We start from the raw sequence: 60,948 nt of genomic DNA, 5'->3' as shown, positions 1-60,948 counted from the left end.
CCTCATCCAATAGGACTGGTATCCTTATAGAAGGGGAAATTTTAGACACAGAGGCACACACACGGGGAGAACGCCATGTGAAGATGAGGGCAGAGATTGGGGTGGTCCTGCTAAAAGCCAAGGAATGCCAAAGACTGCCAGCAAACCTCCAGACGCTAGGAGAGAGGCTTGGAACGGATTGTCCCTCCCAGCCCTCGAAGGAATCAGCCCTGCTGATAGCGTGACCAGGGACTTACTTCTAGCCTCCAGAACTGTTAGGCAATAAACTTCTGTTCCTCGAGCCACCTATTCTGTGGGGCTTTGTGACAGCAGCCCTAGAAAACGAAGAACGCACAGCTGACACAGCCGAAGGCAGGCTGCCTCCCCTCTCTGGTCTTTGCTGGGGTAGGATCACAGCAAGCTCCAAAATGCATTTGGGGCCACAGTGACTCTGGCCCGTAGAGTCTTGACTCTCACCCGGGGTGGAAGCCCCTCAGGCTGTCCATTGCTACCCTCCTCCTGGACCCCTCCAGAGGCAGACTGAAGGCTGTGACTTCACAGTAGGGAGTGGAGTTCAGGAGGGGAGTGTTTTGCCTAAGCTTCAGGAGTTCAGCAGGAAACAAGGAGTTAACCACAGCTCCGCAAACTACCCAAGCATGGCATGCTGAGGTTTCTGTGACTTATCCTCTGGTGCCTTCCCACTGTCTCTCTGACTCTCTTGCACAGGATCCTCACTCTGAAATGTGTGCAGATAATCTGTAGTCATTAGGACTGTGTCCAGTCATTCCTCCCGCCACCCCAGGGCCTAGCCCATGGCCTGCCTCAAGTGGATGGTTGCATGGATGGATGGATGGATGGACGGACAGACTGACAAATGGACAGACATTCAAGGGGATTCTTTGAGCTAAACTTTCTGTGGTACATGATTCAACAAAGCAGCTGTGAAGTCATTACCTCAAGGAGCTTCTGGGAACTGAGTAAGCCATTGAGTCCCTGTGGATCCCTATTCTTGCCACATGGACCCTGCATTCTTTCTCATTCTCTCTGGACTGAAAATTTCCCAAGTGCTAACCACCACAGCAAGGCTTCCAAGTTCCCTTCTATTAGTGCTCCCTCCTGGCAGCTCTTTACAATACTTCACACAAAGGAGGTTTAAATAGACTCTGGCAATCTCCCTGGAATTCACAGCCAGCCCCCCAACCCAAAAATCTACCAAAAGCTTCAGACAAAACCTAAGAGGAAACTGCATTTAAAAATGGATCTCTTTCCCTGGCACCTGAACAGCTTCTTTTTAGAAGGCACAAGATCATTTTGAAACAACTGTTCCAGGGAAGATGTGAAGAAGCAAAACAAAATAAAACCCTGAGGCCTATGTGTCATTGTATTCCAGAAACTTCCACAGATGGGAACTGCACTGAGGAGGGTGGCTGCCAGAGAGCCAGGGAGAGACTGCAAGAGACTCTGGGGACTTGAGAACTGGAAAGGGCCAGAACAGTGCCCTGAGCTTGGCCCAACTTGGCTCTTAAAGAGAACCCCACCACTCATTAACCAGCCCTAAAACCTGCTAAGTGAAAAAGAAAAATAAATGAGCTCATTAAATCCAGAAGGAAGGAAGACCTGGAGGCTTAACCAAGGAAATTCCCAACACCCAGTTAGAAAAACAAAGGGGTGTTGGGCACAATTAGATTCAAAGCCAGGAGTAGGGTCTGGCCCCCAAATGAGGGGGGTGAGTCATTCTGTATTACCCTGTAGGGCTGGAAACAGGCGCCTGAAGGGGGAAGCAGTGCTCAGAGTGTGGCCGGCTGGGATGGTCCCTGTGGTTTACCAATTCCAGTGGTCCAGGTCTGGCCAAACTGGTGGGGAAGTCAGTTGGGAAACACAAGGGGAAGTTCCAGGAGCATGACGAGTTCAACCCATCCTGCGGTAACTGCCTATGACAAATACAGCCTCAGGTTTGGCTTACGAAGGCTGTTCATCACTTCATCCTTTCCTCCCCGTTCATCACCCGCTTACCGAGGACTGACCATCTACATGCAGACACTGCATCACATGCACCTTCATACCTGCCTTGCGCTTGGTCCCACTCGGCTCTCTAGGTTCCTTGCTCCTGGCCCCAGCTTCATCCCCTGACCATGGCCCCCTTTTGAGGGAGATGGCTTCCGATCTCCTTGTTCCTGAGTGGTTGGGGCTCTGATCATTCCTGGCATCTACTTTTGTCTTGAGTAAAAGAGAATTCCCCTCCTACCAGCCTCTGGGCCTAAACAAACAATGAATAATGCCTTGAATAATGTCTGTTGCACTGGGGCCTCAACAAGAACAATGGGAACACAGATGAGGGAGTGCCTAGCTCCACCTGTGTGTTAGGGGAGCCCTGGGGAAAGAAAGCCTTCTGTGGAGGAGACAAACTTTCCCCAAGTGGAGCAGGGTAGAGGGTGAAAGTAACTCCAAGGAGAGGAGCAGTGGGAGCAAGGACTCAGAGGTGTGAAAGAGGATGCCAGATTAACAAGAACCCATATGCCACCAAGAAAAAGAAGTGGTCATGTTCATTCTGTGTCCTTTGCTCCCACCCACTCTTTCTGCCAGGGACTGTAAGTCAGAATGATTTTCATGGCTGACTCATAGGCAAAGCTATCATTTGTCTAAAATTGAAATTTCATAAGGAACCCTGAAATATGGCAAGATCCACACCCAATTATATTCTCCTTGCCATCCTCTTCCAAAGTAGACACCATTCCCAAGAAAGAGGCAGCATAGCATTATGGGACAAGGATGAGTTGTAGGGTCCTAAGATCTGGGTTTGAATCCCAACTCCACTAATAACGAGCTGTGTGACACTGGACTGGTTACTTAACTTCTCTGAGCCACTTTCATCTGTAAAAGGGGGGTAATAAATACCTACCAAATAGCCTGGTCAGGAGGATTAGAAATAACATATGCAAAGTATGTCACCCCCACCCACCCCAGATGCTTTGAGTATAGCCCATGTTCAAAGATGGCAGCCAGTGTTATCCTGGATACTGGGATGTATCATCCCACCCTGGGAGGCCTCTGCTCCCTCGGGTGCCTGGCTCCTATTGAGTAAAGGTAAGGGGTGGTTTAGTCACTGGTGTGATATCCAGCACTCTGTGACCTCCATCTCTGAAAACAACAACAACAACAACAACAAAAACCACTGGGTTCACCACTCTGCATCTGAATGGAGTCTACCCTTTGCTCTTGCAAGCTTAAAAAACTAATTGCCATGCATGAGCAAGCCCTTGGAATCTAAAGTCACTTCCTTAAGTCGGAGAGGTTGTACCTCTGCACCTTTTCAAATGTGCTCCCAGAGGTCTGCTCTGAAGGTCAGGGCCACGGACTGTTCTAGATTTTAAAGCATGTTAGACACAGTTTTACTTTGAGGCAGAGTGACTTACAAGAGGGGTGCCTGCGAAAGATTAAAAGATTACATTTGTCGTCCCCTGCTTTCGTGGGAAAAGTACCAACTTCTTTTTTGGCCTGTAGACTCAGACAAAACCAGCGTGGTGGCCTTCATGGGCTGTTGAGCAGAGGTGGAGGAGAGCAGCAGGGAAGAGATAGGGCATCCTGGACTCCCCTCACGAGTCACCGAGGGTAATTTTCTCAGAAGTCTAGATGGATGCCAGTAAGCCCGCTGTCCAGACAGGGGAGGTGATAGAGCTCGCTTTGTGTTTCCAGTTGAAAACAAAGGCTCGTTAGGATTCGCGGCAGCCTGTGCTGCCCTGGGGCTCCAGGGACCAGCTGGCACCTGGACGGCGGCTGTGAAAAAACACTGGAGGCAGAACTCAGCTGAGCTGCAACCTCGTGAGCTCAAGTGGGGGTCACCCCTAGCTGAGGTTACCGCTGAGGGAATGGGGTCACCCGCCCCGGGAGAACCTGAGCGGCTGCGCGGGGACGCGGACAAAAGCCGCTTTGTGGAGGCGGCGAGTCCCTCAACGGCGCCACCGTGTGGCAGCGCCGGGAAGCGGCGGCGGCGGCGGGCGCCGCGGATCCTAAGGCCGTCTCTCGCACGCCCTGACCTTCTCCCACCTTCTCTGACAGGTGAGGGGGCTGACCTCAAGGAGATGCCCGTTTTCTGCTAAGTAGGTGGAGGTTACTTGCCATGTGTTGGAAAACGAAAGAGATGTGTCCGCTTTTGCACAGCAAGTTTGTGGGCAGTCCTACCCACTTCCATACTCAGTTGAATTTAGTCCCAGCCGATAGCCTCACCTGAAAATTGATGACTCAAAGGCCATTAAAGTGAATGAATAAGGACTGCTTAGATGTTAGGCTGTCCCGTCCCCGGGTGGTTCCGGGTTCCTTATTCTCAGAACAGACATTTTGTGAGCGAGGGGGGAGAGAGCAGAGGAGCAATGAACTGAGAGTGTCTGAACTTGACACTCCACCTGCCAGCGTTTTCAGCTACACTGTAACAGAGCTGGCAGATGGGACTTTTCCTGTCGTAGTCTCACCGGGCGCTGCAGAGTTGGGTGTGAGCCAGCTCCCCGTACTACAATTCAGAGGACATCTCCTGGAGCAGGTTCTGTGATCCCGAGCCCTGTCCCCTAACTGGGAACACAGAAGGGTCTGTGCAGTGCCTGGAGAGGAGGGGAGGAGCTGTGAAAAGGTTTCTCTGGAGGGCACTGTGGCCAAGGGCGCATTTCCGTCTTGGAGGAGTTTTGGGGGGAGGCCTCCTCCCCTCCAGCCTGAGGAGGGGCCTTCCCGGACATCCCAGTGCGCTGTGTTCCCACAGGGGCAGGGGTGGGGGCTGCAGGGGTGGGGGCCGGAGCGGTGCAGGAGGTGCTCTGATTGCTGAGGCGCCCGGGGCAGCAGCACAGGACAGAAGAGGATGCATGTGACAGCTGCTGTCCCGGGACTCATCAGTGAGGACCTGCGAGGGCTTCCCAGACCTGGAAGAACCCGGCCAGGGAGGTTTTTAAACTCTGCCAGAGAGCAGAGTCTGGGAGGCCGAGGTGACCCCAGCAGTGAGATTCCATGCGCGGTGGGCCACCCTCCAAGCCAGGGGCGCAGGAGAACATCCAAAGAGACGGAACACACTGCCCACGTCACGGGGGCTGTGGTCTGAGGGAGCCGCAGAGGGTCTCTGAAGAGTCCCTGCAGGCGGCACAAGGGGGAAGATTCCGGTTCAGATACCTGCCTCTTGAGGAGGATCCCTCAGACACAGTCCCACCACCAGAGACCCTAATAATCTCACCACCACCACCAACCCCCCCCCCCCACCCCCGATTGCCAACCTTCATTAGCAAGTCGTGGGGACAGAAACCGAGAAAGTTAGAAGCTGACCACCTGCCTCTTAGACAGCGGGTTTTCACCAACCTCCTGCTATAGCTAGGAGGAGGGAGCAAGATTAAATGCTAATTTCTATCCTGATTTTCTTTATTATTATTACACAAATCAGCCTTTCTAATTATTTGAGTGAGACTATTCGCAACTGAAGTGATTGCAAGACTGTTATGGTCCGAGTGAGAGTGGAAAAGTCAAGGGTCCCAGGCAAATTTTAAAAGGTGGTAGAGCAAAAATAAGCATATATTTTGATTATGTCCCACTTGGGTTTGTTCAACATAGAAGTTGCAATATATGCAACAAATCATTACTGGGCACTCTGCCTGCATCACTCCCTGCTGAGGAGCTCAATCTTCTACCCTCCAGAGCCTGCTAGAGAAAGTTTAGTGCCTCCACTGGGACCCTTAGTGGGAACAGGAAGTAGCCCACGCCCTGGGGATCACGGCAGACTGGGTGCTCTTGAGTTCAGAGATCTCTGAGGTACTCCCTCTCTCTCTCTTCCTCTCTTCATTGAGGACTCCATGGTGACGGCCTGCCCCATGAGGCTCTGCCCAGCTCTTAGAGGACACCACTCTCCAGGGGCTGCCCCAAACCTGGTGATGCTCTTCAGGGCCTGGGGAGGAGGCTGAAGAGGCAGTTCTGGGCCTGAACTTCCCTGATTCTCCCTGTCACAGTGGTTCTCAGCTCTCTCTCTCTGCCCCACCGCCATCCCCAAACCATCTGCAAGGTACCAACTCTTCCCCCAATGACTCACATCCCACCTCTGCCCCTGAGCAGCCCCCCACCCAACATCCAGTCTTCTCAGGACTGCAACCTACCTCCACAGTCATCTCCCTGCTGCTGTCGTGTTTCCAGGGACAGACCAATCAACAGTAACCATCGTCTGCAATCCCTTTCCCTTCCTCCTTACATCCTGTCCCTGCCTAGAAGTGGGACAATGTTGTGATCCTCATTTTACAGGTGACAGAGGCCCATTATGGTAGGCCATGACGTGGGTACTGAGTAGCGGTGTCAGAACTAGAAGGGATGTCTCTGGTAGAGACTCTTGGAGGAAGTCACCTTTGAGCTGAAACTTAAAGAATGAAATCAGAGTTAGCCAGATGAAGAGGAAGATGGGATTGGGAAGGCCATTTCAGGGTGGAGTATGCTTGCAGGCAAGGAACCAAGAAAGATCATGAGTGATCACATACTGTAATTTCTTCTCTAAGTCCTTTGATGCCTCCTCACTGGGTGTGGCAGAAAGGCTGAGTCTGTCTCTGTAGAAAGCCCTGTTCACTCTCCAGCCTTGGCTGCACCTCCAACAGGCTCCCAGCACTCCGGGTGCCATGTACTTCTCTCTGTGTACTTCTCATGATTTCACCCTTGGTGCCTTTGCACAAGCATCTCCCCCTTGCTTCCTGGCAAGATTCAGCTCAAACGTCAGCTGCTCTGTAAAGCTCTTTGACCTCCATCGACACAGTTGTACTTGCTTCCCTCAGACCTACGCACACGGCCCTCACATGCGCATTTGTAGATTTGCCATTGGCCCAGGGACTGTGCAAAAGGTCTTCACAGGTAAGGTCTGCGTGTTTCCATATGTATCCCCAGTGCCTGCAATACATCTGGCACAAAGTTGATAATCAAGCAACTGGGAGAGGGTGAAGAAAAGGGGAAGAGGGGGAAGAAGTAGCCAAGGTGTGTTGATTTCAAGGTCACACCATTGGGAGTCTTTAAAGTACTCATGTCTATGTTGGAGCTCAGAGAATCTTGTAAGGCTTCATTAGGATATAAGCACACCACACTTTTGTGGACACAAATTTCATTTTCAAAACAAGATAAAGTGACGTCGGAATATTTTATATTTGTTTGTTTCTTTTTTAAAACAGGGTTATATTCCATTTCAGGTTCTACTCCCATAACGAACTCATCCTCAGGAAGATCACCAGTCTGGTGCCTTCACACACCCACCTGTTCCCAGGGGCCACTTCAGCCCGGCTCTGAGATTTCACTGCATACCACCCACGTCTACATTTAAGGTTTCAAAGGGTACTTCTGCTTATTTGTTCTTCTTGCAAAATACCCAGATTAGTTTTCAGAATCTCAGTTAAATCTACGGCAAATAACTTATAAGAAAGGCAAGGGTGGGTCACTGAGTAATTATTACTTGATTTGTCCCCAGCTTGCTTGTATCTCGGCCCCATTCTCCAGCTCAGCTTGGCATAGCTTCTGAGTTGTTCGGTAAATGGCCCTAACGTCCACCAGCAGGGTAGCAGCCAAATGAATTGTGGTGCAACTATGAGATTTAACACTCGGCAAACATTAAGAATGTGTTGAATGTTCATGTGTGTTGACACAGGAGAATGTTCCTGACTTCTCATTGGGTTGATATATACACTGTTCTTTATGAAGACAAAAAGGATCTGAAATATGTAAACCAAAATATTTATTATTTGTGTTTCTGTAATTTTCAGAATTTTAATAATGAACTCAAATTGTTTGTGAAAAAGTAATAATTTTAAAAATTTAAACTTAATGATCAAAGTAAAAAGATTAAATGTATATTATAGTTTATGCTGGGTCCCATGTGTATTACAAGGTATTATATTACAAGGGAGGTTTTACTCCCCAGGCCTTTCAGGAGGCCTATATTCCCCAGATGTTGTCATCTGGCAAGGTGCCACTCCTATTTCAAGACTGAGTTCAGTTGCTCCACTTCTGGGGACTCTTCCTGGGGACTGTATAAGACTCTTCCAGGTTTGTATAAGTGCCATTTCTGACCATTCCCCCAGGCCACTGGGCCAGCTCTTACCCCAGCAACCATTACATGTAATGGTTTTCTCATAGCACTCCCTGAGCCCTTGTGAGGGGATTATTCAGCTCCTTGTCCCTGGGTCTACTTGACACAGTGAATAATGGATGACCCAGGGGCACCTGGGTGGCTCAGTCAGTTAAGCACCCAACTCTTGATTTTGGCTCAGGTCATGATCCCAGGGTTGTGGGACTGAGCCCTGTGTCAGACTCTGTGCTGAGCATGGAACCTGGTTGAGATTCTCTCCCCACACCCCCTTCTCTCTAAAAAAAAAAAAAAAAAAAAAAAAAAAAAGAATAACAGACAACCCAATACATTATTGATATGTGTCAATTGATATCAATGAGCATGTCATTGATTTTCTATAAATCTCAGTGTCCTCATCATTATAATGGGGATCAATGTGCCCATCGCACATTGGTAAGGATTAAACCAATGCTTTGTGCACTGAAAAGCATGGCAGAGCTCAGTGGGCCTCACAAGGAGGGCATATTTGACAATCAGAACCCGGCGTCCACACCACAATCCATGCTGCGGGCTGTTGGCTAGTGAGACAGTTCCATTAAAAAATCACTTTCTGCAAGCAGTGAAGGGGAGTTTGTCTATGTGTTTTTGTTTTGTTGTGTTAAGTGAGAATATGGTGGTCCTTTAGCCTCCAGCCCTCTTGCAAGCTCTCCACCAGAGGGCAGTCTAAACAGAGTCAAACGTAGGCCTTCCAGAGCCTGGAAGGACATGGTTTGCAGAACCAGGATCTTCCTATAGCTAGAGTATGGTTTTGAGCAACACAACTATTTTATTTTTGTTATTTTTAATGGAAAGTCTTCTAACCTGTGTCACAACTCAACACAACACTGTAAGCAGACTTTTATAACCATTTCATGTCATTATGCTTGCTATGTTTTCTTTTAGGTATTAACATCATGTACAAATAGTAATGATAGTTAACACTGATTTGGGCCTTACTGTGTTGCAGACACCATTCTGAATATTGTGCATGTATTTGCTCATCACGTCTTCAAAGCAACTATAGGAGATGGGTGCTATTACTATCCCCATTTTCCATATGAGGAAACTGAGACCCAAAGTCACAAGGCACAGCATATGAACCCTAGTACTGTGGCTCTGGAGCCCACATGCTGGGCACTATACTACAGCTGTTCAGCAACACTCCACAAAAGGCACAGGATGGAGAGAAGAGCTGGGTGTGGACTGTGCATCCGTTTCTTATTCCATTATGAAATGAACACATACATAGTTTTTTTTTTTAAACTCATTTTTTAAGTTTTAATGTTTAATGTTTATTTTTGAGAGAGAGACAGAGACAGAGACAGAATGTGAATGGGGGAGAGCAGAGAGAGAGAGGGAGACACAGAATGGGAAAAGACGTTTGCAAATGACGTATCAAAGGGTTAGTATCCAAAATCTATAAAGAACTTATCAAACTCAACACCTAGTGAACAAATAATCCAGTGAAGAAATGGGCAGAAGACATGAATAGACACTTTTCCAAAGAAGACATCCAGATGGCTAACAGACACATGAAAAGATGTTCAGCATCACTCATCATCAGGGAAATACAAATCAAAGCCACAATGAGATGCCACATCATAGCTGTCAGAATGGCTAAAATGAACAATCAGGAGACAACAGATGTTGGCGGGAATGTGGAGAAAGGGAAGCACTTTCGCACTGCTGGTGAGAGTTCAAACTGGTGCAGCTACTCTGGAGAATAGTGTAGAGGTTCCCCACAAAATTAAAAATAGAGCTACCCCACAAATCAGCAATTGTACTTGTAGGTATTTATCCAAAGGAAACAAAAATGCTGATTCGAAGGGGCACATACACCCCAATGTTTATAGCACTATCAACAATAGCCGAATTACGGAAAGAGCCCAAATGTCCATTGACTGATGAACAAAGAAGATGTAGTATATATACAATGGAATATTGCTTAGCAATCAAAAAGAATGAAATCTTGCCATTTGCAACAACATGGATGGAACTAGAATGTATCATGCTAAGCAAAATAACTCAGAGAAAGATAAAAATCATATGATTTCACTTATATTTGGAATTTAAGAAACAAAACAGATGAACATGGGTGAAGGGAAGGAAAAATAAGATAAAAACAGAGAGGGAGGCAAACCATAAGGGACTCTTAAATATGGAGAACAAACTGAGGGTTGCTGGAAGGGTGTTGGGTAGGGGGGATGGGCTAAATGCATGGTGGGCATTAAGGAGGGCACTTGTTGGGACGAGCACTTGGTGTGGTATGTAAGTGATAAATCACTAAATTCTACTCTAAAGGAGGAGGAGGAGGAGGAGGAGGAGGAAGTAATGGGAAGGAAAACAGTATCCTTGCCTTCAGGGATTCACAATGGTATAATTAGATTATGAACTCTAAAAACTTTGATTTAGCCTTGGGTAAAATGATGAGATGACAGAGATTTCACTAATATTCTACTAGAGGGCTTGTGCAGATATAACCATGTCGACAACTACTTTGAGAATTCCTAGTTCTGTTCTAGCTATTGCCCTTCTCAGTAAAGACAGTGCAGGTTAGGGAATATCGTGTTCTGAGGACTAGAGGGGCAGAATGAACAGAATACATAGGCCAAATAAGATGAGGTCTTCCTTAAGTTTGAATGGATGCAGGTGTTTCTTACTATCCTAAATTATGATTTCTCTCTTTAATGTTTATATGCGAGAATCAAGAAGCTTCATGATTTGGCACATTTATTAATTTGCTATAAAATACTTATTTTTCACAACAACTGCGTGTGTGACATTCAACGTTATCTTTGGGCTCTTAACCCATGGGATGGCAATCTATAGCCCATGGGCCAAATCTGGCCTGCCTTCTATTTTGTTTTTAATTTTTTTAATGTATATGTATTTATTTTGAGAGAGAGAGATCAATTGCTTGAGCAGGTGAGGGGCAGAGAAAGAGGGGGAGACAGATAATCCCAAGCAGGCTCCACACTGTCAGAGCCCACACAGGACTGGATCCCACAAACCATCATGACCTGAGCTGAAATCAAGAGTCAGACACTTAAATGACTGAGCCACCCATGTGCCCCTCCTGCCCCTGTTTTCACACGGTCCGTGTGTGTTAACCACGTCTTTTATTTTCTGTATTCTGATGCTCTGACACCTGGACCCTGGCCTTCCCTGAATTAGTCAATTCTTAAAGACGTATGAGCACACTGTTCAAATACAAATCAACCAGTCTAGAGCCCACACACCCGACCATCCCCTTTATTGGGCTCTCACACTCCAGGCCACTATCCACCTGCCCTAATCCCCCCAGGGCCAGGTACTAGATAACCAGGGACAGACCCTGTGCCCCAGAGCCTGCTGAAATTATTCAAACTAGCCAATCCTAAGCATGCTTACCCTGACTCACTCATTCCTTCCCACAGAAACCAGAAAAAAGGGATTTTGCCTGCAATTTCTCCCTGTTCTCTGGAGTGACCCTAGTGCTTCCTGTGTGCTCTCCCCTCACCTATCCCTTAACATGATGGACCCTTTCCTCTTGGGAACTGTGAGTAACAAACTGTCTTTTTAGTGGCAGTCATCTGATGTGTAGACCTTACTAGACCTCATATTTTCTATTAACTGGTATATTTTAGGAGCGCCTGGGTAGCTTAGTGGGTAAATCATCTGACTGTTAGTTTCGGTTCAGGTCATGATCTCATGGTTCATGAGTTTGAGCCCCGCATTGGGCTCTGTGCTGACAGTGAGGAGCCTGGTCAGGATTCTCTGTCTCCCTCTCTCTCTTCCCCTTCCCCACTCACACTCTCTCTCACTCAAAATAAATAAATAAACATTTTACTTAAAAGAAATGGTATATTTTAAAACATGATTAGCTAAGAATGGCTTTCACATTCTTAAATAATTGAAAAAATCAAAAGAAGAATAATATTTCATGACACCTGAATATATACGAAATTCAAATTTTATTGGAATCCAGTTACATTCGTTCATTTACATATTGTCTGTGACTCCTTTGGCCTTACCATGGCAGAGTTGAGTACTTATGACAGACACCTTATAGCCCACAAAATCTAAAATATTTACCATCTTCGCAGACATAGTTTGTTGCCATCAAAACCCTTAGTTCTTTTATTTGCTCATTTAAGCTATGAACTTGTATCAGTTGGCCCATTGCTCTCTGTATGGTGCAGATCCCGTCATAATTTGAAAGATTCAGAATCTCCGGATATAGTTTTCTTCCTAGGGTCTATGCCAACTCTCTGAGCCTCCATTTATTTATTTGTTTGTTTGTTTGTTTGTTATTTTACTTATCCTCAATAAGAACATTTTATTGTGACTCAGGACAACCAAATAGATAACAGAAACAAATTTCATGAGACATTATTCATCCTTATAATGTCTGGATCACTTTGATGATTTCTGTTCTCTTCTCCATTTTTAAAATATACTGCTCACAATCTACTGCTTTCAAAACCCACTCGTGAGTCAAATTTTAATTAACATCATGAATCTAACAGAGTCAAATCCAAACAGCACAAAGTGTTTCTCTTATACACACTCTGTGGAGGAGATAAAAATAGAAACAAATAATAGCAATAAAGCACAAAAAACATAAAACAAGTTTTAAAGAATGCTCTAGAAGCAAAGAGAAGAAAGAGATAATTTTCTTTTTTCTTAGAGCTGTTGGACAGGGTTTCATAGAGCAAGTAGGATTTGAATTTAGTCTGGAAGGATGGTCAGAAAACCCTTAGTAGAGAAGAAAGAGAAAGGGAGGATTCATGCCCTATGAGAAAGGCATGCTCTATAACAGCACCTGCAGGAGGCCAAGGATGTCTTATTCCGCCATTCATTTCCAGTTCCTAGCATGTTTGACACCCAGTAAGTGCTCACTAAATGTTTGTTGTGGGTCCACATAGTAATTCCTCTAGGACCTACTCAGTCCCCATACTATCTGCTTTTAAATTCTGTAAATTTGAGGGACACCCAGGTGACTCAGTCAGTTAAGCATCCGACTTTTGGTTTTGGCTCAGGTCACGATCTCACGGTTTCATGAGTTGGAGTCCTGCATCAGGCTCTACACTGGCAGATTGGAACCTGCTTGGGATTCTCGCTCTCTATCCTCCACTCACACTGTCTCTGTCTCTCTCAAAATAAATAAACAAACTTAAAAAAAAAAAGAAAGAAATTTTGTATGGGACGCCTGGGTGGCTTAGTTGGTTAAGTGTCCAACTTCAGCTCAGGTCATGATCTCCTGATTTATGAGTTTGAGCCCCACATTTGGTTCTCTGCTGAACAGCTCAGAGCTTGGAGACTGTTTCTGGATTCTGTGTCTCCCTCTCTCTCTGCCCCTTCCCTACTTGCACTCTCTCTCTCTCTCTCTCTCCCTCTCCCAAAAATATATAAACATTAAAAAAAAAGAAAGAAATTTTGTAAACTTGAGTTTTTATGTCCTATTTTCTTTCTTTTTTTTTTTTTTTACCACATTTCTATCATGTTCATTTAAAAAAATTTTTTTTATTTAATGTTTATTTATTTTTGAGAGACAGAGCATGTGTGGAGGAGGGGCAGGGAGAAAGAGAGACACAGGATCTGAAGTAGGTTCCAGGCTCCAAGCTGTCAGTACAGAGCCTGATGCAGGGCTCAAACCCATGAACTATTAGGTCATGACCTGAGCCATGGTCGCTTAACTGACTGAGCCACCCAGGTGCCTCTAAGTTCTTGAACTAACTTTTGTTGAGGGCATACTGTGAGTAATGTTTGAAATAAAGATCCCAAGTTGGTTTCTACTACTCTGTCTGCCAGGTTTAGTTCTTAAGAAGTTTGTCAAGGGGTACCTGGGTGGCTCAGTCTGTTAAGGGTTTGACTCTTGATTTCATCTCAGGTCATGATCTCATGTTTTGTGAGTTAAAGTCCCACGACCAGCTCTGTGGTAACAGTGCAGAGCCTGGCTGGGATTCTCTCCTTCTCTCTCTCTGCCCACCCCACCCCCCACCCTCCACCGCCAAACTTAAAAAATACTATTAAAAAAAAAAAGAAATTTGTCAAATCCATACTGGATGTCTGTCTTTCCACCTGAAACCCCTTTGTCTAGCCTACCATTTTAAACAGCCTCAGCAGAGCCCCAATACTATAAGCTTAAGACCTAAAGAGGCCAGAGGGTACTGCCTGCCCCACACTTTCTTTCTCTGAGCCCACCCTGTGTTACAGCAAATACTCGGCACCCAGGAAAAGCGACATGCACTCAGGGAATCAGAGAAGACTGTTTATTGTGCACTTGTGCTGGCCCAGCAGAGTCACCTCCAAAGTCTGAGCCCTGAACCTTGACATTGGCCTCCTTTTATGGCTGGGATGGTAGGGGGTTGAGAGACAAAAGAAAAAGGGGAGGGGACACTTATCAGTGGTACTTGGGCAGTTGGTGGACATAGGAGGCAAACAAGATTACAGAAGCCAAAAGTATGCAGGGGGAGTATCCAGCCTTGGACATCTGGCTGGCCCCTTTTATCTTGTTTTTACTAGATTTTCTTCTCACTTCCCCCTCTTAATTCTCAAGCTGCTGTGGCAGACTTAGAGAAAATCAGTTTGTGGGGGCCAGGGAACCCTTTGCTGCCATGGGAGGAGGGGCAAAGACCATTCTGGATTCTTCCTGCTGGACAGGGATGCTGAAGGGAGGGGTGAGGCAGCTAGGGTTCTTCATCATCCAAAGGAGAGTAACAACAGCTAGGATGGTCCAACTGGAGCATCATCTGAAGTTTTATAACTTCTAGATGAGAGGAAACAAGCCTGGTTAGCATATTAAGAATATAAGGACCACACAGGAGGGCTCTGAAAAGCATTAGGGGAGGACAGCTAAAGGGAGGAGCCAAGATGCCCAATTCTATAAGTTGCTCCAAGAGTTCCATGAATCTGCTAATTCCTGTCTTTGTTGATTCACTCCCTCAGCTGCTGGACCATTTTCGGACTATCCCCAATTGGTTTACATAGAAGCAACATTCTTCATGTAGGAAAAGACATAGTCCTCCCCTTTCGGCAGTTAGCAGGTCCAGCCCTACAGCAAAGAGTATAGCAACAAGTATGGAAAGAGAAGTAGGTAGGGGATGACAATGAAATCTGAGAGAGAATGATTTGCTGTAGTTCATTTAAGTTGCTTGATTTTCCTCAAGCTTCTGGTTACAGAGAGTTCTCAGGTGTTGGCTGCAGGCCACTTATCGTCTGCTATCTTCTTAAGGGGTCTGGAGAGGATTATCCTTGTTAGCAGTTACTTTCCATTTCGAGGCGTTGTCAGGTGACAGGTGGTCTGCCTTTACTCGGGAATGGTGGATCCAGGTGGTTAGTCCTGCAACCTTGAGAACTGTGGGCGTGGTTAGCACAATTAAATAAGGACCCTTCCAGGTAGGTGTAAGTGGGTTCCTTCTTCCAATCTTTTATCCAAACCTGATCCCCAGGTTTGTGGAGGTGTACAGTTATTCCTAGGGAAATAGGTATTCTGTCTGTCACTCATCTATGTGCCTCAAATACAGTTTTCTCTAGTCCTTGTAGTTGTTTTTGTATTTCTAAATTCCATAGCTCTGTCAGGTCCCCCTTGAATTTGGCTAGTGGAAGGGTCTTCCGTATAGGATCTCGAATGGGGAGAATCCCATTTTTGCCCAGCGTGTAGAGCATATTCAGAGAAGAGTTAGTATATCTGGCCAGGGCAAGTTAGTTTCCTGACATAGTTTTGCCATGGCTGATTTAAGGGGTCCAGTTCATACATTCCACTTTCCCTGAACTCTGGGGCTGGTGGCTGCATGTAGGTTCCATTGGATACCTAGGGCTTTGGCTACTTGCTGCACCAACTTGGCCACGAAATCTGGGCCGTTGTCTGAGCCTATGGTTAACGGCATACCATGTCTGGGAATGATATCCCTTGGCAGGGCCTTGGTTATTTCTCTTGCCTTTTCTGTGTATGTGGGATAGGCTTCAACCCAGCCCCAAAACATGCAGATGAATACCAAAAGATATTTGTATCCTTTACTGGGTCTTATTTCGGTAAAGCCTACCTCTAAATCTTCGCAGTGTGCCTGACCACAGCATTGGATTTCCATGGGCCCAGTGGGGACTTGTTTGGCATTATTTTGAGCACAGAGGAGGCAGCATTGAAAGACTGAGGCACAGAGGGACAGGAGTTGAGCAATTACATAGTAACAGCTCAATAAGGTTTCAAGGGCAGTTTTTCCTAAGTGGGAGAGCTCCTGCTGTTGGAGAACCACCTGGTGGGCTAGCTGCTCCGGTATGTATAGAGTCTCTGGTCTGGAAGTACTCACCATCTGTCTTTTGTCTGGCTTCCTTTTTCCTATTGTGCCCATTTTGTTTCATGGATTGTGTACCTTGGGGAAGTTGGCAGTTCTGAGGCCAGCATGATTGTTGAGGTTGTTGTTTCTTTTCCCACTGCTTGTTTAGCTGTGGTGTCAGCTCATCGGTTACCTTCTGACACTGAGTCCTTTCCTCCTTGGTGTCCCTTGTAGTGGATGGCTGCTACCTCCCTCGGTTCCCAGACTGCCCTTAATAGGGCATTTAGGATTTCTTCCCAATTTTTGATTTCTCTTCCTCCTGCAGTCAAAAGTCCTCTCTCCTTGTATACAGCCCCATGTACATGTACAGTGGCCAAGGCATAGTGCGAGTCAGCGTATGTGTTGGCCCGTTTGTCTTTACTGAGTCCTAGTGCTCTTATTAGGGCCCACAGTTCTGCTCTTTGGGCTGACCATCCTTGTAGAAGGGCTGCTTTCATGACCTCAAAATCAGAGACTTCTGCATAACCAGAGCATCTTTTGCCTTTGTTCATGAAGCTGCTGCTGTGGGTGTACAGGACAAGGTCAGGATTTTGTAAGGGTCTGTCTGATAGGTTGGATCGGCTAGAATAGACTTCATCAAGTACTGGTAGCCAATCATGTTCTGGGGGCCCCCGCCACTGCAGACAAGAAAGTGGCAGAGTTTAGAGTTTTTACAGCTTCCAATCTTAGTCGTCGGTTCTCACATAGGTGTCCCTGATAATGTATCACCGGAGCATGCATTAGCCAGTGTCGCCCTCTGGCATCCATCAAGGTAATAACAGAAATGGGGAAGCTTAACATTTAGGTTTTGCCCCAACGTGAATTTGTCTGCTTTCTTGATTAAAAGTGTGGTGGCTGCCAGTGACCCTCAGATAGGGTGACCATCCCGCTACAACTGAGTCAGTCTGCTTTGAAAGGTATGCCACTAGTCTTCACCAAGCTCCAAATTCCTGGGTGAGAACCCCCAGAGTCACCCCATTCTTCTCATGTACAAACAGGTTGAAATCTCGTGATACATCTGGGAGTCCCAAGGCTGGTGTCTCTGAGAGTTTTGTTTTTATAGTTTCGAATGCCTTTTCTTGATTAGGGCCCCATAAAAGGAGTGCTCTCTCCTCCCCCCAAAAAGGGGTGCTCTCTCCTCCCCCTTAGTGCCTCATATAGAGGTCTGGCCAACTCCAAGAACCCTGGGATCCATATTCAACAGAATCCTGCTGCTCCCAGGAACTCTCAGACCTGCTGGCAGATAGTGGGAGCTGGAATGGCACAGACTGCCTGTTTTCTTTCAATTCCCAGCAACCGTTTGCCTTGGGTAAATTTTAAAGCCCAAATATTTAACTTCCTGCTGGCAAACCTGTGCCTTTTTCTTTGATACCCGGTATCCTGCCTTGCTAGTAGCCTGAGTAGGGCCCTGGTTCACTCCCAGCACTGGGTCTGTGTGGGACTGGCTAGCAGAAGATCGTCCACATACTGAAGGAGGACACATCCTAGGTCCCGTCCCAGAAACCTGGCTAAATCAGATGCCAGCACCCCACTGAATAAGGTTGGTGAATTTTTGAATCCTTGTGGCAGTCTAGTCCCAGTGAACTGTTCCTTTGCCCTGTGGTAGGGTTTTCCCATTCAAAAGCAAATAGGAGTTGGCTATTAGGTGCTAGCTCGAGACAGAAGAAGGCGTCTTTTAAATCTAGGCATGTGAACCATCTTGCTTCCAAGGGTATGAGTTCTAGTAGAGTGTATGGGTTAGACAATGCTGAATGCAGTGTGATGACTGCTTCACTAATGGTTCTTAGGTCCTGTACAGTGCAGTGACCATTTGTCCCAGGCTTTTTCATGGGCAGCAGAGGAGTATTCCATGGGGACTGGCATCATTTTAGAAGTCCTCATTTGAGTAGCCTGTCCAAGTGTGTCTGGATCCCTAGGTGTGCCTCCCATGGGACCATATGTTGGCATATTTTGACAGGTTGGGATCCAGGCTTTAGGTCAATTAATATCGGGGGGGTGTTTTTTTGCCAGACTACGGGGGGTTTCCTTCCACCCAAACTGAAGGGAATTCAGCTTCTAGCTTGGAGGTGGGGGGCTTGCAAGTAAAATCAGTCTCCTGGGGTAATATGTAGAATGAGAAGAGGAAAAGAAAGAGACCAAAGACACAGCTGAAGGAGTACAGGGAGTGGTGGAGCAGAAATGTGACGTCTGCTGTATCTAAGGCCCTTGGAGGAGCATATTCCTACACCAGGAGGGTATAAAAGTCCCTTCAGGAGACAGGTCTTGCTTCCAGATTTGTCTCAGTTCCCCCCTGATAGTTCCTATGGTTCCACTTTGCTCCCTCGATATCCCTGGGTCTTTGATCAGCACTAAAACACCTTTCCAGCACCATCTGTGGGAGGAGAGATTGTCCTTACAATCAGAGGGGCCCACATGTCATGCATGCATCTATGGATGCTAAAAGTCATAGAGTACTGGGAAATTGTACACAAATGCACACCTGTCCTTCTCAAAATGCCAGTAGCCCTTTCTCCTTTGAAAAACTTTGGAAGAGAGATCAGTAAGGAAGTGATTGCAGATCTACTGAAGAAATGATGTAGACCTAAGCCAGAGCAGTGGCTAAAGGATCCAGAGGAGGGGATGGGTGTGAGGAACATTTATGAAGTAAAACTAATAAGACAGGTCTTGGTTGGTAGATCCAGGGTAGGCCAGAGGGAGGAGTGAGTGAGGATCCTAACATTGTGGTTTGGGCAGCTGAATGGCTGAGTATTTCATCCATCAAGATAAAAATACAGGAGCGTATCTGGATAGGTAGGAAGTGATTAATTTAATTTGGAACATGGCAAATTTGAGATCCCCCTGGGAGATTGTGTGGAGATGACCAGCAAGCCAGCGGTCTCTGGACATATAAGAAACATATGAGAAGAATTCCACACAAGGGACTAAGAGGGAACAGCCATGTTTGGGAACCACTCATGGCCTACATGGACTGGTAGCATCTGTGGGAAACAATCTACTAACACACACACAGACCACTGGTCATTCTAGGTCGGCCATGATTCCCCATTGAAGCCTGTCTGTGGCCTTGATGATCCGCCTGCACAGATAGTCTGTGGCTGGTAGTCCTGGCTCCACCAGAAACAGCACACTCTCCCTGATATGAGCTGGACCAAACCTTGGCAAGTGCAAACTTAACAACCCTGGAACTTTCATAGCTTCTCTCTCTCCTGGGAGAAACAGCAAGGCAGAGAAAGATAATAAAACCAACCAATCATCAAGTTCTATCCCAGGTGTTAGAACACGGTGGCTGGGGAGAGGCATTTAAACCACAAACCCTTCTCACTTATCTCTATCTGGGAGATAAATTTGATGCAGATTATAATTTTTGTCAATGTCTCATAACGTCCTTAGCAAACACAGCTTCAAACTCCCCCTACCTACAGATTGCTGCATATAACTCCTCCTGCAAAAAGAAAAAACAAAAAACCTGGGACTACCACTAATCCCATCACTGCTGCTTCATGGACCTCACATTCTTATCCTTAATCCTTTCTGGGATGTGTCAGCAATGTTGAGTCCAAGGAGGAAGGATTCTCAGAACCTGGCTCCCAGTGGAAAAGGACTGGACTGGAGCTGGCTGTCAGGCCATGATTTGTAGATTAGAATTATGCCTGCCTCTGAGTTCTGCAATAATACTACTCGATATTCTTCAGGAGGATAATTTCTTTGTTCATTTCTTTTGTTTCTTTCACTTGTTCTTCTTATTGAGGGTCTCCTTTCTGCTGGTTTTGGAACACCCTAACTTTTCTCTCTACGTGTCCCTTGTTCATTAGCCTCTGTCTTACATGAGGGAGTTTATACTGGATCACAAGACTCATCTTCTTTCTCCCATTGCAGTAACTCTTCTCTCTCAGACCTCAAATCAGGCTGGAGATCGGGGATGTAAGACACTCCTTTGCTGGGCCATTTAAGGAGGGCTCTCCAAAGGGATGGCACTTGCACTGAATGGAGAACATTGGACCACTTCTTGCACTCACAGCTTGTATTTATTTCAAAATATCTTTGCTTAGTTTTTTAAAATGCAGCTCTCTCAGCACCTGCAGCAAATTCTCCTGGGATACGTGTTAAACTCCCCAGACCATTCAATCGGATCTCTGAGGGTAGGGCTTACAAATCTCCAGGTTAACCAAATATCCAAGCTGCTTCTTAAGAATACAAGACTTGAGAATCACTATTATAGGCTGAGAATTTTGATAATAACTATCCATGCTTATTTAACACAGCCTCAAATTATCTGAGTAGGGTTTTTCTTTTATTTTCTTTCTTTTTAACCAACAAGTGCATTTCTTTTAATATAATCTCAGCCAGATGCTTAAGACATGCAGTGGACCAGGTCACTGGTTGCAGTTGGGAAGGGGTAAGGATTGGTGTTCTACCCTCAGACTCCACGTTCACCAAATTTTCTCTCTTCCCTGCTCTGAAAAGCACAGATTTAGGGATTTGATAGACCTGGCTTGAATCAAACAGTCATTTAGCTGAGTGAAAGTGGCTTTGAACATATTAAGCTCAGTGTTCTTTGCATATACCAGGATCAATAATACCTAGCACACAGTTTCTGCAAGCGTGGTCTTGACCTGAAGACACCCCCTTGGTTGGCTGATGCCAACGCCCCTCAGAGGAAAGGCCTGGGAATAGCATTAATTGATTACTATTTAGTTAGATTTCTGCCACTTTGAAGATGTACTCACTACAAAATACCATTCCACAATCAGCAGCCCCTCACATCTTCTTTGATAAATTGATCAAAGGAATATTAGTGCTAGAGGCTAAATCTAGTGACTTGTAAATGACTACAAAGCGGTATTTTGCTAATGTGGAGCTAAGAGATTAAAATTTCTTTAAGAGGGGTGCCTGGATGGCTTAGTTGGTTAAGCATCTGACTTCAGCTCAGGTCATGATCTCATGGTTCATGAGTTCGAGTCCCACATGGGGTGAGCACTAGCCCCACTTTAGGTGAGCTCTAGCCATGCCTTGCATGAGCCCTGCTTCTCTCTCTCCCTCTCACTCTCTCCCTCATCTCTCTCTCTCAGAAAAAAAAAAGAAAGAAAAGAAAAGACAAAACTAATCAATAGAATCCAAGAAGTTTTTTCTTGAAAAAAAAAAAAAAAACAGGGGAGCTTGGGTGGCTCAGTAGGCTAAGCATCCAATTCTTGATTTCAGTACAGGTCATGACCTCATGTTTTGTGGGTTCAAGCCCCACATCGGGCTCTGCATGGACAGTGCAGAGCCTGCTTGGGATTCTCTCTCTCCCTTTCTCTGTGCCCCTCTCCTGATTGTGCCCTTTCTCTCTCAAAAATAAATAAATAAAACTTTTTTAAAGTTTTAAAAAACACCAAAAAAACCCAACTTGTTTCAAAGTGTTAGTGTTTGCTAGGAAAGCATGTTGCAAAGGTGGGGGACAATGACATGACCACCCCATGAGGGATTATTTCTGATGGGTGCTACTGGAGAGGTGTTTGTGGGCCCGCACCTCCCTGGGTACCAGGACAATGAGCTGTTGCACTGAGAGTGCACAGCTGGGCTGGCCTGTGTTGTCACTGAGTGGCCAGTCTCTTCTTACCTTGGGAAAGTGAGAGGGAGATAGCACAACCTAAGTCAAGGTCTTTGCAGATCTTGTCTTGGTTCATTTACTTAGTTGTTCATTCTGGATGACCTTCTTCCTTCGTAAACATTGTCGACAGAGATGTTGATGTTTTCTTGTATACTTTCTGCTCAATTCATTTTCTGAGGCATTTTTAACATCACAAATGCATCTTTGCTGATAATATCAAGGCATATAAAATCAGTAGCTTCTTCTTAAGGATTCTACACAGATCAAGCAATCATTTTTCCTGTACCTTTAATTTAATTTATTTTTTTTAATATGAAATTTATTGTTAAATTGGTTTCCATACAACACCCAGTGCTCATCCCAACAGGTGCCCTCCTCAATGCCCATCACCCACCCTCCCCACCCTTTCACCCCCCTCCCCCCCATCAACCCTCAGTTTTTTCTCAGTTTTTAAGAGTCTCTTATGCTTTGGCTCTCTCCCTCTCTAACTTTTTTTTTTTCCTTCCCCTCCCCCATGGTCTTCTGTCAAGTTTCTCAGGATCCACATAAGAGTGAAAACATATGGTATCTGTCTTTCTCTGTGTGACTTATTTCACTTAGCATAATACTCTCCAGTTCCATCCACGTTGCTACAAAAGGCCATATTTCATTCTTTCTCATTGCCAAGTAGTATTCCGTTGTGTATATAAACTACAATTTCTTTATCCATTAATCAGTTGATGGACATTTAGGCTCTTTCCATAATTGGCTATTGTTGAAAGTGCTGCTATAAACATTGGGGCACAAGTGCCCCTATGCATCAGCACTCCTGTACCCCTTGGGTAAATTCCTAGCAGTGCTATTGCTGGGTCATAGGGTAGATCTATTTTTAATTTCTTGAGGAACCTCCACACTGTTTTCCAGAGCGGCTGCACCAGTTTGCATTCCCACCAACAGTGCAGGAGGGTTCCCGTTTCTCCACATCCTCTCCAGCATCTATAGTCTCCTGATTTGTTCATTTTAGACACTCTGACTGGTGTGAGGTGGTATCTTAGTGTGGTTTTGATTTGTATTTCCCTGATGAGGAGCGATGTTGAGCATATTTTCATGTGCCTGTTGGCAATCTGGATGTCTTCTTTTTTTTTTTTTTAATTTTTTTTTAACGTTTATTTATTTTTGAGACAGAGAGAGATAGAGCATGAACGGGGTGGGTCAGAGAGAGAGGGAGACACAGAATCTGAAACAGGCTCCAGGCTCTGAGCTGTCAGCACAGAGCCTGACGCGGGGCTCAAACCCACGAACTGCGAGATCGTGACCTGAGCTGAAGTCGGACGCTTAGCTGACTGAGCCACCCAGGCGCCCCATGGATGTCTTCTTTAGAGAAGTGTCTATTCATGTCTTCTTCCCATTTCTTCACTGGATTACTTGTTTTTCAGGTGAGTTCTTTATAGATTTTGGATACGAGCCCTTTGTCTGATATGTCATTTGCAAATATCTTTTCCCATTCCATTGGTTGCCTTTTAGTTTTGTTGATTGTTTCCTTTGCAGTACAGAAGCTTTTTATCTTCATGAGGTCCCAATAGTTCATGTTTGCTTTCAATTCCCTTGCCTTTGGGGATGTGTCAAGTAAGACATTGCTGTGGCTGAGGTCAGAGAGGTTTTTTCCTGCTTTCTGCTCTAGGGTTTTGATGGTTTCCTGTCTCACATTCAGGTCCTTTATCCATTTTGAGTTTATTTTTGTGAATGGTGTGAGAATGTGGTCTAGTTTCAACCTTCTGCATGTTGCTGTCCAGCACCATTTGTTAAAGAGACTGTCTTTTTTCCATTGGATATCCTTTCCTGCTTGTCAAAGATTAGTTGGCCATACATTTGTGGGGCCAATTCTGGAGTCTCTATTCTATTCCATTGGTCTATGTGTCTGTTTTCGTGCCAATAAACCGTGCTGTCTTGATGATTACAGCTTTGTAGTAGAGGCTAAAGTCTGGGATTGTGATGCCTCCCACTCTCGTCTTCTTTTCAATATTACTTTGGCTATTCGGGGTCTTTTGTGGCTCCATACAAATTTTAGGATTGCTTGTTCTAGCTTCGAGAAGAATGCTGGTGCAATTTTGATTGGGATTGCATTGAATGTGTAGATAGCTTTGGGTAGTATTGACATTTTAACAATATTTATTCTTCCAATCCATGAGCACGGAATATTTTTCCATTTCTTTATATCTTCTTCAATTTCCTTCGTAAGCTTTCTATAGTTTTCAGCATACAGATCTTTTACATCTTTGGTTAGGTTTATTCCTAGGTATTTTATGATTCCTGGTGCAATTGTGAATGGGATCAGTTTCTTTATTTGTCTTTCTGTTGCTTCATTATTAGTGTATAAGAGTACAACTGATTTCTGAACATTAATTTTGTATCCTGCGACTTTGCTGAATTGATGTATCAGTTCTAGCAGACTTTGGTGGAGTCTGTTGGGTTTTCCATGTATAATATCATGTCATCTGCAAAAAGGGAAAGATTGACTTCATCTCTGCCAATTCTGAATCCTTTGATTTCCTTTTGTTGTCTTATTGCTGATGCTAGAACTTCCAACCTGTGTTAAACAATAGCGGTGAGAGTGGACATCCCTGTCGTGTTCTTGATCTCAGGGGGAAAGCTCTGGTTTTTCCCCATTGAGGATGATATTAGCTGTGGGCTTTACATAAATGGTTTTTATGATGGTTAAGTATGTATCTTCTATCCTGACTTTCTCAAGGGTTTTTATTAAGAAAGAATGCTGAATTTTGTCAAATGCTTTTTCTGCATCGATTGACAGGATCATATGGTTCTTTTCTTTTCTTTTATTAATGTGATGTATCACATTGATTGATTTGCGAATCTTGAACCAGCCCTGCATCCCAGGAATGAATCCCACTTGATCATGGTGAATAATTCTTTTTATATGCTGTTGAATTCGATTTGCTAGTATCTTACTGAGAATTTTTTCATCCATATTCATCAGGGATATTGACCTGTAGTTCTCTTTTTTTTTGTTGGGTCTCAGTCTGGTTTAGGAATCAAAGTAATGCTGGCTTCATAGAATGAGTCTGGAAGTTTTCCTTCCCTTTCTATTTTCTGGAACAACTTGAGAAGGATAGGTATTATCTCTGCTTTAAATGTCTGGTGGAATTCCCCAGGGAAGCCATCTGGTCCTGGACTCTTATTTGTTGGGAGATTTTTGATAACTGATTCAATTTCTTTGCTGGTTATGGGTTTGTTCAAGTTTTCTATTTCTTCCTGTTTGAGTTTTGGAAGTGTGTGGGTGCTTAGGAATTTGTCCATTTCTTCCAGGTTGTCCAGTTTGTTGGCATATAATTTTTCATAGTATTCCCTGATGATTGCTTGTATTTCTGAGGGATTGGTTGTAATAATTCCATTTTCATTCATGATTTTATCCATTTGGGTCATCTCCCTTTTCTTTTTGAGAAGCCTGGCTAGAGGTTTGTCAATTTTGTTTATTTTTTCAAAAAACCAACTCTTGGTTTCATTGATCTGCTCTACAGTTTTTTTAGATTCTATATTGTCTATTTCTGCTCTGATCTTTATTATTTCTCTTCTTCTGCTGGATTTGGGGTGTCTTTGCTGTTCTGCTTCTATTTCTTTTAGGTGTGCTGTTAGATTTTGTATTTGGGATTTTTCTTGTTTCTTGAGATAGGCCTGGACTGCAATGTATTTTCCTCTCAGGACTGCTTTCGCTGCATCCCAAAGCATTTGGATTGTTGTATTTTCATCTTCATTTGTTTCCATATATATATATTTTTTTTTAACGTTTTATTTATTTTTGAGACAGGGAGAGACAGAACATGAACAGAGGAGGGCCAGAGAGAGAGACACACAGAATCTGAAACAGGATCCAGGCTCTGAGCTGTCAGCACAGAGCTTGATGCGGGGCTCGAACTCATGGACCACGAGATCATGACCTGAGCCGAAGTCGGCCGCTTAACTGACTGAGCCACCCAGGTGCCCCAATTTCCATATATTTTAAGTTTCTTCTGTAATTGCCTGGTTGGCCCATTCATTCTTTAGTAGAGTGTTCTTTAACCTCCATGCTTTTAGAGGTTTTCCAGACTTTTCCCTGTGGTTGATTTCAAGTTTCATAGCATTGTGGTCTGAAAGTGTGCATGGTATGATCTCAATTCTTTTATACTTATGAAGGGCTGTTTTGTGACCCAGTATGTGATCTATCTTGGAGAAGGTTCCATGTGCACTCAAGAGGAAAGCACTCTGTTGCTTTGGGATGCAGAGTTCTAAATACATCTGTCAAGTCCATCTGATCCAATGTATCATTTCTTTATTGATTCTGTGTCTGGATGATCTATCCATTGTTGTAAGTGGGGTATTAAAGTCCCCTTCAATTACCACATTCTTATCAATAAGGTTGCTTATGTTTGTGATTAATTGTTTTATATATTTCGGCATATAGACATTTATAATTGTTAGCTCTTCCTGATGGATAGACCCTGTAATTATTATATAATGCCCTTCTTCATCTCTTGTTACAACCTTTAATTTAAAGTCTAGTTCGTCTGATATAAGTATGGCTACTCCAGCTTTCTTTTGACTTCCAGTAGCATGATAGATAGTTCTCCATCCCCTTGCTTTCAATCTGAAGGTGTCTTCAGGTCTAAAATGAGTCTCTTGTAGACAGTAAATAGATGGGTCTTGTTTTTTTATCCATTCTGAAACCCTGCCTTTTGGTTGGAGCATTTAGTCCATTTACATTCAGTGTTATTATAGAAAGATATGGGTTTAGAGTCATTGTGATGTCTGTAGGTTTCATGCTTGTAGTGATGTCTCTGGTACTTTGTGGTCCTTGCAACATTTCACTCACAGAATCCCCTTTAGGATCTCTTGTAGGGCTGGTTTAGTGGTGATGAATTCCGTCAGTTTTTGTTTGTTCGGGAAGACCTTTATCTCTCCTTCTATTCTGAATGACAGACTTACTGGATAAAGGATTCTCGGCTGTATATTTTTCCTGTTCATCACATTGGAAATTTCCTGCCATTCCTTTCTGGCTTGCCAAGTTTCAGTAGATAGGTCTGCCACTAGTCTTATGGGTCTCCATTTGTAAGTTAGAGCCTGTTTATCCCTAGCTGCTTTCAGAATTTTCTTGTTATCCCTGTATTTTGCCAGTTTCACTATGATAGGTCATGCAGAAGATCGATTCAAGTTGTGTCTGAAGGGGGTTCTCTGTGCCTCTTGGATTTCAATGCTTGTTTCCTTCCCCAGATCAGGGAAGTTCTCAGCTATGATTTGTTCAAGTAAACCTTCAGCCCCTTTCTCTCTGTCTTCTTCTTCTGGAGTTCCTATGATACGGATATTGTTCCATTTGACTGCATCACTTAGTTCTCTAATTCTCCCCCTCATACTCCTGGATTTTTTTCTCTCTCTTTTTCTCAGCTTCCTCTTTTTCCATAATTTTATCTTCTAATTCACTTATTCTCTCCTCTGCCTCTTCAATCCATGCTATGGCCGCCTCCATTTTATTTTGCACCTCATATAGCATTTTTTTTACTCCTCATGACTATTTCTTAGTCCCTTAATCTCTGTAGTAATAGATTCTCTGCTGTCCTCTCTTCCTTTTTCAAGCCCAGCGATTAATTTTATAACTATTATTTGAAATTCTTGTTCCATTATGTTGCTTAAATCGTTTTTGATCAATTCGTTAGCTGTTGCTACTTCCTGGAGTTTCTTTTGAGGAGAATTCTTCCATTTCATCATTTTGGGTAGTCCCTGGGGTGGCGCTGAACTTCAGGGCACTTCCCCTGTGCTGTCTGGAGTAACTTGTGTTGGTGGGCGGGGCTACAGTCAGGCCTGATGTCTACCCCCAGCCCACAGCTGGGGCCACAGTCAGAATGGTGTGTACCTTATCTTCCTCTCTCCCAGGCACAGGACTCACTGTGGAGTGGCGTGGCCCCTGTCTGGGCTACTTGCACACTGCCAGGCTTGTTGCACCTTTAATTTTAAATGGCAATACAGCACCTTATTTATCTATGATGAAAAGGTCACATGGCATAGTTGACTTCCATAGTAGTGAATATGTGGCTTAAAAATACTTGCCTGAGATTTCCTCAGGTTTGGTTTCCTGAGGGCAGAAGTGTGAGCTCTCAGTGCCTAGCAGAGTTCCCAGCCTGGTAGCATCTCAATATATATTGAATAAACTGAATGAAGGGTAAATAATGAATGTAAGTGGAGCAACGGGAAGAGTTCTGAAATGTGACACGGCTCAAGGAGCAGGGGTCTTCTGAGCCCAGAAGTGAATGTGGGTGTTCTGCTGTGGAGATCAGTCCTCATTCTAAGCCATTTTGGGGGTACTTGCTGAGGTTTGGCAGCCTGCTGGTGAAAGACAAGGGCTTAGAAGTGAACAGTCGTAGGCTCTGTGGGGAAACTTCCAGCATGTTTTGAGACAGAGGACATTAGCACCATCTTTGGGGCACCTGAAGTACCATCCTTGAGATTTGGGAAAGTGGAGACCCCTCAGTGGCCCTTCCTGAGTAATCCCAGTCCCAAGTCGTAAGGACAAGAATGATGAGGAGTTTTAGTTATCCCTAACAAGAGTATTTATATCACAGTTTCAAAAATATTATCACCAAAACTTGATGTGTGACTCCAATGGTTGCCCATGAACCTTGCTCAACTTTGGATCCATTATGTAGAACTAAATTCACAATGAAGTTGGTGGGAAACATAAGTGGGGGTAGATTTTATTTGTTATTTATTTTTTCACCTTTCCCATAACAAGTACTATTGAGAGAGCTAATCCTCCACAGGTCTCTGGAGCTCCTACATGTCTTACTGGGTCTGCCAGGAATGCAGAGCTCTGACTGCTCTTTGCCCAGATTCTTATTCAAGGTTGAGTTTGCAGTCAGCAGCCTTAAGGGATAAGGTTGTGTCTCACCAGGAAAAAGAACAGGCTTGTTTACTGCTTGCTATAAAAGCAGAGTCCTTACCAAGTTCACTGCTCCCCAGATGCAAAGAAAACCCACTGCATGTGCACCACCCTTTTGTCCCATGGTGTCACCCATGTGGGACCTGGAGGCAAAGAGATTTTTGCAAACATGCTCATGCTGCTTCCTGTCATGAGCAATAAAGTCCTTGCCACCTGGCCAGTGGTCTTGTGTTTTCTACTAGTACCCAAGAAACAGCAATAGGCTAACTTATTTGCTTATAAGTAGGGTAAAATCAAATGCTTCTTCCTTCAAGTATGTATTACTTTTGTGATAGCAAACCAATTGACATTATTATAAAATTAGAAATGATCCTTCTCTAGCAAATTGTTACTTTCCTTTCTTGATTCTCTAGTGAACACTGATTGAGGGGCGCCTGGGTGGCTCAGTCAATTAAGCATTCTACTTCGGCTCAGGTCATGATCTCACCATTGGTGAGTTCAAGCCGAACACTGGGCTCAGTGCTGACAGCTCAGAGCCTAGAGCCTGATTTGAATTCTATGTCTCCCTTACTCTCTGCCAGTCTCTCTCTCTCTCAAAAATAAATGTCAAAAAAATAAAAAATAAAATCGACTGAAATGCATTGATATGTTTCTATAAACAAATACCCAAATACCTAGGACAGAAAATGGGAGCCTAAGTCATTACATTTTATGACTATTGCCTTTCAGATTAGAAAACATATATTTCTCAAGCATCTCAGCAAAATTCAGTTTTCTAGTAAAACTAATTCTGGATACTCTGGAGCCAATCCCTGCAGCCACTCCTTTCAATAGTTGGCATCTTTTTCGGGGGGGGGGGTTGTTTTTGTTTAATATTTATTTATTTTTTAGAGAGAGAGAGAGAGAGAACACGCTGGGGTGGGGCTGAGAGAGAGGGAGACACAGAATCTGAAGCAGGCTCTAGGCTCTGAGCTGTCAGCACAGAGCTGACTCAGGGCTTGAACTCATGAACCACAAGATCATGATCTGAGATGAAGTCAGAAGGACTGACACTTAATGGACTGAACCACCCAGGTGCCCCCATAGCTGGCGTCTTGTAGTGATTTCCTCATCTAGCTTCCTATATGCCTAAGAGTGGGCAAGGGATTCTGCCCATGCACCGTGCATTCCTCCAAATGCCGCCCCCCCTTCTTCAGTAGCAGCTAAATGTGCTAATCTCTCTAGATCCAGAGGCTTCAACCTCTCCTCCAAAGTTGTCTCTACCCTTGTCTCCCCCGGGGAGAAAGAAGCATGATCTCCTCAGGGTCCTAAAACCATAAGCTCTGGATTTCCCTGGGGTTGGAAGGAGGGGAGGCCATCTCCCAGCTTTAGACACAGGAAGGAGGCTTGCCTTCCAGTGGGGGTGGGAAAAGGAAGCACTAAGATTAATTAGCTGTATCTCAGCAAGTTACTCTGTAATATCTCTCCTCAGTGTTTTCAATCCCTTGACTCTCATACGCTTTCTAAAAAGTATTAATTTAAAACCGCGGTGGGGCTTCTTACTAAACAGTGCTCACTAAGGTTACCACTCAACTCTCTGGAACTGCATCAAGAGCCAGTTGTCAGCTCCATCTCAGGAGACATCTCAGGACCTTTGGTACTCGTTGACCTACCTACCACTTCCTCTCTCCCATCAGCTTGCCCATCGTCCAAGTTTCTTTGTCTCTGGCAGCTCCTTCTCTGGATCCTTGATGGCTCATTCACCGACATAAATCTTAGAAGTTGCTGTTCTCCAGGCCTCTGCCCTAGGCCCTCTTCCCGTCTCACATCCCAGCCCCTCCTGAGTGGTCTCATCTCCGTGGTTCCGGTGGCTCTTGCAGCCCCGTCCCTCCCCCGCCCCACTCCCTGCCTCCTCTTTCCTGAGCTCCAGGCTCCCCCCCCCCCCAGCTTTCTAGAGGACTTTTCTGCTTGCGTGTGACATAGGCACCCCAAAGTCAATGGTTCAAAAACATATACTGAGCCTGTTCCCCCAAATCAGCTCCCCACCCCCCACCTCAAACTCCTATCAGCACATGATGCCACCATCCACCCAATTGCCCAGGAAGGAGTCAGAGCTTCTCCCATTGCCTGTCAGCGCGGTTTGTTGATTCTTTGTCCTCATTTCTACTGTCACTTCTCATTTACCCTCCGATGCCACCTGAGCCCAGGGCACTGGCATGTCTTGCTGAGATCACTGCCCCTACCTCAATCAAATCATCTCCCTAAACTGCAGCTGCAGCCCATTCTCGACTCCGCAGTGACAAAGACCTTTCTCAAGTGCAAACCTGATCTTGTCTTTCTTTCTTGTTTTTTTTTTTTTTTGTTGCCAGGGGAGACGGTGCTCATCTGGGATATGAAACCCTTGTCATTCTTTTTCTTTAAATCTCTGAACACCCCTCAGTTTCCTCCCAAAGAGGAAGTCATTATGACTTCCAAATCCCTTCATGCCCTGCACCCACCTCCCCATCCTCCTCTCTGAACGAGAACTTCCAGCTTGCTGTGTGGTGCCCTGTCCACCAGAGGGCAGCCTAACCAGCAGTGCTGTGGAGCTCTGCTGCTCCGAGTCTGAGTCTGCAGTGTTTTCCCAAGAGCTCAGGCCTGTTCCCTGATGTCATACATCTCAGTTTGGTGAGGGAGGCAAATGAGAAAGAAACGAAGCACTGAAAGAGTATCTGTCATTTAATCCAAGTGTTATTAAAATAGGAAACAGGAATAATTAGGGACTCCATTGGGAGGGGGGTCAGGTTTGGTTTGCTGTTTCCTAAGATAAAGGACCAAGAGGAGGAACAATCTGAGGGAATATTATAAAGATCTGATGTTGGTAATAAGGATATCTGTAACACATTTTCAAAGTACTGGCTACTGGTTTCAAAATATATTTATATTGCCCAAAGCAGTTACTCAACTTTCCAGAAAACTTGTCCAATATAGTGAAGACTCCAGCACTGCCTGTAGTAAGGAGCATTCTACATCCATCCATCTCCCAGCTGGAGTCTCCTATTTGTGCATGTGTCAGGGAGGGAAGGATATCCTTCTCTAGTCTTCTGACTTGTCTTTTGACGTTCTCAGTTATATACATTGTATCTTCAGGGCTCAGCGCAATTCTCCTTTCTGCTGGGAAACTTTCCCAACTGCCCCAGTCTGGACAAAACACTTTTCTGATTGCCATGGCAACTGAGATGCACGCCTCCACCCCAGCAATCTCCATTCTGTACTGTCATGCTTTTTTCAGAGTAAACTATTTCTCTAGGCCCATCTTTATGACTGGCTCACAGCAGGTGCACAGTATTTACTTGTGACTATGTAAAACATCCAACACATGTGTTGTGTGACCTTTGACCAGTCATGGCTTTCCTGCAAGCCTCAGGTGTCTCATCATTTCAGAATTTACACAGCCTACAATATTGTGAGAAGGCTTAATCAACTGTTTTATGCATATTAGTAATAAGAATAGGATTATTAAGCAAAGGACTATCTGGAATTTCAGAACCTGGTATATTTGCTTGAGGATTTCTTCTCCAACTTATGTCCTGGGGTATTTGCAGAGAGTACCATTCAATTGTAAAAAGACAAGACTTCTGAAGGGAAGCTCTAGAAACACTGGAGTGGACCTACAACTTCCAGCCTTGCTGTGTGGTGTCATATCCACCAGAGGGCAGTGTAACATCAATGTTGTGGAGCTTTGCCTTTCAGGGCCCTCAGAATGCAGTGTTTTTCAGATAGCTCGCAAGCAACTTCCCTCCCCCCACCCCTCCCAGCCATTTGGATGAAAATCTTTATAAAATGTATTACATGATCTTCTGGCCATTATAAGAATATTGTTATCATTGTTTCCTGTGAGTTACTGTCACCATTTTCTGTCATTGGATTAGCTTCATTCGAGACTATTGCTGCTTTTCCGCCGTCATGCAGAAAAACTGTCTAAAGGAAGAGCTAGCCATAGTCTGAGCATTCATGTTTTAGAAATAAAGTGGATTGCTTTTCCTTTGTAAAGCCAAAATAGACTTATTCCAGAAGATTTAGAGGGAAGAAATGAAAAAGTAGTGAGACCCTCCCCCACCCCCGACCACAAACTCTCACTACTTTTGTCCCCTCTGCCTGTACTTATCAAGAGCCAGAATATTCCAGGTTTTGTGCTGGGCCTCAAAAGTGCAGAGGTGAATACAGTGATGAGCTTGCTTTTAGGGAGTGCTTGCTGTCCAGTGGGGAAGGCTGATGGACAACAAAGAGATTATTATAATCAAGCATAATGCGGGCTTTAATGCAAATATGCACCAAGTTCTCTGAGAGCATACAGTGGAGGCTGAGAGAAAATGCTTTTTAGAAGAAGGGCCAATCAATGAAGTTGGATTTTGGAAACCCATGTATGATGGGGGGGGGGGGGGGGGCAGGTAGAGGAAACAAGAAATCAGCTGACAGAAATACACCTTCCTCTTTAGGAATCCTTAGTGATAGTAATATTCTGGCCTCCCCAAGGGTTTGTATTGTAAGCACACAGCAGAGTGCCTGATACACGGTGGGGGCGCAGGTAAAGTTTGTTCCTGTACGAATATGAACCTCTATGATTTTGCTGGGCTACTGATGTCCCTATAAGTTTTTGTCCCTGTGCTAGTAACCTCTCTCAGGTATTCACGTGGCCTCCTCCTTCACTTCATTCCGTTTTCTGCTCACATTATCCACTTCATTCTCTTACCCTTCAGAGCACTTACTATTGTCTGATGTCATATTACACCTATTGTCTGTGTGCCCCCACAAGAATGTAAGCTCAAGGAGGGCAGGGGCCTTATTTTGCTCACTGGTGGATCTCTAGTGCCTGTAATAGTTCTTAAAACACAGGAGATGCTTGATAAATATCTTCTGAAAACGTAAAAGGAACGAGTATGAGAGTTATCAACTTTGCTTTTACTTTGTAATTGAAAATGCATAGATAGGGGTGCCTGGGTGGCTCAGGTGGTTAAGCGACTGACTTTGGCTCAGGTCGTAATCTCAAGGTTCATGGGTTTAAGCCCCACATCAGGCTCTGTGCTGACAGCTCAGATCCTGGAGCCTGGTTTGGCTTCTGTGTCTCCCTCTTTGCTCCTCCCCAGCTGGTGCTCTGTCTCTCTCTCAAAAATAAATAAACATTAAAGAGATGTTTTAAGAAAAAAATATGTATATGTATACTTTTTAAAGCAAACAATGGAGTAAGGTTGCTATAGCATGTAGGGCATTTATTGGAACATCCAATATTTTATTGGAAAACTGACAAATAAAATAAGAAAAGAAAGAAACCCAGTTGTACCCATTCAGCTCCCATTCTCTTCCTCTTATTTATTCCAAGGAAAGAGAAGAAAATCATCCATGACAAGTAGCAGCTGTCAAATAAGAAGCTTCATTCTCCGGGAAAAGCGAAATCTCCCACCATGCAAACTCACGTACTATAGGTTCAAGTACACTTTTCTTCTGTAGGGAAATTGGAAAGACTGAAATGAGCTCACCCATCAGTGTTACCTCCAGCCTTCCTTGCTTTGTGGTATTCTACAACTCTGAAAGTTATAGAAAATGGATAGTAATACAAGTAACTCTTGTCCATGGAAAACAAATAGGGTTGGGAGGAATGTGAGATCATCCTGTGGCATCTATCTGCGAATTCACTTCAGCACTGCTTATCTGAATATAAGCGTGGACAGTGTTGAGTCTCCTCTGGATGGGTTATATAACATCCTCTTGTTTTCCTCATTAGTTAATGAGCTGCATAGAACATTTCACAAGCGTTTGTTTTATATTTGTATGAGAGTCCAATTTTACATTTTTAAAAGAATAATCACTTAACATTAGTAACATATTGGAAAAATATCACCACAACCATCATCTTATATGCAATGCATCTTTTCAGTGGAAGCAAATTCATTTGTATTTTCCTGGTGAAGGGAATTTTTTTCATTCCTCTGACTTAAGAGGATGGAGTGGGGGGCTCTACCCCCTTCGGATAGCAAAGATCAACAAGGTACCCTGAATCCTGTTGAGAATTACTTTTTGGTCCTTAAAGATTGGACATTTCTCACGAACATGTTACTGCCCAACAAGCTTGCCTCTCTATCCTGGTAATGCTATTCTGCAGAACATCCCCACGATAGTTTGTATGCGGTGGCTGTGTGTGTGACAAGAGTTAGGAGAAGAATGTGAACTTGCTGGTAAGAACTGTGACAAGACCCATAGCAAACAGAACCTTTGTTTTCAAGGGGAAAGGGAGAGTCTTTTCAACAAATGGTGCTGGGAAAACTGGATATCCACATGCAAGAGAATGAAATTGGGCCCTTACCTTACACTCCATAGGAAATTTAACTCAAAATAGATTAAAGACCTACACTTAAGAGCTAAAACTATAAGACTCTTAGAAGAAAACATAGGAGAAACCCATTATGATACTGGATTTGACAATGATTTGTGGGATGTGACACCAAAAGCATAGTCAACAAAAGACAAAATCAATTGGACTTCTTCAAAATTAAAAACTTTGGTGCAGCAAAAGGAACTATCAAGATGGCAAAAAGCCAACCTATAGAATGGGAGAAACTATTTGCAAAACATATATATCTGATAGAAGATTAATATCCAGCATATATGAAGAACTCCTACAACTCAACAGCAAAACAACCAATCCAATTTTTAAATGAGCAAATAACTTGAGTAGACATTTCTCTAAAGAAGACATACGAATGACCAATGAGCACACGAAAAGATCCCCAACCTCATAATCATTAGGGAAATACAAATCAAAACCTCAATGAGCTATCACTTCCACCTATTAGGATGACTATTTTCAGAAAAAGAAAAAAAATGAAAGAAAGAGAAAATAACAAGTGTTAGTGAGGATATAGAGAAACCCTCCTACATTGTTGGTAGGAATGTACAATGTTGTGGCCAGTTGTGAAAAGGAGGTTCCTCAAAAACTGAAACATAGTATTATCATATGATGTAACAATTCCACTCCCCGAAAGAATGGAGAGCAGGAACTCAGATACTTTTACATCAATGTTTGTAGCAGCACTATTCACCATAACCCAAAAGAGGAAATAGCCCAAATGTCCATTAACAGATGAATGGATATACAAAATGTAGCATACACGCGAGGGAATATTATTCAGCCCTTAAAAAGATTGAAATTCTGATCATACCACAACATGGATGAACCTTGAAAACATCTTGCTAAGGGAAAAAAGCCAGACATCAAAGGCTACACATTGTATGATTCCATGCAAACAAGGTGCCTAGGATAGACAAATTAATAGATGGAAAAAAGTAGAAGTTGCCAGAGGCTTGGGAGAGAGTGACGGGGATTGAGTGTTTAATAGGTACAAAGTTTCCATCGGGGATGATGTTCTGGAGATGGATAGTAGTAATGGCTGTGCAACACTGCAATTGAATTGTCACTAAATGTACACTTAAAAATAATTAGGGGCGTGTGGCTGGCTCGGTTGGTAGAACATGTGATTCTTGACCTCAGGATCATGAGATCAAGACCCCCATTGGGTGTAAAGCTTACTAGAATTAAATAAATAAACATATTTTTTAAAGTTTATTATTTCTGAGAAAGAGACAGAGTGCGAGTGGGGGAGGAGCAGAGAGAGGGAGACACAGAATCCGAAGCAGGTTCCAGGCTCTGAGCTGTCAGCACAGAGCCCATCGCGGGACTCAAACCCATGAACCGTGAGACCACGACCTGAACTGGAGTTGGATGCTTAACCGGCTGAGCCACCCAGGCACCCCTAAATAAAAATAATTAAAATAGCAAAATTTGGGGCACGTGGGTGCCTCAGCTGGTTAAGCATAAGACTCTTGATTTTGATTCAGGTCATGATCTCATAGTTTGTGGGATTGAGCCCCACATCAGACTCTGCCCTGACAGTGCGGATCCTGTTTGGGATTCTCTCTCTCCCTCACTCTCTGTCCCTTCCCTGCTCACACTCTCTCTCACTCTCTCTGTCTCAAAATAAAAACTTAAAAAAATGGTAAAATGTGTGTTTTACCACAATTAAACACACACATACACACACACAGAGAAAGAGAGAAGAAACAAATTGGTATGTTACTGAAAACAATAAAGCTGAAAAAAAATTAAAACAAGAGTCCAGGCATGGCTCGCATAGTTATGCGAGTAAGTAAATATCAAAGACAATGTTTTGAACCAGAAGGGAAAGGATGTTCAGATGTTAACTCCTGTGTACCAGCAAGCACCACAGTCCAGAGAAATAGTGGTAGAAAATGATAACAAATTAGATGTCTAGTGTGGGAATGGGTAGCTATGTTGTCTTTTTGGCCAAAAACCTGATTCCACTAGCTTCCAAATGTCTGTATTTAATTTCTATTGATTTATTTTACCCACAGTTTAAAATGGACTCCATACACTGAAATCGGGGGACTTAGGGACAAGGAGACAAGGAGACCCAGGGCCATCAAGCCACCACACCTTCCTTTGGTTGTTTCCTCTCTGCAGAACTCTCTCCAGAGCACCTCTTGCTCTTCTCTGCCTGCCTGGGAAACAAGACAGCAGACCTGTGGAGCAGCTTTCATCTGCTGGAGAGGCAACCCCTCCTCCTCAGAACATACATCCCTCCCCATGTTTGCATAGATTAAGTTTGAGAAAGAGACAGAGTGAGAGTGGGTCAGGAGCAGAGAGAGGGAGACACAGAATCTGAGTTATTTCAGTAGCTTCCTAACTGGTCCCCTTGCATCCACCCTGCATCCTTCCTGCATCCATCCTCCGTCTGTCTCTGCCTCCGTCTCTCTATGCTGCAGCCAGACCGATCCTGCTAATGTGAGACACAGGGTCCCTCTGCTCAGATGCCTCTGCAGCTGTCCTTTTCATGCAGAATAAAACCAAAGTCCTTACAGAAGTTTATAGGGTCTGACAGAATTTGGTTTCCCATTCTCTCTCAGACCTCGTCTCCTGAACTCTATCCACTCAGGCACGCTGGCCTCTTTGCTGTTCCCCTCTGCACTGTCCAGAGCAGGGACCCTCTCAGCTCCGGGCCCTTGTGTTTGCTGTTTTCTAACACTGGGAAACTCCTCTTCTAGACACCCACATAGCCACATGGCTCATTCCCTCAACTCCTTCAGGTCTTTGTTCAATATTTACCTTCTTGGTGAACTGTAAACCATCTCACTTAAAATTGAACCACTGCAGGGGCACCTGGGTATCTCAGCTGGTTAAGCATCCGACTTCAGCTCAGGTCATGATCTCACGGTTCGTGGGTTTGAGCCCCACATCAAGCTCTGTGCTGACAGCTCAGAGCCTGGAGCCTGCTTTGGATTCTCTGCCTCCCTCTCTCTCTGCCCCTCCCCACTCACACTCTGTCTCTCAAAAATAAAGAAACGTAAAAAAAGTTGTTTTTTTTTTAAATTGAACCACTGCAGGTGCCACTGTGCCTGTTCCTTCCTGCTTTGTTTCCTTTCAGAGAACTGATCAGAATGTAGTGCATAATAGAGTTATATTTCCACACTTAGGTTTGGTTTATTGTGTTTATTCCCATTAGAGTGTAAGTTCCACGAGGTAGGGAGTTTCTCACCTGTTTGGCTTATTTTTTTTTTTTTTTAATTTTTTTTTCAACGTTTCTAATTTATTTTTGGGACAGAGAGAGACAGAGCATGAACAGGGGAGGGTCAGAGAGAGAGGGAGACACAGAATCGGAAACAGGCTCCAAGCCATCAGCCCAGAGCCTGACGCGGGGCTCAAACTCACGGACCGCGAGATCGTGACCTGGCTGAAGTCGGACGCTTAACCGACTGCGCCACCCAGGCGCCCCCTGTTTGGCTTATTGATATGTGATAAGTACCTAGAATAGTGCCTGGCACCTAGTAGGGCTTACTAAATATTTGCTGAACGAATCGATGGTCAACTGTTGACTCTGCACAGAGACCAACATAAAAACCTCTTGACCAAGCAAAGCTGATTATTACTTATTGCAGCAAGGGGAAACACCACCTTGATAGAGTCAAAGGGGAAAGTAGGTCGAAGGTACTTACAGAATTTTGGAGTCTAAGCTCTCATGATTTAAGGTGGGTTTTCCAAGGCAGGAAACTAGCTGGCATAGTAGTTTAGGATTAGTGGACATGACAAGGTGAGGGTCTGAAGGCACGCTTTTATGAGCAAAACCTCCTCCTGAGAAGTGACTTACTGGGTCAGTGAACAAACTGCCTTCTTGATAAGACAGCTGTTTGACCAGGGAGCAAGCCACCCAGGTAACTCCGTGAACAACAGTTTTCTGAAGCACACAGTAAAGTTGTTAGTTTGCAGTCTTTTCTTCTGTTCAGTTTCTGTTGATGCAGGAGGTCTCAGCTCTCAGCATCAATTAATGTGTGCAACTCAGTGGATTCAAACATGCTTAGCCTTGCTACCTTTTTTGGAAACATAATCTTACTGTGGAAGTCTAGTTCACAGAACAGATAAACCATGGAACTGCTTTCTTTGGTTGAGCTGAGATAGCCCAGAATCTGCTGCTCATGCTACCCCTGGCCCCAGCACAATCTGAAAAGCTAATTCAGATTTGGAAAGCAGAAGACACTCTGCCTGAGTATATCCTTTTTCCAAAGATTTTTTCAAGGTCATACGTTTACATAGCTTTTGTTATAGAGTGATTGATAATAGGCTGAGAGGGGCAGCAGGTATGTGAAAGAATTGGCAGGTCCATTCTGACTGGGTGATGCCCCTGCCATAAGACTTAAATATTTGACTACCACGTGTGATTATATCTATGAAGGGAAGACGTTAGAGGAGGCAACAAGGAAGGACAATTGCGGGACATGTACAGAAGACAGGGTGGGATCTTTCTCCACGTTTCTATTCCATGACCCAGTGGAGCAGGCTCTGTTGAGAGGCAATACTGAGCTGCTTATAGAAGACAAATATTAAACTTACACACATTTGAATACAAAAATGGCTCTCTGGTGGGTAACTTCTAAGGTGGCCTCCAATAATTCCTGCTTCCTAGTATTTATGATCCTGTGGTCCTCTCTCCCTGAGTGTGAGCTGGACCTAATGACTTGTTTCTAATGAGTAGAACATGGCAATAATGAAGGGATGTCACTTCTAAATTAGATAACAAAAAGACTGTGTCTTCTGCCCCACTCGCTTTCTGTCTCTTGCTAGCTCACTCTCGGGGAAGCTGCCATCAGATTATGCCCTATGGGGGGCGCCTGGGTGGCTCAGTCGGTTAAGCGGCCGACTTCAGCTCAGGTCACGATCTCGCGGTCTGTGAGTTCGAGCCCCGCGTCGGGCTCTGGGCTGATGGCTCAGAGCCTGGAGCCTGCTTCCGATTCTGTGTCTCCCTCTCTCTCTCTGCCCCTCCCCCGTTCATGCTCTGTCTCTGTCTCAAAAATAAAACGTTAAAAAAATTAAAAAAAAAAAAAAAAGATTATGCCCTATGGAAAGGCCCTTGTGGTAGGCAACTGATGTCTCCAGCCAACAGCCAGCAAGACCTGCCACCAGACACGTGAGAGAGCTTGAAAGTGGATCTCGTCTTAGGTGAGCTTTGAGATGACCCACCCCAGCCCACAACTTGATCGCAGCCTGAAGAGAGACCCTGCGTCAGAATCACCCAGCTCAGCCACCCCTGGATTCCTGACCCACAGAACTGTGACACAATAAATGTTTGTTGTTGTAAGCTGCTAATTTTGGAGTAATTTCTCACCCAGAAATAGATAGCTAATAAAGGGTGTGTGTGTGTGTGTGTGTGTGTGTGTGTGTGTGATTTTGAGGTAATATCAAGGTATTTTATCCAGGCAGAAAATGCCACAAGACTTCATATGTAATATGCTTGCTTTGGAGGATTTTTCATGGCCCTGGGTCTGCCCTCTGCCTTGGAAGACCAGAAATAGATTCGTCAGCTCAGCATAACAGATTCATCTTTAGTCAGACTCACATGAACTAGATCTATGAGACTTCTATGACAACACCGAAGGCTAGTTATTAAATTATAATGAGACAAAAAATCATGCTGGCCAGCATACCAGAATACTTACATCTCTATGACAAGCACTTTCTCTCTCTGAAGGCATAATTTCATATCAGATAAGAATGAGAGACTTGCTTGATAAACATAGAATCAGAACAAAGGTAGTTAAGCATAGGTTTGCAATGTTTCATGGCAATAGTCTAAGGGATCACCTCATACTAGGAATAATTTCATCAGTGGAGCCAAACAACTCCACAAATGTTGGTTACAGCCCCATGAGTCTATCTTTACCCCAAGATGAACCCCATCAATGGACCTGGAATTTCCCCAAATCGCTTGGTGAAAGCTCCTTCCTTTTGTGGGCAGTGACTGGCCAACATCTTGTGTTATGACTCTGGTTTTCTAGGCAACCATGATGACCAACCCCTCTTTGGATGAAAAGATTTTTTTCTTTGGGTGAGTTAATACATGGATTAGCTTATAGTCTCTTCTTGTTGGTCTAGGAGCTGTTTTGCATCTTTAAAGTAAGTTTAACGCTAATTAAGAACGTATTGTGATCCAGACATCTACCTAAGAACTTTATTTATGGATTATCTGAATTAACTCCATATAGCAACCAGGTGAGGTAGGTATACTTATATCCTAGTACCAAGAAGGAAATGAGGGCAGAGAGAAGATGCTTAAAGTCTCACAGCTAATACATGTCGGAACCTTGTTTTGCCTGAATTTGCTTTCCTAACCGCCTTTTCCTATCTCCCCTGCCTCTACACTGATGGTTCTCATACTTGAAGAATCATCAGGCTCACGTGGAAGATTCCTTAAAGCACAGATTGCTGGGCTCCACCCCCAGAGTTTACGACTCAGTAGGTTTAGGGTGGGGCTTGAGAGTCTGCATTTTTAACCTGTTCCCAGGTGATGCTGCTGCTGCTGATCCAAGGACCACACGTTGAAAACTTGTTTTGTGTTTGGTTTGCTTTGGTTAGCAAGATCTCTCTTTTGGAGTAGTTCCCTGCCTCCTATTCATTTCTAAGGTGCACCTACACTGATCTTTCTAATTTTATTTGGAAATATTTATTGAGTATCAGGCACTGTGCTAGGCACAGAGGATGAAATAAGGAGCAATAACTTGAAGTGGGGCATTTTCCTGGAGCACTTTCTTTACTTGGCTGCACACCATGTAATGTTGTTCATGCTCTCCTTTCTGTGAGTGTAAAATATAGAAGTAATATATCTAAAGTTCTATAAGCAGCCCACAAAATAGTTAAAGTATCTCTGTGCTCTTCAATTTTGCTCTTTGTAGTTGTTTGGTGGAAAAATTAAAACTACAGCTTGTTCTTTACGATAATGTCAGAGTGAACTGAATGGATTTGAGGTAAGCAGGAATATGGGAGAAGATAAGATTCTTCAAGCTCATTCTTCTCGTTTTGTAAGGCTCTACAAAATAATTTTTTCATCCTCAGAAGGGTGGGACATCAGGAATGACTGAGAAATGTTCACAAAGTCCTGCCCTCTTCCTGTAAAAGTCTGTCTGTCATTTCTCTGCCCCTATCCAGAGGCCCTGTCCCAGCAAGAGTGATGATCAAGCTGTTTGGGGCTTAGTTGGCCCAGAAAATTTGTCACCAGTACCAGTCACAATTATGTTTGTCTCTCCTCCCTTCTTCCTCTTCTCTTAAACGTTTGAAGTCTCCTTTTTGGGTGGGTAGAAAAAGTCTAAAATTTAGCTAATCTGAAACTTTGGTTGTGTAATTCCTTGTTATTATAGAACAAATTCCATTCTAATCAAGGACGTTGGAATTAAATTAGAAAACCTTGTCTCTCCTCATGACATTTTGAATTCTGTCCTCAAAACATGGCCTTCTTTCTCAGGCTGATGTAATAGTTCATGTATCTTTAAGATGGCAAAATAGAGTCATGGGGGGCAGGCTGTAGTGGTTTTTTTTTTTTTTATTTTTTAAATTAAATTTAATTTAATTTAATTTTTTTGGAGGAGGTTGTTTTCTTTTTGGGCATTTGATTTTAATCCCAGGGTCACCAAAAAACTATGGAAGACTTTAAACTGGGGCAAGGCAATGGATGAGGTATGTATGTCTGAGCCACCTTTTGGGTTGCTACGTGGAGAAGAACTGGAGGGACCTGGAGGCAGGAAGACCAATGAGAAGGCAGGTACAGTGGTTTGCAGTGATCCTGAGGAGGCAGGATGGTGATCTGGGTTAGTGATAATGGGTGACAGGATGAGAAAGTATAAGGATTCTTGAGATAATTTATGGTACTACATATAGTTTAAGGAACTTTACCTGAGAGACAGGGAGACACCAAGATATTTGGCATTAAGCAACAGATTGTATGTTGAAGCCATCACTTGAGATAGCCAACACTGGGGAGGGGGTTTGGAAGTAAATGTAATGCATTCAACATGAACATGGTGAGTCTGAGATGGTTTGGGACATTAATTCAACTGGAATGACCAATAAGTAATTAATAATCACATTACTCTGAGTGTGAAGTCCTTCCAGTGGCTCACCATTGTCAAGGGTACAAATTCCAAATTTCTCAGCAGGACTTATAACCTAACCCTTTTGAGTTTCATTTCTGCCACCTATCCCAGCCACATTGCCCAGCCCAAAGTCAATTTTAGCATGCTCTCTGGAGTCTCAGGGACCCTGTGCCAACTGCATCAGGAACTATTTTCTTTTCTTTTTCTTGCATTCAACAAAGAGTGAGGGCCAGATAACTGGTAGGTGCTGGGATAAAATGGTGAGCAAAACATGACCTAGTCCATGCACTTTCTGCGCTAGACAATAATTACAATAATCCAATAATTACACAAGTAATTCTAAATTAAATTAAATTAAAAATAGAATTGCAAACGATATCAGAGGTGCTAATGGAAAGTACCTAGTAAGGATAAGAGCCTATACCGGGGTTTTGATGTAGCGAAGCCTGAGAAAGTGAAGATAGAATTGATTCACAGAGGGAGGAAAGTGTTCCTATGGAGGGGTAAAACTTGGCACACTGTGGGGGAACTAGAGAAATATACACTTTCTCTAAAATACTTAGGCCAGGGTTGAGGGTTACTGGGGGAAGTGGAGATGAAAAGGAACAGAGGAAAAACCAAACCAAAACAAAAAAAAGCTCTTGGTTGATTTGTCCCATAGCAGCCGCCGTCCTATCTCAAGAAGTCCCGACCTCGTCGCACTGATTATTGGGAGTTGTAGTCTTGACCTTAGCGAGCAGTCATGGCGGCCTCCGTTGCGGGGGCCTGCGGGGCCGCAAGGGACCTGTCTCGAAGTTTTCGAGCCGCCAGGGCGCTGCTTCCTGCGCTAGCCTCCGTCACCTGGCGTAAGTGGAGCGGGGCTTGCACACCGGAGGGAAGAGGGAGCTCGGGGCAAGGCTCGAGGGAGGCAAGCCTAGAAGTCAGGAGCAACCTTCGTGGGACCGCGAGTTGGGGAGATTGCAGGGCTCAGCGGGAGTTCTGGGCGAGTTCTGTTGACCTCTGTCGCCCGCTACTGCAGGGGCCCGCGTGGGGCCGAGCCGACAGCAGAGCACCGGACCTTCGGAGCCGGGCGCGTTCAAGCCGCCGCCGAAACCGGTCATTGTGGACAAGCGCGGTCCCCCTCGTCAGGAAAGGAGGTGAGGCCCAGGTCGGCGCGCGGTTCCCGCTTTTTGGGTCTGTGCGCTTGCGAACCTGCCTTTACTTTGGAGATCTCGCCTTTAAAGCAGAGGTGGAACCCCCACTGCACGAGCTTGTGTGCAGGATTCATGAGCTCGTGTGCAAAGCTCAACCACCTCAGGTTTGTCTTCCCCCCTTTTCCCCTTTTCTAGCATTGAACTTTCTCTGCAGCCTTATTAAATCAGAACTAAAAGCAAGGATTCTCCCTATTTGAAGCTCTTTGCTTCAGCATTCAGCTTGTATCAAGAATCTTCCTCTCAAGTACATAGTATTTTACTTGTTTGAGAAACTGACCATTCCTTGCCTCGGTGGAAATGGATTGGCCAGAGCTCACCCTGTTTTCCTTTCCCTACACACGTGTTTTAGTTTCCTGAAAATGCTATACAGTGATAAAATTTTCCGGTAATTGGGGTCTTGAATTTGCTTTTAAAAACAGTGTGCTTAAGTGACTTCTGGGTGGCTCAGTCCGTTAAGCGGCGGACTCTTGAGTTCCACCCAGGTTATGATCTAAAGGTTGGTGAGATCCAGCCTAGCATCGGGTTCTGAGCTGATAGCTCAGAGCCTGCTTGGGATTCACTCTCTCCCTGTCTCTGCCTCTCCCCTGCTTGCGGCCATATTCATTTATATTCTCTCTCCCTCTCTCTCTCAAAAATAAATAAACGTAAAAAAAACAACAACAAATAAAACCCAGTGTGTTTAAAAGCCTGGTTCACTTAAATGAATGGTGGCAACTTTGGAGGTATCTGTAAGTTTAGGTAACCTAGTTGTATAACAACCTTATTAAAAAGCCAATTTTAGCAGGAAAAAGTTGGTGTGATTTGGCTATTCCTTGTTGGTTGGATTATCTCCGCATGCCTATGTGTGTGTGTTTAACATTGCAAATATCCTGTTCTAAGTTGAACATTGAATTTATGGAAGGTAGAGATTCAGAAAACATTTCCTTACACAACTTTTTTTTTTTTTTTTAAGTTGAGAAAGGAATATCTCTCTTAAATGGCAACAGTTATTATAATTCAGTTAAATGGGAATGTAAATTGTATAATTACTTTGGGAAACAGTTGAACAAAATTTAGTAATTTTGAGGTTGTGTATACCTTTCCACCCAGTCGGTACAAAACTTAAAGTAATATGTACAAGGAAATATGTACAGAAATGAATACAAAAGGTATTTATAACAAACAAAAATGTGGAAGTAGCCTCGATATCCATCAGTAGGTGAATAGGCAAATGCATTTATATAATGGAGTATTATATGGCAGTGAAAAATAAATGAACTGGAGCTGACATGGATAAACTTCATAAATATGTGTGGAGAAAAAACAACCTGCAGAAAAATTGATATAGTATGATAGCATTTTTTATATTGCTCAGACATGCAAATGTAAAGTATAAAATGCATATGTACATTTTACATACATACATGCATATGTAAAGTATAAAATGCATATGTACATTTTACATACATACATGCATATGTAAAGTATAAAATGTACAAGGGAAATTCTCCACAGAGAAATCAGACCTATGGCTTTCCCAATAGCCATACAAGCTGACATTACATACCTCCTGATGTGATAGGATAAGATGATCACCTCTATAATATTTTTACCCAAAATGTTTAACCTTGGTCTAGGCATGTGGAAACAATAAACATTTCCAGAATCCAGGGATGGTGTATAAGACAGTAGGTTTTTTGACTCTTCAGAAAAGTCAGTGTTATAAAAATACAAAAATGGGGAATAGTAGCAGTTTAAGAAACTAAAGCGAGTAATACCCAGATATAATGTGTGAAGCTTGATGGTAGCTTGGATTGGGCAACAAAAGGCCTTTTCCAGGACAATTAGATACTGTTAGTTCAGATATGTTTAAATACAAACTACATATTAGATTTTGTTGTTGAATTATTGCAGAAGTTCTTAGGTGTCATAAAGGTATTGTGATAAATGTAGCAGAAAGTCCCTATTCTTAGAAGCTTTCTAAAGTATTCTGAGATGAAATACCTTGCTATTTGACATTTCAAATAGTTCAGGAAAAAAATTATATGTATATATAAAGCAAATATGTCAAAATGTTGGCAGTTGATGAAACGAGATGGTGTGTATATGGGTATTCATTGTATTACTATTTCAACTTTTTGGTGGGCTTGAAAAGTTTCAAAGTAGGAAATGAGTGTTGGGGATCATCATCAAAAAGACATGACTGCTGATTGACCCATGGGCTGAACCCCGGCTCCTCACCCCTTCCCTTGTCCTTGGAATGTGGGTTCTGCTTGCCTTTTCTGCTCCTAGAGGCTGCTCCAAAGACATAGCCTCGAGATGATGGTGTGGTATTGAAAATACCTACATAGTGTATGTGACTGAGACCACTTAGGGCCTCTTTGTAAATTTTTTTTTAATTATTTCATTTTATTTTTTTTAAATTTACATCCAAATTAGCATATAGCGCAACAATGATTTCAGGAGTAGATTCCTTAATTCCCCTTACCCATTTAGCCCATCCCCCCTCCCACAACCCCTCCAGTAACCCTCTGTTTGTTCTCCATATTTAAGAGTCTCTTAGTTTTGTCCCCCTCCCTGTTTTTATATTATTTTTGCTTCCCTTCCCTTATGTTCATGTGTTTTCTATCCTAAAGTCCTCATATGAGTGAAGTCATGATATTTGTCTTTCTCTGACTGATTTCGCTTAGCATAATACCCTCTAGTTCATTCCACATAGTTGCAAATGGTAAGATTTCATTCTTTTTGATGCAGGGTAATACTCCATTGTGTATATATATATATATACCACATCTTCTTTATCCATTTATCAATCGATGGACATTTGGGCTATTATTGACAGTGCTGTTATAAACATGGGGGTGCATGTGTCCCTTCGAAACAGCACACCTGTATCCCGTGAATAAATGCCTGGTAGTGCAATTGCTGGGTCGTAGGGTGGTTCTATTTTTAACTATTTGAAGGAACCTCCATACTGTTTTCCAGAGTAGTTGCACCAGTTTGCATTCCTGCCAGCAGTGCAAAAGAGATCCTCTTTCTCCGCATTGTCACCAACATCTGTTGTTGCCTGAGTTGTTAATGTTAGCCAAATTTGTATTTCCCTGATGATGAGTGAGGTTGAGCATTTTTTCATGTGTTTCTTGGCCATCTGGATGTCTTCTTTGGAGAACTGTCTCTTCATGTCTTTTGCCCATTTCTTTACTGGATTATTTGTTTTTTGGGTGTTGAGTTTGATAAGTTCTTTACAGATTTTGGATACTAACCCTTTATCTTATATGTCGTTTGCAAATATCTTCTCCCATTCTGTCAGTTGCCTTTTAGTTTTGTTGATTGTTTCCTTCACTGTGCAGAAGCTTTTTATTTTGATGAGGTCCCAATAGTTCATTTTTGCTTTTGTTTCCCTTGCCTCCAGAGACATGTTAAGAAGTTGCTGCAGGAGAGGTCAAAGAGGTTTTTGTCTGCTTTCTCCTCTAGGATTTTGATGGCTTCCTGTCTTACATTTAGGTCTTTCATCCATTTTGAGTTTATTTTTGTGTATGATGTAAGAAAGTGGTCCAGGTTCATTCTTCTGCATGTCGCTGTCCAGTTTTCCCAGCACCATTTGCTGAAGAGACTGTCTTTATTCTGTTGGATATTCTTTCCTGGTTTGTCAAAGATTAGGTGGCCATACGTTTGTGGGTCCATTTCTGGGTTCTCTATTCTGTTCCATTGATCTGAGTGTCTGTTTTTGTGCCACTCTTTGTAAATTTTTAAGATTTGGTGTCTTGCTGCCACCCAGGACAAGCCTGTATGTGAATTCCCTTTGCTGTTACTAAAACTGTAACCTACCCACCCTGAGTGGCCTGCCTCTTTCTTCAGTATCTCCTTGTCCTTAGAGTATGGGGCCCAGTTTCAGAGTGTACCTGGGAAGCTCCTGAGAAAGGGGTGAACCAGCAAAAGGAAGAAACTTCATGGGAAGAATCATCACCAAATTTAATGAATTACCCCATAGTAATTAACTGTGGGGGAGGGAAGGGTGCACTGGGGCTTCAACTGTATTGATCATTTATTTCTTAGGATGGGTGATAGGGACATGATTTTTCACTGTAATGTCATTTATGCTTTTAAAGAGGTTAGCTTAGGGGTACCTGGGTGGCTCAGTCAGTTAAATGTCTGACTCTTGATCTCAGCTCAGGTCTCGATCTCAGGGTCTCGTGAGTTCAAACCCTGCCTTGGGCTGTGTGATTGTTGTGAAGCCTATTTAAAAAGAGAGAAAAGAAGGAAAGGAAGGAGAAAGGAAGGAAGAAGTTAGAGAAGTTAAAGAGGAGAAGAGGGAGATTATTTTTAAGGTCATCGTTAATGATTTATATTTGTATTTTTCCAGACTAAATTTATTCAAAAAAAAATTTTGTTTTAGTGTTTATTTTTGAAGGAGAGAAAGATAGAGCATGAACGGGGGAGGAGCAGAGAGAGAGGGAAACACAGAAGCAGGCTCCAGGCTCTGAGCTGTCAGCACAGAGCCTGACACGGGGCTCCAACTCACAAACCGAGATCACGACCTGAGCCGAAGTTGGACACTCAACCGACTGAGCCACCCAAGTGCCCATCCAGTGTAATTTATTTTAACACGCACAACTCGATGTGAGGCTTGTGGTTTATGGCCATAGGCTTTGTTGTCTGACAGACATGCCTGTGTTTAAATCTTGACTTGATTAGTTTGTAGCTAATATAACAGTACGTTAGTTTACCTTCTGCAAGCTTCATTTTCATCTGTGAAAGGAGATGATGACAGCATGCTCGCCTAATTGTCGTGAGGATTAATTTATGCTCTCGGTGTGTCGTAAACCTTTAACAGGATGTGAGGTGAGTACTCAGGAATTGTTAGCTATTTTCTTGAGCATCGACAACAGTTTTAGAAATAAATAATCAACTTTTCTTAGGAAGAAAGAATAAAACACGTCAACATCATAATCTTTAATTTTTAAGTTTGCCTTTAATTTTTTTTTAATTTATATTCTTCACAGGTTCTTGAGTCCTGAATTTATTCCTCCAAGGGGAAGAACAAATCCTCTGAAATTTCAGATGGAAAGAAAAGATATGTTAGAGAGGAGAAAAATACTCCACATTCCAGAGTTCTACGTTGGTCAGTAAGAGCTGCACACTTTCATTATTGGTGGTGGGCGGGCTTAGTTTTTTTCACATAGGGAAGAGTGTTTTTCACAGATCTGGGTTTTGCCCAGATGAGATACTTATTCCTAATATATTAAAATATTTAGGAAGTTAGGAGGTTACCTAGAAATGCTGTTTGTGTGTTTCTGCAAGTCTTGTAAAAGTTCACTTCTCTTTTGAATTTGTAGGAAGCATACTTCGTGTTACGACAGCTGACCCATATGCCAGCGGAAAAACCAGCCGGTTTCTAGGGATCTGTATCCAGAGATCAGGAGCAGGCCTTGGAGCTACTTTTATCCTTAGGAATACTATTGAAGGACAAGGTAGCTTCCATTTCATTAGTTTAATTTTCTGGAAAATGGTATCTCAGGTTCTATTTTGTGTTCTGCATGCCGGGAGAAAACGTCTGGAACTTGAAAGTGAAAGGGATTCCGGGGCCTGACCTGGGCCCGTGGCCTAAGAATGGGATGAGACTGGAGGCTGCTGAGTAAGCAGTCAGTGCTGTGCTTTCCCTTGAGGGCTCTTTCATCACAGGACGACCACTGTCAGATTTTCCGACCTTTGCCAGCATCACAGGAGGAGACAAGTGACTATTAACAGTGTGGGGAACATTCAGTGTAGGGGGCAATAACCCATGAGAACATTAAGACAAACATAATGATGTCTGTATGAGTCACTTTTCCCTAAAATGAATGCCCCCATTTTGCTTTATATTATGATAGTCACCACAATAATCGTTGTTTGATAAGAATTAGAGGAATTTTTAAAAAGGCAAAACTTGTTTGTTATGCCTAATAAATAAGACAGAGGCCCAAGTGGCAAAATTCTAGAAACATTATGAATCGACATGGCAGAACAGTAAAATTTTCTTTTTTTCTTTTTTTAAAAAATGTGTATTTATTTTTGAGAGAGAGAGAGAGCAAGTACCTGAACAGGGGAGAGGCAGAGAGATTGGGGGACAGAGGATCTGAAGCGGGCTGTGTGCTGATAACAGAGAGCCCGATGTGGGACTCATCTTGTAATGACCTGTGGTGCCGTGCATGTCGGAGCTTAGCAGGGCTTACAAGTTGCAGAAATGTGTGCCTTCGATCAGATCATGTGTTTGGAGAAGGCTTGCAATAGAAAACCATGATCATAGGTGTGTGAGATGGACCTTGGTTTGATATTCTTTCTTTTTTAAATTTTTTTTTTTTTTTTAACGTTTATTTATTTTTGAGACAGAGACAGAGCATGAACAGGGAAGGGGCAGAGAGAGAGGGAGACACAGAATCTGAAACAGGCTCCAGGCTCTGAGCAGTCAGCACAGAGCCCGACGCGGGGCTCGAACTCACAGACCGCGAGATCATGACCTGAGCTGAAGTCGGCCGCTTAACCAACCGAGCCACCCAGGCGCCCCTGATATTCTTTCTTAAAACTGAGATATAATAGTTTCTGCCTTAGTGTTGTGGTCCGTTGTGGGTGATATTCTACATGAAGTACTGAACACTGAATACTCCAAAAATGTTCACTCCCTGTTGCCCTCCTCTAAGGTACTTTTGACTGTTACAACCTGTCTCAACCTTCCCCATCGATACTCCTTTCTTTGGTGTTTTTCCTAGTCCACTGGCTTTAAATACCATCCATATGATGAGAATTTCCAAATTAAAAAAAAGAATTTTTTTTTTTAATGTTTATTTTTGAGAGAGAGAGACAGAGCATGAGCAGGGGAGGGGCAGAGAACGGGAGACACAGATCCGAAGCAGGCTCCAGGCTCTACACTGTCAGCACACAGCTTGACGTGGGGCTTGAACCCACGAGCGTGAGATCATGACCTGAGCTGAAGTCAGACACTTAACCGACTGAGCCACCCAGGCGCCCCGAGAACTCCCAAATTTAGATCTCAAGGACTGACCCTGTCCAGGTTCCGGATTTGTACATACAACTACCTCTTTGACATTTCCGGGTGGATATCTTGTAAGCATACGACAAGCTCAGAATAAGATTGTTTTCCTTACAGTGTGTTCCTCTTGGTTTTTTCTATGTCCATAAGTGGCACCACTGCGTACGTACTTAATCAAAAATTCAGGAGCTATTTTTAATTATTCTCTTCATATATCCAGTCAGTCAAGTTTTCTTGGCTTAATCTCCAAAAAATATATTCCAGTTTTGATTGGTTCTCCGTCTCCATGGCCACCACTCGTGTCCATGCCGCCCTGCCTCCTTCCTGCTTGCAGCTATGCTGTATCCCTGGTTAACTTTCCTGGCCCACTGACTTACTGTGCTCCAGCCAAAAAGACCTTTTTCTGTTTTGTTTTGTTTTTCCCCCCAATATAGCAAGTTTGTTAAGACCCCAGGGCCTTTGCATTTGCTGTTCTTTCTGCCTTGAGTACTCTTGGCTATTTGTAGTGTCAGTCTAAATTGTGTTTTTAGAGAGGCTTTCCCTGGCTATACTATTCATATACTATTTATTCCCCAGCCACTCTGTTTATATTGACTATATGAAATTACCTTAAATTATGAATTGTAAATGAAATTTTGGTGTGTCTATTTATTGTCATCCACTAGAATATAAGCTCTATGAGAGGAGAAGGATTTGATCTATTTTGAGTTCACTATAGGCACAGTCCCTAGATCCGTACTTGGAACAGAATAGGTATATAGGAAATAATGGATTAAATCCTGGTATTAAATAGTGGATGTTGGGGCGCCTGGGTGGCGCAGTCGGTTAAGCGTCCGACTTCAGCCAGGTCACGATCTCGCGGTCCGTGAGTTCGAGCCCTGCGTCAGGCTCTGGGCTGATGGCTCGGAGCCTGGAGCCTGTTTCCGATTCTGTGTCTCCCTCTCTCTCTGCCCCTCCCCCGTTCATGCTCTGTCTCTCTCTGTCCCAAAAATAAATAAAAAAAAAAATAAAAAAAAATAAAAAAAAAAATAAATAGTGGATGTTAATGTTGTTCATACATATTTGTATTTCTCTTGGGATTATTTCAGGAAACCTCAGAATATACTCTTTCCCTTAAGTGTTTGGTGCTAACAGAGGATGTATCTTAAACTATTACTTGTAGCATCTTGAAACAGCAGTGCTGTTCCTAGCTTGCTTCATATGGAGAGCCCCAGTATGTTTTTTTTTTTTTAATGTTTTATTATTTATTTTTGAGAGAGAGAGTGTGAGTGGAGGGGAGGCAGAGAGAGAGGGAGACACAGAATCTGAAGCAGGCTCTAGGTTCTGAGCTGTCAGCACAGGGCCCGACACAGGGCTCAAACCCATGAACTGTGAGATGATGACCTGAGCCGAAGTCGGACGCTTAACCAACTAAGCCACCCAGGTGCCCTGAGCCCCAGCGTGTTTTAAAACCTAGGCCACCCTGGGGTGCCTGGGTGGCTCAGTTGTTTGAGTGTCCGACTCGTGATTTTGGCTCAGGTCATGATCCCAGGGTCATGGGACTGAGCCCTGCATTGGGCTTTGCACTGAGTGTGGAGCCTGCTTAAGATTCTCCCTCTGCCTCTCTCCCTCACTTGTGCACTTTCTCTCTCTCTAATATAAAAAAAAATTTAAAAAGGAACTGATCTGGATTAAAAAATAAATAAATAAAACTTAGGCCATCCTTAGGAGGGACTTCTAAACCAAACTTAGAACTTAAAAATGTATTAACTCTTTGCATCATTACTCCTGTTGCCCTTAATGTAGGAGATCAAGTTTTATAAGTAGTTGGGAAACAAACAAAAATGTGACAGTGAAGAATTTACTCAAATTTTCTCCAGGTTAATAGTGTCAGAAGTGAAGAGTGTGGGGATGGGCTAAATGGGTAAGAGGCATTAAGGAAGACACTTGTTGGGGTGAGCACTGGGTGTTACACATAGGGGATGAGTCACTGGAATCTACTTCTGAAATCATTATTGCACTATATGCTAACTAACTTGGATGTATATTTAAAAACTAAAAAGAAAAGGAGATGAAGAAAACGTTCTCAGGATCTAATCCCTCTTCTGATACTAGACCCTAAACAATTTTAACACTGTTATCATGGTCTCTTAAGATCTTTTTGGGCCAGACCAATAAATAAAAAAGGATTTGAAAAAAAAAAAAATAGTACCAGAAGTGAAGAGATGTGTGACTGTATTTATAGAAGACATTTTTCTTTAGACTATCATTCTAACTCAGATTTTTTTCACTTTTTAATCTACATGGACTTTAATTTATTTCTTTTTCTTTCGGTAATCTTTATCTTAAAAATTACAAATTTATGTCACATTTCCTATGTGCAAAACCCTGTGCTAGTTCCATTATAAAATAGTTTTTACTGTTGTATAAGGCGTATATAGGCGTCTGGGTTCAGATTGTAAGAATATGTTTTCTCTGTTTAGGTGTTGAGATTTGCTTTGAACTTTATAATCCTCGAATCCAAGAGATCCAAGTGGTCAAATTAGAGAAACGGCTGGACGATAGTTTGCTATACTTACGAGATGCCCTTCCTGAATATAGCACTTTTGATATGAATATGAAGCCAGTCGTACAAGAAACTAGCCACGATGTTCCTGTTAATCAGGTATGAATTGTATTTGTAGAACTGAAAGTTCTATATAGAGTAAGAAAGAGTCACCTTAATGAAAACTTTTAGAAGAATTTTGCTTGCTACTAAACAAAATTCTTTCTTTCTTTTCTTTTTTTTTTTTTTTTTAATATCATCTGTAGCTGAAAGTAAAAATGAAGCCTAAGCCCTGGTCCAAACGCTGGGAACGTCCAAAATTTAATATTAAAGGAATCAGATTTGATCTTTGTTTGACTGAAGAGCAAATGAAAGAAGCTCAGAAGTGGAGTCAGCCGTGGCTTGAGTTTGATATGATGAGGGAATATGACACTTCAAAAATTGAAGCTGCAATATGGGATGAAATTCAAGCATCGAGAAAATCCTGATTCTGAGACTCAGTTTGGTTATTTGCAGAGGATGTGCTGACTCCCAGAGGATTTACTTAAAGACCAATTTAATTTTATATATAAGGACATAGTCATCAAATCAATTAAACATTCATTAGTTTATGAGTACTGTTGCAAAAAAATAAAATTAGCATGTCAGTTTATTACTTCAGAGTCAAATCATTACCAAAATTCTTTTCATTGAGCTTGGAATCTGAACACGGAAGTGATGGGATTTCTTTCAGTTTGTGGAATAAATTATAAAAAGTGTATGATATAAAGAGTAATAATAGAGTGAGTATTGATGTACCCACCTCAGGGTTAAGAGGTGAAACATGTAGTAAGATCCAGGAAGGTTAAGAAATAGAACATTTACTAGGGTTTGAGAAGCTTCTTATGTGTCTGCAATTGCATCCTTCTCCCCTCCCAGATACAAGCACTATCCTGACTTTGTGTTAATCATTCCCTTGTGTCTCGTTTGATTTTATTGTATACATATACATTCTAAAACAACATAGGTAGTTTTGGAAAACCTGTTGGCAGATAAAAAAGGACAAAATTATCATTATTACATGAAGGCTTCATGGAGAAGGTAACAGTCTTTTGCTCATAGTCTGGCTGCATTTTCTCTGATTGTTTGCAAAAGTCACTTTGAGGTAGTTTGTGGCCAAGGTTATGAGTGTTAAGCAGTGACCTGCTTAACAAGAAGGCTCACCACAGGGCATCTGACAATTGATGTCTGGCAGAAATGGGGTTGGAGGGAGTAGACTTCTATATTTGCTGGTTTTCAGCTCATGAAGAATCAAGCTCCGGCTCACAGGATAGGTCAGAACTATGCTTCTGTAGGACAATGTGTGTGTCCTTGCTGATCCATGTAGCTGAGAGTGGAATGGAAATCTGGCATATGATGGCATATGGTATTGAGGGCAACCCTCAACCTGTTTTGAATTATGCTGCTCAGATCTACCCTCTGGTGCCTGGCTAATTTGGGATTTGCATTGACTTCTCTCCTGTGCTGATTTTTTTCTGGATGTTTGGTTTTTTTATTTTATTGGTTACTAATTTATTTCGGTGGAGCACATCTTTTGGTAGCTTTCAGAGGAAGTATGTATGGAGGTAAATCTTTGGAGTCCTTGCATGTCTGTCCTATTTGGTAATTTTATAGAATTCTAGGTGTGAAGTAGTTTTCCTTCCAAATTTTGAAGATAACTGCTACACCGTCTTGTTTCCAGTTGCGTTGAGAAATCCAAAACTATTTCGATTTCAGTTCTTTGTGACCTGAAAGCTTGTAGACTATCTTGCTCCTCAAGGTAATGAAATTTCACAGTGATGTGCTTTGGTGTGGGTCTGTATCCATTATGTCCGGTATTTGATGAGCCCTTCAGTATGCTAACTTGTGTCTTTTGTTTCTGGGAAACTTCTTGTTCATTGATGATTTCCTCTCCTCTGCTTTTCTCTTTTGGGAGAAGTTAATTTGATGTTGGTTCTCCAGGACTGGATCTCTTTCCCCCCTTCCCCAACCTCATCTCTCTTTAATTCAGTTTTCTAACTCTTCTTTGCTCTCATAATTTTAAATCTGAAGATCCCTTTTTGATTTCTGGATGCTCCTTTTCTTACATGGTACTTTGTTCTTATTTTATATTTTTGCCTATGGATGTCTTCTGTTACCATTCAGTACATTCATGATAGTGTTTGTGTGTTGTTGTTTTGTTGGGGTTTTTTATGAAGTTGTTTTTCTGTAGGATCTGTTTTCTTCAAATTTCTTCTTTGTGTGTGTGTGTGTGTGCGCACACATTTTTTTTTTTTCTTTTCCTGTTTTAGGCTTTTCCAGGACATCTGACAATTCTTGGCTGTCTATTTCTGGTCAAATAGTGGACTAAAAAGCTGATTAGGAGCCTTGGACTTGTGAGAAGGGTTGTTTTTAGAGTTATTGGGGTGGACTTGTTTTGGGAGTTCTGTCCTCCATGTATGTGAATGTCTTGGATTGGTTACATTCTCCAGAGTAGAGGCTTCCAGTCTCCCTCCTAGATGGCAAGGATCTGTCTGCCGGTGTTGTGAGAACCTGATGGGGGAAGAAGCATGGGGTTTCAGTCACTATATGTGTATGTTCTAGCTTGTCCAACTTTCCCCTCCCCACCAACATGCTACTGGCTTGCTACCCTCAGTACCGGAAGTCCAGAAAAACTGTCTTTCAGATGTCTAGAGAATAAACTTCTGGCCTTTTACTGGTGTGGGGAAGGGCTAGACAAGCAATGGTGAGGAATAGAGGAAGGGATTTTAGGCATATAACCTCCAAATACTTCTCATTAGGTTCTTCTATTAGCCACTGTCCTTAACCCCCAGCTGCCGGGGTATTGAATCTGCTGACTGGACAATTATGAGGGTGAATTAGGTTGATTCTCACCTTTCTCCACTGCTGGCTTGATTTGCCTTTCTTGAGTCTGCTAATCCATCCGTTTGCTTTGTCAGAATTGTGTTCTGATTGTTTCGTGTCCTGTTCTCTCCTCTGGTTTTGTGTCTCATTCATAGGCTTTCAGTGGTTTGTACTGCTTGCCTCTTGTCCTGTTTTCTCTGTCCTTGTGGATTTGTTTTTTTCCTATGGTGTATTTTAATGGTAATTTGAATAATTCATCTGACAAATTAGCCTATGTAGCCATTTTTTCAATAATAGATTTCTTCTCCAAAATAAATTTTTAGATATTAACCTTGGGGTTCTCAACATTCAGTGCATCCTTGATCTTTTTTACTAATAGTTGTTACACAACATTCTGATTACACTTAGGAAGCAGTGGAATTTACCACTTATATGTATTACTTGCTGAGAAAGCTCAAAAATTTTAACAAGAGTCTGATATTTTTCTCCTCTTTTTTTTTTTTTTTTTTTGAGAGCAAGAGAGAGAGAGAGAGAGAGAGAATGAGTGGGGGAGGGGCAGAAGGAGAGAGAGAGAAAGAGAATCAAGAATCTCAAGCAGGCTCCACGATGCTGGGCTCAATCTCATGACCATGAGATTGTGACCTGAGGCTGAAATCAAGAGTCATGCTTGACCGACAGCCACACCGAGGTGCCCGATACTTTTTTTCCCTTTAACTTGTCAAAAGATAATCATTAAAGCCTGTTCATTTTTTACCTTGGTAAACATACTTCATTCAACCTTGGCAGAGGAGCAGATGAATGATACATTTCAAGATCTAAAGCTGGGTAAATATGATCAGCTCATAAGTACATGTGTTCATAACACAATGAATACTGTTTTTCACTCTAAAATTATCTTTAAAATTCTTGTGAGTTTTCCTCCAGAAACAAAGTAAATCTTAATATATGAATGTGTATAGGATAAAAATTTGTATTGTAAGATATATAGCAAAATTTGCCCTTTAACAATTTTTAAGTGTATGTTTCGGGTGGCATTAATTACATTCACAATGCTGTGTGGCCACCACTAGAATTTTTTCCTTACCACAAACAAACTCATTAAGTAACTCTCTATTCCTATCCCCTCTCTTCCAAGCTCCTGGTAAATCCCATTCTACTCCTTATTTATTTTTTACTCTTTATTAATTTACCTATTCTAGATACTTCTTTTAAGTGGAATCACAAAATATTTGTACTTTGCATTTGGCTTATTTTGCGAATATGTTCTCAAGATTCATCCATGTTATAACATCAGAATTTCATTTCTTTTTATGGCTAAATAATATTCTACTGTATAATTACTATATTTTGTTTATCCATTCATTTCTTGATGCACACTTGGGTTATTTTCACCTTTTGGTTATTGTGAATAATGCTGCAATGAAGACTGACATGCAGGTATCTCTTTGAGTTGCTATTTTTATATTCTTTTTAAACATATTCCAGGTTTATACCCTGGAATGTAATTGCTGGTACATATATATTTAAATATTCCTTTCCATTTCTTTAACTCCTTTTCTGGATTTGCATTGGGGCTGTTTAATTCCCACCTATTTATGAATTTTCCACTTTCCCTTTTGTCAGAGAGGATACTTTGTATGATTTCAAAGTATCATTTTAAAATTTATGGAAAGTTGTTTTATAGCTTAACATGTGGTCTGTCCTGCAGAGTGTTCCACGTGCACTTGAGAAAACTAGATTGTGTTGCTGGGTGGAGTGTTTTGTAAACATCTGTTAGGTCTAGTTAATTTATAATGTCCAAGTCTTCTGTTTTCTTATTGACCTTGTAAGTGTTTTATCCATTTTGACAGGAGAATGTTGAATTTTCCAACAATTATTATAGAACTCTCTAGTTTTCCCTTTAATTCTGTCAGTGTTTGCTTCATGTATTTTGGGGGCATATTGTTCACTACATAAATTATTCTTTTTGATGAATTGACTTATCAATATGTAATATACTTTGTTTCTTGTAACAGTTTTTTGCTCCTAGTCTATTTTGCCTGATATTACTACAGCCACCTCTGCTCTCTTGGTTACTGTTTACAGAGAGTATCTTTTTCGGGGAGCTTGGCTGGCTCCCCAGTAGAGCATGGGACTATTAATCTCAAGGTGTGAGTTCAAGCCCCATGTTGGGGGTAGACTTTACTTAAAAAAAAAAAATATATATATATATATATATACACACACACACACACACACACACACATATCTTTTGTGTCTGGCACTAAAGTGAGTTTCTTATAGATAGCATAGAGCTAGATCTTGTGTTTTGTTTTTTTTATCTGTTTGACAATCTCTGTCTTTTGTTTGGAGAGTTTAATACATTTACATTTAAGTCAGTTAGTAAAAAGAATGGACTTACTATTCTGTTATTTGTTTTCTTTATATTTTATACCCCTTTTGCTTCTCGTTTTCTCCATTACTGCTTTCTTCTGTGTTGTTGATTTTTTTGTAGTGAACTGATTGTCTTCTCATTCCTTTACAGGTATATTTGTTAAATGTTTCCTTTGTGGTTACCATGAAGATTACATTTAACATCCGAAATTTATAATAATCTAGTTTGAACTGATACTAACATAACTTCCATAGCATACAAAATCTCTACTACAAAGTTCTGTTCTGCCTTTATATTATTGATGTCACAGATTTTATCTTTATATAGTGTGTGCTCCATAATGGATTTATAATTGTTTTGTATGCATTTGTCTGTACTTACTTTTACTGGAGATCTTTATTTCATCATACAGATTCAGGTTACTGTCTGATGTTCTTTTTTTTCTGCCCACAGTACTCCCTTTAGCATTTCCTGTAGAGCAGCTCTGATTGCAAGGAACCCCCTCAGGTTTTATTTATCTGGGAACATCTTCATTTCTCCCTTATTTTTGAAGGATGGTTTTGCCAGATACAGGATTATTGGTTGGCGGTATTATTATTTGAGCACTTTAAATAGTCACCCCATAGCATTCTGGCCTCTATGGTTTCTGCTGAGAATTGGCTGTTACTTTTATTGAGGATCTTTTGATCTTGAGGAAGAGCGTTTCTTTTTTGCTGCTCTCAAGATTCTCCCTGCCTTTGTTTTTCGACAGTTTCATTCTACTGTCTTGGTGTGGGCCTCTACATTTATCCCACTTGGAGTTCACAGAGATTCTGGATTTGCAAATTCATGTCTTTGCTCAAATTTTGGATGTATTTGGCCATTATTTCTTCAAATATGCCTTCTGCTTCTTTCTTCTGGGACATTGATAATACATATGCTGGTCTGTTTGCTGGTGTCCCTCCAGTTCCTCAGGCTCTATTCACTTTTCTTCTTTCTATTTTCTTTCTAGTCCTCAGACTTGGTCACTGTAATTGTCCTGTTTTCAAGTTTGCTGATTCTATTTTCCATTTTGGTACAATTAGCTGTTAAACTCTACTAGTGAACTTTTAATTTCAATTATTTTGCTTTCTAGCTTCAGAATTTGTTTGGTTCCTTTTGATAATTTCTGTGTATTTATGGATATTCTCATTTTGTTCACCTATCCCTTTTCTGATTTTCTTTAATTCCTTGTCCCTGGTTCCCTTTAGTTCTTTGAGTATATTTAAGACAGTTGCTTTGAAGGCTTTGTCTATTAATTCCGATGTCTGTGGTTCTCCAGGGATGTTTTCTATTATTTTGTTCCTTTGAGTGGCCATACTTTCCAGTGTCTTTGAATGTCTTTTGACTTTTTTTTGTTGAAAACTGGACATTTAAATATTATGGTATGATTCTGGATATCAGATTTCCCCTCCTTCCGCAGGGTTTCCTTTATTACGATTATGGGACTGCAGTCCATTTGTTTACTGACGTTTCCAAGCTATTTTTGCAGAGATTTGATTCCTTATTGTGTGTGATCACTGAGTCTGTTTCTTAACTTGTACTTAGATAGTATTTCCTTGAAAGCCAGGAGCTAAAACAAATACCTCTCCCAGTCTTTGCCAATTGTCTCTTCTGGGTTATTCCCTCAACACTTACCCAGGCTCGCACTAAGCCTAACAGCCCGA

General features: G+C 42.7%; 1 protein-coding gene and 1 long non-coding RNA gene across 4 annotated transcripts; both read left to right on the top strand.

The window, feature by feature from the left end:
- Positions 1 to 3,390: 3,390 nt before the first annotated feature.
- Positions 3,391 to 36,821, top strand: LOC144615942 (uncharacterized). Of its 3 annotated transcripts, XR_013554687.2 has the most exons (5): positions 3,391 to 4,035; positions 5,793 to 6,004; positions 7,161 to 7,302; positions 11,488 to 11,609; positions 34,198 to 36,821. It is a non-coding gene; the product is annotated as an uncharacterized LOC144615942 (long non-coding RNA). The 3 variants fall into 3 exon arrangements; XR_013554688.2 differs by lacking the exon at positions 5,793 to 6,004; XR_013554689.2 differs by lacking the exons at positions 11,488 to 11,609; positions 34,198 to 36,821 and adding an exon at positions 9,039 to 9,257.
- Positions 36,822 to 44,012: 7,191 nt separating this feature from the next.
- MRPL19 (mitochondrial ribosomal protein L19) lies at positions 44,013 to 54,682 on the top strand. The gene is made up of 6 exons (XM_078444642.2): positions 44,013 to 44,149; positions 44,323 to 44,440; positions 49,480 to 49,598; positions 49,813 to 49,947; positions 53,966 to 54,147; positions 54,294 to 54,682. The coding sequence occupies exons 1-6, from the start codon at positions 44,047 to 44,049 to the stop codon at positions 54,513 to 54,515; spliced, it is 879 nt and encodes a 292-aa protein (XP_078300768.1). The 5' UTR covers positions 44,013 to 44,046; the 3' UTR covers positions 54,516 to 54,682.
- Positions 54,683 to 60,948: the final 6,266 nt, after the last annotated feature.

This window comes from Panthera onca, chromosome A3 (assembly GCF_046562875.1).
Source record: "Panthera onca isolate mPanOnc1 chromosome A3, mPanOnc1 haplotype 2, whole genome shotgun sequence".
In the NCBI taxonomy this organism is placed as follows: Eukaryota; Metazoa; Chordata; class Mammalia; order Carnivora; family Felidae; genus Panthera; species Panthera onca.
Note: the sequence above shows the minus strand (reverse complement) of the source record. Positions and strands in the feature narration are given on the sequence as shown.

What these genes read in the sequence shown, in the direction of transcription:
- MRPL19 (XM_078444642.2), top strand. Translation starts at nt 44,047, where the DNA reads ATGGCGGCCTCCGTTGCGGGGGCCTGCGGGGCCGCAAGGGACCTGTCT. An exon ending in GCTAGCCTCCGTCACCTGGC is followed by an intron (nt 44,150 to 44,322) that starts GTAAGTGGAGCG and finishes CCGCTACTGCAG; the next exon opens with GGGCCCGCGTGGGGCCGAGC. An exon ending in ACGATGTTCCTGTTAATCAG is followed by an intron (nt 54,148 to 54,293) that starts GTATGAATTGTA and finishes TATCATCTGTAG; the next exon opens with CTGAAAGTAAAAATGAAGCC.